General features: G+C 45.6%; 3 long non-coding RNA genes across 3 annotated transcripts; all 3 read left to right on the top strand.

The window, feature by feature from the left end:
- The first annotated feature begins 20,671 nt into the window (after window positions 1-20,671).
- LOC126529951 (uncharacterized) lies at window positions 20,672-22,033 on the top strand. The gene is made up of 3 exons (XR_011894585.1): window positions 20,672-20,938; window positions 21,280-21,443; window positions 21,910-22,033. It is a non-coding gene; the product is annotated as an uncharacterized lncRNA (long non-coding RNA).
- A 332-nt stretch (window positions 22,034-22,365) lies between these two features.
- Window positions 22,366-26,234, top strand: LOC140212850 (uncharacterized). The gene is made up of 3 exons (XR_011894587.1): window positions 22,366-22,492; window positions 22,976-24,107; window positions 25,880-26,234. It is a non-coding gene; the product is annotated as an uncharacterized lncRNA (long non-coding RNA).
- A 3,047-nt stretch (window positions 26,235-29,281) lies between these two features.
- Window positions 29,282-31,198, top strand: LOC140218321 (uncharacterized). Its single transcript, XR_011894586.1, has 3 exons — window positions 29,282-30,121; window positions 30,324-30,479; window positions 31,115-31,198. It is a non-coding gene; the product is annotated as an uncharacterized lncRNA (long non-coding RNA).
- Window positions 31,199-72,089: the final 40,891 nt, after the last annotated feature.

Here is a 72,089-nt window from a genome sequence, read left to right on the forward strand (position 1 = left end):
TTGTACTAACAAGCCCAAACAGCCACAGTTCTGTACGTTTCCGGTCATTAGTTTAGTTCGCGCCGGTTGCTATACGGAATGCTTCATTTTTTTTATCCAAGCGATCATAACTGTATGTGCGCGCGCACATGTACAGCGCTACATTGCGACGTTTGAATTTCGCACATTCTCCCGCGCTACGTACGCGCCGGCCGGTGCACTGCCATACTGCGTTAAAAAAAATAGTTCGTCAAAGGAGGCAATCAGAAAAATTTACCACACGCGAAAACTGCAGCGATCGTTAAGCTATAACACTATTTTACACAAGTCGTCAATAAATGTACAGTTAATATTGAGTTAAGCGTGTATTTGTATGTGGGTATTTGTGTGTACGTGCTCTTGCGCTGTGTTACTTCGCTGGCGCATTCGGACGTGCGGCGGCGTGCGTGTTGTTTCCCTCGTTCGTGCGCTCGTTGTTCTACCGCTGTGGATTTTTCGTGCTTGTTCGCCCCGGAGATCACCCTGCTAATCGCCCCCGGCTCAGCCACATAGAAGGTGAGTGAGATTTGAGCAGTGTTTCGAATTGCCCTTGTTCGTTCATTGCAATGCGATTTGATAATGTACGGAAACAGAGGTACCATTCAGCAAAAAAGGCGGGAAAGTGAGCACAGCGCCTGTGCGTCTGTGCTCGTTTTCATTGCTCGTATATACTTCCGTTGCGAGAATCGGTTGTATATAGCGCTAGATTTGCGTTATAGAACTTGGAGTTTTCACACGGTTTAATATCGCTGTGCATTTGCGGCGACGCAATCAGATCTGGCTGCGGTACGTGCCACCTAAGAACGGACATGTTCGCAGCGCTTTTTGGTACAAGGTTCGAGCACCGATTTAATTAGCTTTTCTATGAGCGCTCGCGCTACGCCGTTTTGGAGGACGGCGCCGCTCGCGCCACGCCGTCCAGTGACTACGTACGCGGGGTGTCAGCACCCTCCTCGCAGCGCGGGATCGGCGACAGATGCATACGTGGCGTGCGAGGCAAATGGAAGGTACTCTGCTGCGCTTTCGCTTCAGGAGTGCCCCGCATTGCTATAAAGCCGAGAACACACGTACGCTTGCGGACGCGCGCCTAGCGCCTGCCGCGCCTCGCGAGTAATGGCGGTTTGCATCCACAAATACGCGCGGAAGTGCGCGCTCCTGCGCGCTTGCTGAACATCGCCCCCGAGTGCTCCGTGATCGCTGCGCATGCGTGAGCTGAGAGAAGGTGAGAAAGGAGAACTCTTTTTCGCAGGATATGACGTCACATTGTTGCTTGTTTTTACTTTTTTGAAAGAGCTATTCTCGAACGTAGATTAGCCATTGCCGTCGTGTCGGCTGCAAGACGTTCTGCGCGCGCTTGGCGCGCTTTTGTGCGTGTCGAAAGCGTATAACGTGCGCGATATTCGTGCGAGCGCAGTTTGACTTGAGCAATCGTGGGTTTGGACTCCGTGACATTTGCTTTCGTCATATGCGAGTTAGGGGCTTGCCGACAGGTAAACCGCCGCTGTACTTAGGTGAATACCTTGTTTTTCGTGGCACTGAAATAAATAGCGCTTCGCTGCGATGGTGACTTCAATCGAGTGCGGTAATTGCTGCGCATTACGGGCGATTTAATTGCACAGTACGTGCTGCATTATCGGTGCAGATAGAGAAAACTTATCCTGTGAGCCTTACTTCCGTCAGTCAGTCGGTTAGATGTTTCGCTCTTATCCAGTGCACATTTCTTGATATCCACTAACGATCTGCTTCAAATATCGACGAAGTGTCTATTGATCGTGCAGATGTTCTTTTTTTTTATTCGCACAACTGGCGATGGGCAGCAGCGTTACGGCCGTGAGTTTTATTTTCGAGCAAACCTTTTCAAATTGAAGTTTTCGCTCATGTTCGCGAGATAGCAAATTTAAGTGTTACACCCGCTGCTGTATTTTTCGATTCCATGTGACCTAGATTTAAGCTGCCTCAGGTTGTATTAACGCGCGCAGAGGCTTTTCGAAAAATAGGTGTCACCTGAGAAATCAATGCAGTGTGCCAGTTCTTTTGGAATGGTGCTATTTGTGAAATTGATCATATTTCCCCTAGTCATGCTCAACTACTTACTGGTCAGAGGCTTGAACTTCCGAAGAAGTATTTGTAAAGTTTCCCTTCCAACTCAGCATTGTAACTGACGCTTCTCGGAAGTATGAGTGGTATTTGCCCCTGCAACACTGCCATGAGTTCAAGTTCAAATTGTGCCCACCGACTGTCTATCCGTGTGCCACTAGAAAGCAAAGAACTCATTTCTCAATTGTTGCAACATCTCTTTTTCATTCCATCTTCAAGAAATTTGTTTACTTCTTTTCCTGGTCATTGTGGACTTGCACACATTGAAGTTTTGGATAGTTTGGCAAAAGCATTGCATAGTAGGCCTGTAGGTTTTTTTTTTGTATTTAGCGCATTGCCCTTCTAACTGGACAAATTAAGTAACTGCATTAGAAATATTTCACTTCCTTGGAATGTCTGTTCCATGTGCCTCATAACAGTACACGGTTGAATTTGGCACATGCACCTTCATATGACCAAGTGTAGGTTTGTATTGCAATGGAAATAAGAATATGAGTGCTTCAATTGTCTTCATCACAATGCTGATGCCTTCAATGTTGCTGTGTTTCATGTGAGGATATGGAATAGAATAACTTTCTTCTTTTATGCTGAAGGTATTCACCCCTTTTGCCTGTTGGGCTTCAAATCTTATAGAAAATGGTGTGAGCAGCCTGGTGTGTGCCTGAAGAGCAATGCTAGTTTGTGCATGATCATATTGTTGCTGCTGGGAAGATTACATCTTAGGCACATTTTTTTCATACAATTAACACAAATGTTTCTATCTTTCCCCTTGTGGCTCAATCGTAGTAAACCTGTTCGTTTTTCAGTTACTTTGTTGTTTATTTTTGTTACATATCAGTATTATGTACTATCAAGTTAGTGGGAATGTAAAGCTATTTGATGTTGTATTCATGGGGAATCCTAGCCGATCCCTCGTCATGGGTATGTGCCATATGTCACAGGCAAGTCATTCTAGTCTCTCTTCTTGTGATAAAAGTATCCCAAAGCCTATTTTGTATGCTTGCAGATGAGTTGAGATTTACACATCAATGCCAGCTCACAAAGCATCTAATACGGCAATCAGCCAGCCGCCTCCGCAGATGGAGAATTCTGCAGTTTCCAACCATACTGTTTCTGTTGTCTTTGGCAGAGATTTTGATTGTACACAGCAGGAATAAACTGTAGGACCATAAAAAAACTTGTGATGACAAGGGCCATATATGGTGGAAATTATAGTAGATTATGACCAGCATTAGCTCAAGCCCTGCTAAAGGTCTGTGGTATCTAAAAAAATAATAAAGTGCTGGTTTTCATATCTATAGCTGCTGTGTGCATTAAGCTCAAAACTCCCTTCTTGGCAACATAACCCAGGAATGCCCACTCCAAACACTCTTGCACATGCACTTTGACAGCATCTGCTTTGATCTACCTAATTGCATATCAGTAAAGATGGGTCTAGTTCACTAAAGACTGACAATGCTGCATTCGAATGGAACCAAACCGTTCTCGAAAAGTTCTTGAAACCATTCAAGCAGGTTTTTGAGAACTTTTAATCTGGCAAAATGACAAAATGAAAGTTATTTGAAATAAGTGATGCAATGCTGATGAGGTGTGGGCATGCATTTCAAGGTGCTTGGCCTTCATTATCTCTAATCATAGTGAACCTGCCAAATTGGCAAGGATCTTGAATGAATTCTTCACTAGGCCCAACTATTTTGTTGCTGCCCTATATTGTGCACTCTTCCTATATAGGAAGAGTGCACAACAAAAATCTTGTTGCTTCCTGTTATCATAACACCCTATAACTTCCTTAGATGTAGGGCCATTTGATATTCACCAATAAATTCTTCCACAGGATTTAGACGATGCCTTTAAAGATGTGTCCCTCATGCTTACATGTAAAGGAGCACTGACATTAAACTTTTGGACTGAATTTTTTTATATTAATCTGGTTCCAAATGGCAGCTTTTATGGCCACACCATGCCACTGAAAGCTGCATGTGCTTTAAGCGATTCTTAATGTGTGCTAAGACTTGCTTCACTAAATAACTTTTCTTATGACTCTTCTCAAATATCTAAATTAAAATTAATTTACTTCTAGTGTTCTATAAGTCACAACCACGATACGATTACGAGGCATGCCATAGTTGCAGACTCCGGCTTAACTTTAATCGCCTGAGGTTTTTAACATGCACCCACTCCACAGTGTGCACCAAGACAGAAAGACCAATGTTGTGCTGCATAGTGGTCCTAACATGCTCAGTTTTCAATGACCTAATAATGGCATGGCTTACTCATGAACAACTGCAGCATGCATCATTTGTTTGTGACCTACCATGCAATGTTGTCACCAGATTATGGGGCCACACTGCCTTTGGCACATGTTTAAATGTTGGCGTTAAGGATATATTTGTTGCGCATAGAAGGAATTTGAAGTTTTGTAGTGTAGTTAACTGAATAACAGCTACACACGCATAAGAAAAAAATTGTGCCAGGACTACTTAAACTCTGCAGTGTTTGAGTTTGACCAATTCTTGCGATTTTGCACATTTCGGATGACTGCAGGTCATTCATTACAGTTATACCAGCTTTTGTACTTTTTAGACATGCTGTTTGCCCCGGTTTTATACAGTGATCATAGATAGCCACACCACACCATGTTGGTAGAAGAATTCAGAATTTTAGTAAAATGGGGTTGCTCCATGTTGAGGTGCACCAGCATGTCATAGTAAGTGGAAGCCAGAAGCAGCAGCATTTTAAGGTATTGTGCCGCACCATGTAAAGTCAAATTATTGCGCCCCCCTCCACTCTCGCTGGCAAAACCTGCTGGTGAAGCATTGTGAGCAAGCTTTCGAGGTACGCTGCGCTCTTTCCAAAACAGCGTCCGAGGCAGCCATCTATTTTGCCTACAGGACGAGAAGTCCCTGGCCAGGAGTGCATCGAACATACGGAAATAGCTGTCAATTGTGCTGCTGAACATCTAGAGATTTATAGTTTTGACCTCAGGTTGCAGAACACAGCAATGCTATAGCAAACAGTGTAGTGAAAGCTGTTTCACGGCTCTACCACGGCATAGCCAGCACTGCATGCATATACTATACACAAGCATGAGGTTTTAGCAGCAATACTTAACAGTAAATCGTATTTGTACAACTTCACTCTGTCTTTAACACTGCCAGGCTTTAAAATACATGAGAAGAGGTCACTGTCTTCATTTGATGTGTTTATACAAAAAAAGTGTGTGCATGGAAGGGGTTAAGGCTCCTTTGTCAAGCCAAAATGCTTCCTGGCATGATAAAGTGAAGCCTTGTGCATTTCAGTCTGCAGTTGCTCACTGCACTTTCAAAAGCGCAATCAGCACAGAGAGCACAGGAAAACACACAAGCAATGGTTCAGCAATTTATTTGAAACAAATGCAACTTTGTTTTACAGAATGACCACATTCCAAAAAAAGCAACCACATGCTATGCAGACAATACAGCCAACTTATGTTAATTGTACAGATGTTAACATGCCCTGCCTTTATATGTGGAAATGTTTCAAGTCTCAAAGTGTGCCCCTACTTTGTAGCTTGTCCTTGGAACAATGGATGATTCAAACAAATGCTAAATTTAGCACCATTGCCACACTGATAGAAGAAAACTACATATTAAAATGGCAACTTCTTGCAGAACAGAAAAGGGTGTATAGTAAACTTCCAATAATCTGACTCCGGTTAATTTAATTTTTTCAGTTAATTCGAACCTGGCCGACGCCCATGCATTTCTATGGGATTAAACATTCATCATTTCGATCCTAAAACTGGCATTCGCCGGATAATGCAAACTTGACCAGACCCCAATAATGACCCCTTTTAGCGGCAGCCCATGTCTCAGTAGAGCTTAGGGGACAGTGAATGCGTTAAACAAATGCCATCTCTCTGAAATGCCTATTTTTGACCCACCCGAGAAAGATTTTCAAGCAGTAACGGTAGCTGACAATGTCCGATTGTGGTACTTATCTGATTCTAACGAACACTTTTTGTTTTCAAAGGACATTGAGACCAAAATTGCCTAGCTGTGCAATCGATTGTGAAACTAAAACCGTGGTTGCACCATTCATATGCTTTACCACATATCATGGCTGTAATACGGTGAAACTGGCTTTGGAAAATCAGCTGGCATTCTAAGAAATGAGGTACGCGTAGGTTTCTACTTTGGTTTGGAGTTAAGTCATTTCTACTTTAGTTTTATACTGTGGACAAATAGAAATTTGATGCACGTTCGTTTCAGCGGCGTGTTACTCAAGCACATATTGCCAAATGAAGCAACGGTGCTTCAGCAGGTTTTTGCATCTTAATTCGACCCGTCAGTCTCGTGAGGGTAGAATTAATGGAAGTTGATTGTATAAATTGCGTGATGAAGCACCAAGAAAGTTACCTTGCTCAGGTAGTGAAAAAGCATGGAGAAAGTGCTTCACACAACATCCACCAATGTTCTGTTGCAGATGCAAAAGCTGCCTGCCTTATCTGGAACAGAATAAATTCCTTTCGAAGGCAAAATAAAAAACAGAAAGAGAAGTCATCAAGGCATTCCACATCCATCTTATTCAGTCTTTACAGTGTTGCTACATCACCATTTGCTTAGCCTCCTATGCCAAAAAAAATTGTCGAAAATAAAATGACCTGATTCCCATGTTTTTCACCACCCAAGCAGTGTTTACTGTCAATTATTACTGCTTTCTGTAACCTCACCTGTAAATACTGTATGTTAACCTGTATGTTAACACTGAGCTATACGATAAGCTTAGTGAAAGTTAAAAAAGAATACTGGATGTTCATTTTTGTTTTTTTTAGAGATAAGAAGGGGTGCTTAGAAGCGAGCCACATTTGCAAAATGCTTGAATAAACAGCAACTACCCCGGTCATGCGCTAATTGTGGCCATGCTGTCCCTGCAAACTTCTTAATCTCATCTACCCACCTAACTTTCTGCTGCCCGCTGCTACGCTTCCCCTCTCTTGGAATCCAGTCCATAGCCCTTAATGACCATCGGTTATCTTCCCTCCTCATTACATGCCCTGCCCATGCCCATTTTTCTTGATTTCAAGTAAGATATCATTACCTCGCGTTTGTTCCCTCACCCAATCTGCTCTCATCTTATCCCCTTAACGTTACACCCATCATTCTTCTTTCCATAGCTCGATGTGTCGTCCTCAGTTTAAGTAGAACCCTTTTTGTGAGCCTCCAGGTTTCTGCCCCGTAGGTGAGTACTGGTAAGACACACCAGTTATACACTTTTCTCTTCAGGGATAATGGCAACCTGCTGTTCATGATCTGAGAATGCCTGCCAAACGCACCCAAGCCCATTCTTATCCATCTGATTATTTCGGTCTCATGATCCGGACTCGCGGTCACTGCCTGCCCTAAGTAGATGTATTCCCTTACCACTTCCAGTGCCTCGCTACCTATCGTAAACTGCTGTTCTCTTTTGAGACTGTTAAAAATTACTTTAGTTTTCTGCAGATTAATTTTCAGACCTACCATTCTGCTTTGCCTCTCCGGGTCAGTGAGCATGCATTGCAATTGGTCCCATGAGTTACTAAGCAAGGGAATATCATCAGCGAATCGCAAGTAACTAAGGTTTTCTCCATTAACTCTTATCCCCAATTCTTCCCAATCCAGGTCTCTGAATACCTCCTGTAAACATGCTGTGAATAGCATTGGAGAGTTCGTATCTTCCTGCCTGACACCCTTCTTTATTGGGATTTTGTTGCTTTCTTTATGAAGGACTACGGTGGCTGTGGAGCTGCTGTAGATATCTTTCACTATTTTTACATATGGCTCGTCTACGCCCCAATTGCATAATGCCTGCATGACTGCTGAGGTTTTGACTGAATCAAACACTTTCTTGTAATCAATGAAAGCTATGTATAAGGGGTGGTATTAAAATTAGATCTTTCGTCTCCTGCGATAGCTTACTGGTATCCTGTCTAACGAAGTTACAACCGACTTCTATTGCGTACTCCTTAATGATGCCCATAAGATTTTCGTTCATTGCTTCAACACTAAGGTTCTCTTCCCGAGTTGCAGCCCTATACCTCTTCTGTAGCTTGATCCGAAATTCCTCTATTTTCCCTCTTACCGCTAACTCATTGATCGGCTTCTTATGTACCAGTTTTTTCCATTCCCTCCTCAAGTCTAGGCTAATTCGAGATCTTACCATCCTATGGTCACTGCAGCGCGCCTTGCCGAGCACATACACATCTTGTATGATGCCAGGGTTAGCACAGGGTATGAGGTCCATTTCATTTTTAGTCTCGCCATTAGGGCTCCTCCACGTCCACTTTCGGTTATCCCGCTTGCGGAAGAAGGTATTCATTGTCCGCAAATTATTCCGTTCTGCAAACTCTACTAATAACTTTTCCCTACTATTCCTAGAACCTTTGCCATATTCCCCCAATGACTTTTCTCCAGCCTGCTTCTTGCCTACCCTGGCATTGAAGCCGCCCATCAGTATAGTGTATTTTGTTTTGACTTTACCTAGCTCGATTCCACGTCTTCATAGAAGCTTTCAACTTCCTGGTTATCATGTCTGGATGTAGGTGCCTAGACCTGTATGACCTTCAATTTGTACCTCTTATTAAGTTTCACAGCAAGACCTGCCACCCTCTCGTTAATGCTATACAATTCCTGTAAGTTACCAGCTATATCCTTATTAAACAGGAATCCGACTCCTAGTTCTCGTCTCTCCGCTAAGCCCTGGTGGCACAGCATGTGCCCGCTTTTTAGCACTGTATATGCTTCATTTGTCCTCCCAACCTCACTGAGCTCTATTATATCCCATTTAATGCCCGCTAATTCCTCCAATAGCACTGTTAGACTCTCCTCACTAGAAAACGTTCTAGCGTTAAACATTGCCAGGTTCAGATTCCAATGGCGGCCTGTCCAGATCCAGAGATCCTTAGCACGCTCTGCTGCATCACAGGTCTGACCGCCGCAATGGTCAGTTGCTTAGTAGCTGCTGGGGACTGAGGCCCGAGGTTTGATTGTTCTATTCATACAGAAGGTCAAGGACTGGCCAAGTACTGCACCAAGGTGGCCAATCCTGCTCTGGTGAGGGAGTGCATTACCGGTATCTGGTCACCGGGGTCAGGCCACCAGGCCTGTTTATACAGCTGTATCAACATGTGGATTTTTTTTTATCCAGTGGAAAATTGCGTGGCACCGGGATTTGAACCACAGTCCTTTTGCACTTGAGGCAGATGCTCTACCTCTACGCTATCGCATCGGGGCGCAAGTAGTAAGTAATTATACAGAAAGTGTTTTATTTACTGTAATTGGAGGATTGGAGCAGATTAGTTTGACCACTCAAGGAGTGGGAACGGTTCAACTGTCAGAACCCCAACAAAAGGACTGGAATCACATAAACCACAACTCTGAAGGAATGAAGTGGGAATAGAATGGAGCACCCCCACTCTGCAATTCTGCACCATGCCGATATATCCTGTTCTTGGGCAATGCCAGCGCAGTTCTAGAACCACAAAGAGGACCGCACTACCAGGGCGAAACACATCGAAGGCCCGTCAGCTGCTGCATGAGCACGTGCTGCCAACGAGCAATCCTGCACAACATATATATATATATATATATATATATATATATATATATACACACACACACACGCAGTGCACAGACTGGTACCCTAGGTAGGGGCTAGGACTCGCAAAAACTATAGTGTTCTCCACAAATGTGACGAGTACCAGGCCACCGAACTCCGTGCCTTGTGCACGTTGCTGTCTATCTTCATGAGCCTAGATCCTGATGCAACCACTGGTGCCACACTGCTATTTTCAAAGGCCACCACTAGGTGAAGCGCCAGGGACCGCCCAGGCCAGGGGACATCGGCTTGGTCCGATACACAAACGACAGTAAACTTAGAATTGACAGGACTACGAATTGGATTAGTAAATTCTTAACTAACCGGTACCAATTTGTAACTACTAATTAACTTTCTTCTCCGCGATCGCTAGCAAGATCTGGTGTGCCACAAAGCTCTGTATTGGGACCAATTTTATTCCACCACAAACATGGCTCCACACAATAATTTTGTTTGAAAACATATGTGAGTGCATATGCTTGTATTGGACAGCGAGAATAATTAAGAGTCAGTAAGCAATGTCAAATACATGCAATCTGGCTTACAAAACAAAAGGAACCGGTCACTATTTAGCAATAGTTTTCCTTTGTGTGAAACAACTTCACCCTTGAAAAGTTCCTCATTCTACAAAGGTTTATATAGTGAAATATAGAAATATTTGGATGTATTTGAGTTATCACCTGGCCCAAGGAACTTCTAGTGGCAGCCTGCCTCGATCTCGCAATTCCTGGCACTGCCCAATATACAGCATGCTTGACTGCTGCAGTGGTCAAGTGCTCTGCAGCTGTAGGAAACCGAGGGATAAGGGTTGATTGCACAATTTATGGCATTTCCAAATTTTTAACTTAGTACCATCTCTATACTATGTCGACACTATGTCACTAGACCATTGCTGTGCTGCAGTCGTCATAACATTAATTACTCATCGTATACACAAGCTAGACAACTGTTTAGGCAAAATTTTAAACTGCGCGAGGAAGACAGGATGTGAACTGAAATATAGACACACACAAAGCACAGGCTTCCAACTGGTTTTATTTTGTGAAAGCAAAGAATATATAAGGTACTTCAATATAGCAAAACAAAGAGCAATTGCAAATAATTTGTGCACGAGGTATTGACGAAAAATATCAAGGCCATGTATGCATTAAGAGTGCAGGAGAGTCTTTTAATGTTCCCATCTAAGACTTCAATTCTTTCCTTGAGAATCTCCTCTTGCAGTGCAAGAGCTGCGACAGCAAAAGCTGCCTGCCTTATGAGGAACAGAATAAATTCCTTTCGAAGGCAAACTCAAGAACAGAAAGAGAAGTCATCAAGGCATTCCACATCGCTAAAAGGTGTGACAACTAAGTTAGCTCACCTTCTTGATCCCTATCAAGGAAAGAAATATAATTCTTAGATGGGCACATTGGGACTCTACTGCGCTCTTAATGCACAGGTGGCCTTGCTATTTTTTGTCACTTCCTCGTGCACAATTTCTTTGCGAATGTTCTTTGTTTTGCCATTTTGAAGAACCTTATAAACTATCTGCCTTCACCAAACAAAGCCAGTCGGAAGTCTACACTTTGTGCATGCATCTATGTTTTTGTTCATGTCCTGTCTTCCTCGCAGAGTTTAAAATTTTGCTGAATCTACGAGCTGACTAGCCCAAAACATGCCTTACTTCAGTGTACAGCTGGGCTTGTTGGTAAAGCTACACAATGCAGCTCAAGTGTGTGTCTGCTCTTCCGTGTTCTCATGATGTGGCTCAGCCTTGAGTGCATGTGTAGTTTCAATACTGGCTACTATATTTTAACGACTAATACAATTTCTATCTTCAACTTCCAGCCAGACAGAGTACTTCATACTACATTCTGAACATTGCTGCAGTGTAGCAGGATTTCTGTCTAATGCATTGGCCTCTACCACCAAATGCCTGAGAAATTAAAAAAAGTTATGTAGATTCCAAGCACAGTGGGGATTCATGTTACAGGAGGCATACTGCAGGTAAATGGCTACATAGTGTTGGTTCGGGTTCTTCCAAACATTGCAGTGTTGACCAATGTGTTTGTGTATGGTGAGTGATTGCATATATGACACAAGCTTTGTGAGGAGAGTAAGAATGCAAAGGCATGGTTTCTTTGCCTCTTTCCTAGCACTTTGTGGCGGCTGCTGTCTTGACGAGTGGAAAACTTGGCTTATGCAGTATGCGCAAATAGGTTTGAGATTTTTAAGACCAATTTCCTTGAGGTAAAGTTTAGCATGGAGTCAGTTTTGTCACAAGGAAGTTATTCCTATTCACACATGCCTGTTTTGTATTTTGTTTTTTCATTTAGTTTCAGGTCCACCTAAATTATTGCCGTCATGACAGCCGACACATATTATATGGTAGCATCAATCTTTGTATTAATCATTCGAGTATCGAAATCTAAAAGTTTGCAGCAGTGTAAAAGGACAGGAGGACAAGAGGAGAGAGGAAAAGAGAGGCTGCAGTGTAAAAGAAATAGGCAAGCACTAATTGAGCGACAAGACCACTGGACACAGGAAAAGCAGATTTAGCTGAAACACAGCAGCCTGTAAGGAAGAGACGGAACATAATACTTTGTGAAGCTTAGTCTGCATCAGTTTTATATAACATCGGAGATCATGAACATGCCAGAGGCAAAGCATACTGTTACGGGGATGTTGGGAGTATAGAAAGACTGTATTTACAATATATATTGTCATGTGGTAGTGACGGTTGAGAAGGCAGCAAAACTATGATTAACGAAACAAGCGTTTTATTGGGCGAACTTGTGCCCTCAAAAGAGGCTACACTCAAAGAAGGATGGTAGCGGCGAACACGATCGGCGGTCGTCGAAAATCTGATGAGCGGGTCAAGCGCGTCGGCTTTTATACATCTGTCGTCGAATGTTCCAGAGCAGTCACTGGGACCTGCGTGCCTTCCACAATGTTCCACATTATTCGCGTCGCGCACACATGCAATCAGATAACACAAGTTGCAGTGAAAGACAGTGGACGGAACCATCGATAACATTCCAGAAACTTCTTTTACATGCAGGCGCGTCCTGTGCTGTGCGATAACATTTGTTAGGCGGCGAGAAGTGGTCACTCAATAAAGATAAAGAAGTACACGTGTCAATATACAAGATGAGGCAGAGTAGTTATGATGGCTGACCACCAACAGCACGCAGCAGCCAGCGTGCTGCGGTCTTCTTCCTCTCCTTTTTCATCCTTCCGTAACAGGACCCCCGGGTGGTGAAGCGCCGTCTTGGCTCATGGTAGGCAAAGAATCGCGAGCGAAGTATGGCTTCAGCCGCGAAACATGCACGACGTCAACAGGCGTCAGACTTGAGGATGCATCAAACTGAAGTGGCGAAATCTCGTAATTTACGTTGTTAACTTGACTTAGGACTTCATAAGGCCCTGTGTAGTGAGAGAGAAGCTTCTGGGAGAGGCCAACCCGACGACATGGTGACCAAAGGAGCATCCAAGCACCTGGTGCGAACTTAACATCGCGATGGCATCAGTCATAACTCTTTTGGTATATGCTGCGGGGCTAATAAACGAGATCGGGCGACTTGACATGCCCTGTGAGCGCGATCGATGACTTCATGAGCATGGTCAGTTGCAACACGTGGCACAGAAGGGATTATGATGTCAAACGGCAAAGTGGGGCTGCAACCATACAAAAGATAAAAGGGTGAATATCCTGCAGTGTCACGTCGGGACAAGTTATACACAAACGGCAGTAAGGCCAGCGTGGTGTCCCAGTCGCGGTGATCGTTGGAGACCTACATCGACAGCATCTCTGTGATTGTTCGGTTGAGACATTCCATGAGACCGTTTGTTTGTGGGTGGTAAGCGGTGGACAGCTTATGCTCAGTGGCACAAGAGCGGACGAGGCCGTCGACAACTAGAGAGAAGAATGAGCAGCTGCGGTCTGTAATAACTGTCGAGGTGCACCATGGTGGAGAATGACGTCGTGGAGGAGAATATCGACGACGTCTGTTGCACAGCTAGTCGGCAACGCCTTTGTTATCGCATAGCGTGTCATGTAATCAGTAGCGATGGCAATCGACTTGTTAGCTCTAGTTGTCGTCGGAAAAGTGCCAGGTAAGTCAAGGCCTAAGCGAGAGAACAGTTCACAGGGAACTTCAACTGGATGGAGTCATCCGACAGGTGGTAGGGGAGGTTTCTTCCGGCACTGACACAATTCGCAAGTTGCGACATAACAGTGCACAAAGCAGTAGAGACCTGGCCAGAAGAACCGGCGTTGTACATGATCGTATGTATGCAAAACGTCAAGGTGTCCCACCGTCGGTGCATCGTGAAGTTGTTCAAGAGCAACAGATTGCAGATGATGAGGACGGCCAAGGAGCAACTCAGGGCCATCAGCGTTCATATTGCGGTGGTAGAGGATGCCGTTGCGCGGCAAGAACATGCGGTATGTGCCGTCAGGGCTGTCGGAGTGATTGCACTCCGGCAATGATGGACTGTAAGGACTCGTTGCGTTGTTGTTCGGTGCGCATGTCAGTCATGTCAGTGAAAGCCATCACGCAGGTCACCGGACCATGCACAGAAGGATCAAGTGGATCCACGGGGTGACGAGAGGCAGTTAGTATCCTTGTGGAGGCATCCAGTCTTGTAATTGACAATAAATTAAAATTCCTGGAGCCACAAAGCCCAGCCACCAAGCCGTCCTGTCGGGTCCCGGAAGGAAGACAGACGGCAGAGTGCGTGGTGGTCTGTAACGACCGAAAATGTACGGCCGTACAAATATGGCCGGAACTTGACGACAGCCCAAACTAAAGCGAAGCACTCCCACTCGGTGATGGGGTAATTTCTCTTGGCAGGTGACAGCAGGCGGCTGGCGTAAGCTATCACGCACTCCGTACCATTCTGTTGATCGAGAACAGCGCCGATGCCATGGCCGCTTGCGCCAGTGTAGACTTCGGTCGGTGCAGATGGATCAAAGTGGGCAAGTATGGAAGGGTGGTCAGAAACCTGATGAGAGCGGCAAACGCTTGAGCCTGCTCCGGGCACCATGAGAATGGTGTGTTCTTCTTTTTGATCTGTCAAAGGCCGAGCAATGTTGGCAAGGTTTTTGATGAAACGATGAAAGTAAGAACACAGGCCGAAGAAGCAGCGCACGTCAGAAGCAGAATGTGGCACAGGGAAACTGCGTATGGCACGAACTTTTTCCGAATCTGGTTGGACACCGGATGCGTCAATGAGGTGCCCCAACACGGTAATCTGACGGTGCTCAAATTGACACTTCGTGGAGTTGGAGGCCAGCTTTTCAGAAGACCGCAATAATGGCAGTGAGTCGGGTAAGGCAGCTGCCCAACATGGGAGAAAAAACAGCTTCGTCAAGGTAACAAAGACAGGTGGTCCATTTGTAGCATCGCAGAAGAGAGTCCATCACAAGTTCAAATGCCGCAGGAGCATTGCATAGGCAAAAGGGCATGACTTTGAATTGATATAAGCCATCCGGTGTGATGAAGGCTGTCTTCTCCAACCATTTCATCAACCGAAATCTGCCAGTAGCTGGATCGAAGATCGATGGACGATAAGTATTTAGCTCTGTGCAAGCAGCCCAAGGCGTCATCGATGCATGGTAGTGGGTAGACGTCTTTTCGCGTGATCTCATTTAAGTGGCAATAATCGACGAAAATATGCCAGGCACCATCTTTCTTTTTTCACACGGACGACAGGCGTAGGGCTGGCTGATGGCTCGATGACCCCTTTGCGGAGCGTTTTGCCCACTTCTGATTGGATGACTCGACGTTCAGCATGCGATGCACGATAGGGACGCTGACAAATAGGATTTGTGTCTCCAGTGTTTATATGGTAGTGAACAACAGATGTTCAGCCTAAAGGCCTGTTGCCGAAATCAAAGATTCCACTGTACGATTCAAGCAGGAGACGTATGTCCCTGGCCTGTGCAGAGGTGAGGTTAAGTGCAGTCATTTTCGCAAAGTCGTCCGTTAAGGAACCAGAGCTGGGCGCTGCGATTGGCACTAATAAACCACTCTCAGAATTCAGACTCACAATATCAAATTCAGAACCACTAGAAACGCTGTCCAAGAACATGCTGGCCGGAATCACTTGAGGGCACAGGCTCAAATTCAGAAGAGGTAAAACAATGTCATTATATTAGTAACCGTGACCGGTTTAAAGCACATCGATGATGGGGCGTAGCACATATTCACCATCAGGAAACTGTGGCTGGGCGGTCAAAGTGACGTAAGTAACTGCTTCGAGTGACAGACGCACATCACGAAGCGAGCACAAGTGCGGTGGGGCAGTGCTCGGAGCATCGGCGAGTTCAGGCAGTTCTAACTGAAGAACGTCGGCCATGCAGTCGAGGAGAGCAGAATGAGTGGATAAAAAGTCAAATCCTAGAATAACGTTGTGAGGGAAGATGTTGCTCACAGTAAAGAGAACAGAAGTAGGGCGGCCAGCTATACTTGCAGTACACATTCCAAGAACCAGCATTCCACCGTCAGCCATATGAAGCACTCGGGCAGCTGCTGGGGTGAGGACCTTCTTTAAACGACTACGCAGGCTAGCACTCATCACAGGTATGTGGGCTCCACTGTCGATGAGTGCTTGGACAGCTATGCTGTCTATTTTAACGCCAATTACACTTCTCCTTGTGTGCATAGACAGAGGATTTCCTGCAGCATTAGGCAATGCAGCACCACCTCCGAGGGCTGCATTTCTTAGTTTTACGAACTGGTGCGGCCAAACGCCACAGGGGACGAAAGGCGACGTGGCTGTGGCGAACGCGAAGATGGGCGACGTGTTTGCGGTGAACGAGACTGGTGTCCGTGCGGCGATGGTGAGCGACTGTACCACATGTTCCTAGCAGAGTTGGCGCTGTTAGATTCGGCGGTGGGCGAAACATTGCGGGCATTTTCATCACAACGGCTCAGGTTGGTCGGCATGCGAAGTGTTAAGGGCCACGAGTTGTGACAGTATCAGGCGACATGACCAATGCCGCAGCAGGTGAAACATATCGGCTGGTCGTCCGCAGTTCTCTGCTCAGTCGGGTTGCGATAACGCGGAGAGAAGCGTCGGGGTGGAGCAAAAATAGTAGAAGGGCGTTTGTTAGCTCTGGGATTGGCAACAGCACAGACAGAACGTAAGCCAATGTTTTCAAGTTCCTGGTGAATGATGGCTTGTAAGAAGGGGACTGAAAATGTTGTAGCATCAGGGATAGGCAAACAGAAATGCAGGCGGCATCGCATCCAGTTCACGTCAACGATTCGCACCACATCCTCCGATGGCGACGCATGCTGCTGTGTGGGTTGATCTTCACACGTTGGCATTGCAGCAGTAGTGGGAAGTCTGGCGAATGGTTGCAAGACGCATTGGCTTTTGGCGTGCTGGAATTGTTGGCACTCTTTAAAGATAACATCAACTGTAGAGCAGCTTTTGCACATGAGCAGATTAAAGGCGTCGTCAGCAACCCTTAAGCACATGCCCGACCTTCTCAGCTTCTGTCATGTCGTGATCGGGTTTGCTTTACGACAAAGTGCCAGCATGTCTTGGATGTACAAGAGATAGGACTCCGTGGGAGATTGGGTACAGGAGGCCTATTCCTGTTTTGCGTCAATTTTACGGCCGGCTGGTTTGCCAAACAACTCTGTCAACTTCTCTTTGCATTGGTCCCAGCTGGTTAGCTCCTTTACGTGGTTTTCATACCACACCTTTGCCGTGCCTCTTAGGTAGAACAACAGGTTAACTAGCACACGCGTGGGGTCCCATCTGTTGATTCCACTCACACGTTCGTACATAGCCACCCACTTTTCAACATCGGTGCCATTGGTCCCACAGAAAGTTCCAGGATCCTTGGGTTGTGCAACCACAACCTTGGCTATGCCCGATGACAAGGTACAGCAAGATGCTACTTTACCCCCAGATGTCACCTCTTATGACATTTCAAGGCAGCGAGACTGAGACTGCACTGTATTCAGCGGCACTGACAACCATGATGTAGAGGATTGACTTTCCCCCTATGTACAACACATCAGCAGAATAAGAACGAGGAAATGCCCCGCACAGGTGCATGGCACTAAACTGGACGCACTACCTGCTGTATGCAAGAGAGAATGAGGAATAATGAGCTTCCCGTTACTCCTGAGCACCTACCTACAACTGCTTTTATGGGCACAGCATTGAAGCTGCAATTGAGGTAATGCCTAACACCACATGAAATACAAAGCACACTACGTCAACACAGAGAAACCAAAACAACTGCACACACTTCTCACCGAAATAGACACAACACCTGCTTTGTTGCATCTGAGCTGAAACGGGTGAATCCCAAACTCTGTGTCACATAACATCTGAAAACATTAGCTGCTACGAGAGAACCAATGAGATTAATCTGGCGCGCTATGCATGCATCTTTAGCCTAATGGGTAAAGAATTGGGCTGCTGCACTGAGGACCCAGATTAACGACCCACCATCAGGCACGTTACTAACTATTATTGAGCCTATCTGACGGGATGTACGAAGAAGCCAGGAGACAGCTCATGATAATGCTTTGCATAAGAGACAACAAAGCTGAACCCACGTTTTCGGCCTTGTGCTTGCAATGCTCTACCAAGTGAGCTTCAACGGCAGTTGTCCCAATGTCAATTTTCTTGGATAGCTGCGCATATGTACTAAGCAAAGCCGTGGGAGTGCTAGGCAGCAGCACTCACAGTTATGATGGCAGACGTGTAGTATCCTTTAAAACACCCACATTACAAAGCACATGATCTTAGAAGCTGAGAACTGGCTAATAAACACTCGTTTTCTACCATGAGGCCCCAAGGCAGCAGAAATCAAAACATTTGTATCTTATGAGCGAGAAAAATCAGGGGAATCATGCAGCTCAATTTTTTGTTTATAACAAGCATGTGATGGCAACAGACAATGAAGCAACAGTGACTATATAGAAAAATGGGTTAGAGCTGACGACAATCATTGGCAGCTCACACTATAATGCTTTCTCTAGTTTATTGTCGCAAGACATCTGGCAGCAAATCCTCTGGATTCTTCTTCTACTATGTCTTTTGCAACTGAAATTTTAAATGTGTGTAATACTTCATGGCAACTTAGAACACTTAAATGGTTAAGCATCTCCATACCTTAAATTTGTGGACCAGCTTTGTCGCCTTTCTAGAACAATAACTCTCTGGTGTCATACATCACTCAAAGCAACTAATTCTCACTCAAACCACTACTTATTAAATCTACCTTTAGATGAGCAGTACCTGCATTAGACGCAGCTGCATACCCTTTTAGCAAATGGATATACATACCACGCTCAGACTGAGCATGGATATACATACCACACTCAGACTGAGCAAACCAAACAAACCAACAGCAACCAGTACTTGTGTCCATTTGTCTTCAACGAGGCAGTGACAGGCACAGGTCTCGACAAACACAACAAATATAAGGTGCAGGCAGAGGAAATAACCAGAAGCTGTAAAGACAGCAGCAAAGTGAAACAAATTAGACAAGTTTGCAGACAGTCAGCGATCTGGGCCGAGGACAATTCATAACGTTACTGCCACAATTAGAAGCAAATGCTCCTCATGCAACAAGAAAAAACACGTTTTAGCTGTAAACAGCACGACTGCGCGGGGTTGGTTGATATTCTAAACACAGTACATACAACAATTAAAGCAGACACATTACTTGTGTCATCTGTCTTCTTGCTGTTTTTACAATATCGGTAACGGTTGCAAAGCTACGCACATGATCTATGAACGAAAGCAACGTACGTGCATATAAAGTTTGGTGAGCCGATTCATACTCATATATGTTTAATTTTGAAAGTTCCCGTAAAAGTGATAGTAGCAGCAGCAGTAAAATGGTTTCGTTTACCAGCTCGCTCACAACGTACGCATTGTATGATTTAACTCCACGGCTCGCAAAGGAGCTACTAAGAAGCTTTAAGTGAAGGAAATACGCTTTCGTTCTCACTGCAACGAATGAAAGCCTCTGACGCCCATACCGCGGTCAGCAGTGAGAAAGGTAATTAAATGCAGCAATGCGCTGCATGGGTAAATAAGAAGGGCATAGCGTAGTCATCCTATAGAGATGGAGAAAAATAGACTTAAGAACGCGATAAACATCATAGGACGACATCCACGCTAGTTGAGTGCATGCATTTCTGGCGCGTGGAAGATGTCGCTGTTTTTTTGTTCATTTTTTTACATCGGTGCAACGCGTAGGAACTGCAGCGTTGAAGGCACGAACGAATAAATTATACTGCGATCACTGCGGGACCTGCGACAACCGTTTCGTGTTCCTTCGAATTTCGAGATCACATCAACCACAGCTCGAATGCGCAACCGGTTTTTTTTGTCAGCAAGAGAACGGGTAATCGCACAACACTTACCGTTGTTCCAAGTACGTCGCGGTAGCACCAGCAGCTGGGCAACAAATGTCATCAAGCCCTGGCCCACCGCAGTGTCCGCAACTTGAAGCTTCTAAGCATTCGCCAAAAACTAAAAGCGGACCACATCCATACGTACGCGCGCGAACGAGACGCGAGCCATGCCGTCTGAGTTCGAGAGTAGTTATTTCATAAAAGCAAAAAGAAACAACAATGTGACGTCAGATCCGGTAAAGCCAACTTGTCCTCCTTTCTCACCTTTTCTCAGCTAACGCATGCGCAGCGACCACGGAGCCCTCGGGGGCGATGTTCAGGTCTGCGCGCTCACACATATTTGGTTGAGAAGACATCGTTTCGTACAGAAATATTGACGGTGCTGCAAAATGCTTAAATAGTGATAAACGTCATTTTTATTATTTTAGAGTTAATAAACCAACGTAAAAGAAACGAAAATGCGCTATCTCACTCGACATAATCAGCTTCGCATTAAGTGGCAGCAGCACTGGCACGCTATCAACGGCGCCGCGTTCCCGCCTTCCGCGTCGTCTGCGTTTTTTATGGCGCGAACCGGCGCGCACTGCTTGCTCAGATTTCGTGCGTTTCGTGTGTGTGGTCAGACGTCATCGCTGTCTCCCTGGCTGCATCCCGTCGACATTATGCCCGCAGTCTCTACTCGTACGAGGCTTTTACTGTTGCTGGAACAGATACTCTTGCTCATGATAATGAAGAGGAGACGAGACCAACGACGGTGCAGGCAGCGGCGACGCTGGTGGGTGCGACCTGTGTTTTTGGCCCGAAAGCAAGAAGGACTTTACCACACAGCTGTAAGTACTATGCTCATTTTACGTCGGAGTGTTTTGTCGTGTCGCTATTCAGTATCTGACCTTGGTTGAATTTGTAATTGCTAAGAAACACGTGCAGCGCTGAAAAGACGATATGCACGCTCTCTTTTTGTGTCATTTCGCCCCCATTGTCGTTAATCTGTAAGGCTTTCTGCTCGCCTTTATATCGCTTAGCAAGTTCATTGTTGTTTTAGTGATGCAAATGACCTCTGGTCACCCTCTTCGCGATCAGGTACATACGATGCATTAACACATGAGACGACCATTCGCAGCCACGTCTATTATGTCTGGATGATTGTTTACATTCTTCATGGCAATTGCAGATGTGCCGCATGCGACAAGGAGATCACGGATTTTTCTGCAAGTACTACAGAATGACGCCGCAGCTTTTCGATAAGCTGTTAAACTTTGTGGCTGCGGACCTGACCCGACAGCAGTTAATCAGGGAGCCCTTGAAGCCTGGAGAGCGACTGGCGATGACATTGAGGTTCGTAGAAGTACATTCCACATTGTGAGTGAAATTATTTACCAGTGGAGTACCATGTATGTGCTGCTACAGTCGTAATGCTATTACATTTTTTAACATTATACTTTGCTGTATATTTTAAAGAAACTGCATAGGCTGCTGCCATGAAGTGTTTCTGTTATAGAGGTTAATCATAGCATGGTAGTAATCAGGCTAGGGCCCAGTCTCTCAGGCTAGGAAATGCTGGCCCAGTTTGTGTATGGAACAGCAATTTCCTGCTATTTTACATCTCTTATGTACTATGTGGTTGCTTGCAGAAATGGGATGATTTTTATTTGTATTGGTTCATGAGGGGTAAAATGTAAAAATGCTGATGTCCAGTGCATTGGGGGCACGTGCCCATAATTAAATCATGGTTCTGGCACGTAAAACCCCTCAATTAGATTGGTGCGTGAGGGCAATTTTCGTTTTGTTGGTCATGTTACAGTTACCTGGCATCAGGGCAGGAGATATGCCAAGTAGCGCTGTTATATCGTGTAGGTCTTGAAACTGCCAGGCAATGCATACACGGCACATGTCGAGCAATATGGGCATGCCTCAAGGATCATTTCATGCAAGTAAGTATTCCCTTACACTTCACTTATAACTGCTGCACTGGGATGATTGCTGGTAGTGCGGGCAAAATGTATGCCAATTAATTATAGAATGATCAGCCTTCAAGCAGTACCAAAACACTAGGTAATCAACTTTGCCTTGGTACATTAGAGGCAAAGCATTTCTTCTACTGCATAAATGTCTGTTACACCGAGCTTGGTCCTGTGGACATAGCAATTACGTTTATCACTTGAAATGACACTGCACACTTTCTAGCAGTATGGGCATTGTGTGCCACTGATTTTTCCAGTCAGTAGTAATGGCAAGTGCCGTACTATTCTAGACACCAACCCAAGAGGAGTGGGAGAAGATTGCTGAAGGATTCCTAATTCCCTAATTGCTTGGGGGCCGTCGATGGAAAACATGTAGCAATCACATGCCCACCAAATTCTGGGAGTAATTACTTCAACTACAAGGTAAACTGCTATGCTTTCATTTTATTTGCTTTATGTACTAAGTATGCTGTTTCTTTTGGTAATTGCAATTCTGCCAGGAAGATGGTTTGTAGATGTTACAATTTACATGCAGTACAAGTCCGGTGCCATGTGCAGTGCATTGTAGTGCTGTACATAAAAAAAAAACTCAAATGCAAATGGGCATATGGTTATAAAATGAGGTATTGTGGTTCCTTAACCTTCAAGCATATGAGGGGTATGAGTATGAAAGGAGACTATTGAGTTTAATGATTGACAACTCACTAACATCCAGAGCATCCTTTGATGCTTTTGCAGTTGCCTGCATTCTGCAGCCATTTCAGTAAACTTTCTTATACGATAGTACGCAGGTGACAATAATACCAAGCCTTGCTTGCTAAACAGGCCACTCAAATTGCCTGACAGTGGCCGTAAATTTGCTGTTTGCATGTGAATGTCGACACTTGCTCTGATGCTTTATTTCAGGGAACATATTCAATTGTCCTCATGGCTGTCGTTGACAGCAGTTGCAAGTATGTGCTTGTTGATGTGGGGGCTGAAGGTCGCGTGAGCGACGGAGGCGTATTTAAACACTCTGAATTTGGCAAGGCCCTTGTCAATGGAGACCTCAACATACCCTCACTTGGCCTGCTCCCAGGGACTACAACAGCTGTACCCCACGTCTTCATTGGGGATGAAGCTTTTCAGTTAAGAAAAGACTTCATGCGCCCATTTCCTTCAAAGCACCTTGAGGATGAAAGAAGAGTCTTCAACTACAGTTTGAGCCGAGCAAGGTATGGTGTCATTCTGATTATTTGGTGCACTGAGATAGTGAAATTCAAAAAATGACACTGACAGTCATTCTCTCTTTTAATAATCAACCTTTTATTGCAAAATCAATCAAAGTAGAGGTCTTGAAGAATACTTCAACAATCTGAACTGCTTCAGAGCTTCTCTCTGGTGTCCCTTTAAAGGGCACAAGTACTGCGCAAAGAATGAATATACCGCAAGAAAAACAGACGTATAGTACTTCTGACACTGGGTTTCTTGCAGTCTGTTTGTATATACTGTAAACATGTCTTCTCAAAAAGGCAGACTAAGGGAACAGGTTCTTCTAACCATTTTTTAAAAATAAATGTTTCTAAAGTTTGAATTTCAATATTTGTTTGCTATATTCCGACAGACGGTGTGCTGAAAACGCGTTCGGGATCACAGCAGCAAGGTGGCGGATCCTACTGCGGACCATTAACTTGCTCCCCACAAACGTGGACTTTGTTGTCAAGGCTGCCTGTGTCTTGCATAACTTCCTAACTGTACTCAATCCACAGTCTGACAATTACAGATATCAAGAGGACAAGTTTGGAAACTTTGTAGCAGGACGCTGGCGTGAAAGCATCCAAGCTGCGTTGGGCGACGACAGAATGCAGCAGTTTTCCCCCCTTCAGTCAACACGATCAAGGAATTATGACAGTGAAGCTGCACATGCCAGGAACCTCCTCGCAGCCTATTTTTGCAGCAAAGAAGGTGAAGTTCCATGGCAGTGGCATCAACCAGGTGTTTCCAAAGAAGGCGCTTTGAAGCGTCTACGTGAGCAGCAGTTCTACCAGCTGCAATGATGGTGAGCATTTCCTCGAAAGAGCAAAAGGCACATAATGTGACTTCATAACAGTCATTCATAAATGCTGTTCACTGTGGCTTACCAATCATGCTGTTAACGTATCAATTTTGTGGCACCTGTGCAAGAAAAAAATGTTTGTGTTATTAATTTGTTCATCCATGTTGTGAAGTGTGTAGTTCACTTACTTGATGGTAACTGGATGTTTGATGTGGAGTTGAAATAGACTTGAACTGTGGTATTCATGACTATCGAAACCGTAAACATTTTATTTCTAAGCACAAAAAATACGACATTTATTTAAGCATACCCAGCTACTGCTGGCTCGACAGGTAGGGCCGTTCTGGCCAGCCAAGCTGCCGCGAATGCAACTGTCACTCCCCATTCGCTCCATTGCAGTTTGCCTGAAGTGGCGGGCCACAACTATGCTGTTGCAAAGAGTATTGCATGTGCAAGCATTGATGAGGTAGAACATATCACATTATGTAAGGAGGGCTTCAAATAGGAAAATAAAAGCACCTATAAATAAGTGCAAATTGAACACAAAACAACGACATAAAAATATCAGTGGTAAGCAACGTGCATGTTAAAGAATGGAGAATGCAGCGTAAAGCAGTAAAAAACAGGACATAAAAAGCAAACAAATGAGAGGTGAGGCATCAAAGTATAGTAATACACAAAGGACTATGGTAAAAACAGCCATACGAGTATCTGGAGGTACGCATTTTTCTTGGTTTCCACAACTTGGCTGTCAAGAAGAGTATTGCACAGGTGAAAGGCACGTGCATGCATTGAAAAGCTAAAATGTATCACATCATGTACGAATGACTAGGAATGGGAAAATAAAATTTGAACACTGACCAGTGCACATTGAACACATGAAAACTCATCCAGAACATAAAAAAGCCGAAATAAAGGTACCCGCCGTGGTTGCTCAGTGGCTATGGTGTTGGGCTGCTGAGCACGAGGCCGCGGGATCGAATCCCGGCTACGGCGTCCACATTTCTATGGGGGCAAAATGCGAAAACACCCGTGTACTTAGCTTTAGGTGCACGTTAAAGAACCCCAGGTGGTCAAAATTTCTGGAGTCCTCCACTACGGCGTGCCTCATAATCGGAAAGTGGTTTTGGCATGTAAAACCCCATAATTTAATTTTTTGAAATAAAAGTATCAGTGACAAGCAGCTAGCGTGTTAAAAATGCATAATGCAGCATCACAAGTAAAAAACAGGACATAAATTCAAGCGTATAAGAGATTAGGCATCAAAGTACAGTAATACATAATTCAATATGATAACTATGGTTGTACGAGTATCTGGAGGTACACATTTTTCTTGGTTTCCACAACTGGTATATCAAAAAGAGTACTGCACAGGTGAAAGGCACATGCAATCATTGACCAGTTAAAATGTATCACATTATGTAAGAATGACTAGAAACAAGAAAATAAAAGTAAACAATAAACATCAAAGGCACATAAATAAGTGCAAAGTGAACACATGAAAACTAAAAGAACTAAACTAAACTGAAGCTGCAGTGACAAGGTGCCGAGTACGACAAAAAGAAAAAATTAATCAGTTAATTCCTTTATGACATTCAAAATCTTTATATACATGTCCGTTTGTCGTTCCGTTCTCACTCGTTTCATAAGTGGAACAAGTGACATTGCAAACAGCTCGATGTGATCTGTCGGCTTTGCTTCGAGAGCACTGGTGACACGCTGAAGCTGCTGCGCCAACAAATCGTCTGCACTTGCCTTTCTTTTCCTGCTCGCAGGCGTGCCGGACGACGTCACTGAAGACGCCTGTGCACGAGGTGCAGGCGTTGCCGCTGGCGGCACCGACACCTCTGTCACCACCACAGCCTCCTCCTCCTCCTGCCCCTCCAACTCGTACACGTGCACGTACTCCTCATTGCAAAAGTGGCACATGTCGTCGAAGAGCTCTGCAGCAGTGGGCCTTTCCTCCAGGTTGTTATGGCTTGCTGCGACAGGCTCCTGCTGGCTCAGCATTTGGAAGTTCCCTGATGTGCTGATACATCTGAAGAAAGAAATGTTCATTGTAGATACTTTTGGCTGTAAATATTTCAAATAATGCAAAAAGCAATGTGAAAATAAAGTTCATTAATGTAATTGTACAAGTGCTCCTTATCTGAAGTGGTCACCCATAGATATCAATAACACATGGATACACATAACACTTTAGCGTCATCATTTACTTTTATTCTAGTTTACATTGCCATTCCATATAGTAGCACATTCTACATTTCAGTGAATACAACACTCTTCCCTTACTGAAAAAAAGTTAATGCTTTAGAACTAATGTTTGTTATCCCATAAATAAGCCATATTACACTGCTGGCAAATGCAATGTTAGAGTGACCTAAGTCTTTGAATTTTTAGAAATGTGCTGTGTGCAGTAACATTTGTATCTGAAAATGGTACACTGAATTATTTTATGCATGCTAAACAAATATTACAGTGCCATTTGATGAAAATATATGCTTTACTAACTAGCTATAGCCACAAGTCCCATCCATTGAGGTTAATTGATCCATTAACAGCCAATGTTACAAAATACATGGATTTCATCACACTTTAAAAGATTGGCTGGTCGTAGAAAAACATTGGGCTAGGGAAGCGAGTCAAATGAGATTCTCCACACTAGGTGTGGAATTCGGGAGATTTCCAAGAGTCTGCGCGACTGCTTACAATGTTGCAGCTTTAGTACCAGTGGACTGAATGTGGGCACTCGCTAGAGCTACTGGGCTGAGTGAGAAGCACCATATGGAAGAATTCATGTTAGAAGGCCGTGGATGGTGTTTTGAATTTCTTGGCAATCAGTGAAACGCATGGTTCGCCATGCTTATAAACTACACGCGAGCTAGAAATTCGTCTGAGTTTTGCGGACCGAATAACACTACGTTGATCATCATCCACGTAGTATTTATGAAATTGTGAATCTCGCAACAACGGCAGTCCAATAGGACAGTTTAACATAGTGAGGCGATGCACGAGTTCTCCTCCTCTAAGCGACAAAATAACACGCCATTAAAATTACGCTCTCGTTTCCATTGTGTCGCGGAGAAACATCAGGAGCTCGAAGAAGGGCCACGAACATTCGCTCTCTTCCTCGACTCCCGCTCCGCTCTTCTGGGACATGGCGTCATTGTAACAGCGACGGAATTTGTCGCGAAGCGACTTACACCGCTCTTGTACGGCGGTGACGCCGTCTGGGCAAAAGAGTAGTTCCATTTTACGAAAATTTCTCAAGCAACAGCGCAGCATTCAAGCAAGCTTACCTTGCCCACCGGGCAGAACTATCGCTGCCACTTCCCTCCACATGGCAGCTTTCTTCTGTCGATTTTGTGGCCCCTGTGGCGAGAGAGCCACAAAGACGGCCGGGCCTTTACAGCGGAGATTAGGCGCTCGTTATCGATGTATATATCTTCCGCTGCTGCCAGTCTTGTGTAGTACGCGCACAGAATGAAGAACCAACTTGTACGCAAATCGATTGCGGTGCTATCAAAACTGGCGCCAAAAGTTACAACCCATCGGATGTTTAGGAAGCAGCACCTTGTGATTGGTCCCTGCAGGAAAATGTACTTGCGGTCTAGCAAACAAAATCTAGCAGAAGAAAGCCTTTCTGTATGTACCACGCTGAAGCCTCAATATTTGTAAACGTAATTGTTTTGTTTTGAGAGCTGTTATATCATTGCAAAATCAAAAAAGAAGCATTTTCTTGCATGACATACATCGGCCTCACTGAGAGTTGCATGTACCAAGCCATAGCCGCGTAGCCATGCCTGGCCAGGCGCGCCGACGCGAGGCAGGCCGAGCGCGTGAAAACAGAGCGGAGCTGTTCCCCGAGATCACGCCGCGTTTCGACGCGTACGCGCCATGCCGCACTGTCTGCGCATGCGTGGGCGCGTGAACGCGAGCTTGCGCGCGTCCGCAAGCGTACGTGTGGTCTCGGCTTAATGCCGTTGACGCGCCGTGCTGTCGCCGCCCGCGCTATATTAATATAAAATTGCAAGGGTGTATGTGCGATCATATATGAGATAAAAACGGGTGGTGCACTCGAATGCTACGAAATCATGGTGGATATATAGGTACATGCCTTGCCAATTTAAACACGCGTGTTTTGTTCTCCACCATTTCGTGCGCGTTCGTTTCCTTTCGTCCTGTTCTACGTTCGACGTACGCCATCGCGTGCAAAGGGCTTCGCACAAGCGCCTTACAATCACGGAAAAGGCAGATTTCTGGGCATTCTAGGTTTGACAATTAAGAGGAAGCTTTAGCTCGGCGGCTCCTATTAAAATACACGGGAAATGAGAAATAGTCTTTCTCAGCAACCAGTGCTCCAAATTTCATGAGGTTTGTCGCATTTAAAAGAGAACGTTAAAATCCAGTGACTGTTGGCTGTGAATTTTTTTTATTTATGTTGTCAATTTGTTAATAAAGATTTCTAAAAATTGTAAATTCTCAGAAAGCGATACTATCATGTTTACAACTCTGTCACTAAGCAATGAAAAATGATATCACAGTTCTGTAAATTGCACCTAATAGTACATCTAAAGTGAACAAGATTGGTATATTACACATGGCTTTAAAGAAACGACTATGTCAGTGGACTTTGAAAAATCATTGAAAACAATGTATCAAATTCACTTAGGATATAATTTGACATGTCAAATTTGTCCTTTTTAGACGATCTAATGGATGCAGTTTATACAGAACTGCGCGATATGTGTTCGTGGCACAGAGCTATGAATTTCTAAACTTCGTGCCTCTATTTTTCCAAACATAAATTTTGAAAATTTCTTAACAGAACTCTCCCGCTAAATCGAAATTCCACTAGCAACAGTCACTAGAATTTAACTTTCTCTCTCATGTGCAACAAGTGTCATTAAAATCGATCTAGGGGTAACCTCAGAAAAGCATTTCTGTGTTTTACATGTATTTGAATAGGTGGCACCATAGTTGGGCCTAAGCTAAGCTTCCTCTTAAGGGGATCCAACTTTAAAAAATAATGTCATTGATTGGAACATCAACTCCTTGCCACTTCGGTGACTCATTGATTTGAGAGGGAACGATAGGCACGCGGCAAATCTGCCGTGTCGTCCTACTGTGGTTGCAGATTGCATGTATGCATTATCGACAAGATATCATAAATGTCTAGAAGTAAATAGTTAAGTCAAACAGTTATTTTTGCTGTGAATTAGTACAGTATATATAAAGAGGGCACATCAAAGGGGAGCTCATTCTTGTGTATTAAATTATACTTTGGCACACGCTTGTAACAGTGCTTTCTCTGTGGAGCATTTCTGTGGAAAACTTTCTTTGAAAGGAAGCACACCTTACTAGCAGCTAGCGGATAGACCAATAAAAACATCTAAAACTGATTTTATAGGAAGGAGCTGCCTTTAGATGTGGCCAAAACAATTGAACGGATGTCCAGAAACAGTTTTTAAAATTAGGCAAGGGATTAAAAATAAGTATTCGCCCACCTCACACTGCCAGTGGCACAAACAGCCACATTTTAATACCTTCAATCATTTATTTATATCCATCCATTTATGTGAGCTTAAAGCCAGTCAATGTAACCCTTTTGATTGTTGCTTTTGGTGTGTCATAACTTCACATATTAATACTGGCGTCTATTTTTTTTTAAGATTTAAAAGCCATGACCTCGCGGAAGGTTATCGACGCTTCATGGACACTTGAGGAAGTGAAGATTATTGGCCATCGAGATTTGTTGAATGGAGTTCACATACCCTAAAACTTCACTGTGTGAAAATATGCCATTACAGTATGTGTTCTTTCTTAAGATACCTTGAAGGCAGCCTTTGAAAAGCTGAATGAGTCACTGGACACATCTGATTTGAGGCAGTCTGACCCGGATGAACAACGGAGAACAAAAAAGCTGAGAAAGCGTAGAATAATTTACGACTCCTCGTACACGGATGATGTTGATGAGCTAATGGACGTGGGAACACAGCCATCATGTCACACTAAAGGTAATTTTTTTCTATTTACGTTTTTTAAAAATATGCAACTTTTCTTTTGAAATATTGCAGCCCATTGCATTTCTTTTGAATGGGACTGCTGTTGTTTTATAATCACAATTACAGTATCTATAACATATCCATCGAATGTATAGGGTCTTTATATTTTTGTTCAGGCATTTATTGACATTGTTTAAGTCAGCTTTATTAACAGCTTCCATGTTGCCACCTGCACCGAAACCACAATCAATCGCCCCCTGCTCAAGTGCTGTCGTACTGACATGCCCAATTGAGAGTTCACCTAGCACACCGCCAGTGACCAGAGTACTATTTGAGCTGTCTACGTCCTCTTCAATTGCATTGCAGTCAGGTACAGCAGTATGCAATTATTAAAAAGTGCATGCAAGTGCAAGGTGTTAACATTTTTTCACCTAGTGATACTTAGAGCAGGTTTACTAACAGTAATTTTTGAATATGTTGCTGTTAGTAATGGTGACCAATGTAGAATAAAAAAGCAAATTTAATTCTCGTAGAGAGAAAAGGAGCCTTCTTAAGGCATAGATTCATTTTATTCAGGACTGATACTTGGCCCAAACTTATTGAATCAAAACCTTTATCATCTGTATTCATATGTTATTGGTCTCTACTTTTTCACTACTGTGACTGCATGTTTGTAGTTCCTGCAGCAGTGTGTACGAGAAACATATTGGTAGTATTGTCTAATTGCCAGCACAGCTGTTGCACTGAAATGCACTGGCCAGCAGAAACTGAGCAAACGTGTGATGAGGCGGGGGGGGGGGGAACCTTCTATCTTATTGAACTAGGTTAAATTGCACAGCTGACTTTGTAATTCTGAGCAACTTACATCTATGGAAAAATTTTGCAACATTACATTTTTTGCAAACTTTCCAGGTTTTCAAAATAAAGAATGTCGTCTAGTGTGCAGCTGTCATCATACGCACAATTTTTTATGTTCTTGTGACCAACTATATTTACTAATTCCAGAGAGTGCGTGTTCATCTCCCGACATCATGTCACTGGGCCCAAGACCTGCTCAGCATCGTATGCCGACGCCATGTCATACACCCAGAGCAGGTCGCTGGCAGCAGCAAACACCATGTTCTGACACAGGTACTACGAACATGAATGACTATCTCTGCATTCTAAATTTGTTCAGCTGATATAATGTGTCTTTCACCTCTGTTTGGCTGCTTGGAACCAGCAACACTCACACAGTTGAAACTAAAATTTGTGGTTTCCTCTGGTTTGCACAGCTGCAAACACTTGGGCTCTACTTTCAGGTTACGAGGGGTGTGCAAATATTCAATATTTATAATGCAATTCAAATAGCATCTGCTGTTTGATTCGAAACTCACTATTCAGAATTGTTGAGTATTTGTTTCTCTTCGCATATCAGGGGACTAACAACACTTACCACCAGCCTATAGGAATGAAGACAAATGCAAGTGGAGACTTTCCAATGATTAGGCTGCGAGGGAGCAGGAGCTGCTATGCCGAATTACCAAATTTTGCCACTGTAGTACTATGGAGCTAGTTAGGTGACATATCTAAAAAACTTATTTTACAAATGAGTTGGTTTTTTTATAACAAAAGTGATTAAGGCCTGTTTTGAGATTGCTTGGTTAAAACTCGTTGCCTAAAAGTATAAGCGGATGAAAGTTTTTATTTCTAGCGGTAGGAACATTTCCTGCCACTATGTAAATGAGCTGTCATTTGCTTATTGCAGTGGTTGTTGCATTTTCAAAACATGCGCTGCATTTCCAGTTGAAATTCATTATTGTTATACAATAATTTCATGTTGCTGTGGTCACTGCCTTTCCTTAATTGCAGGGAGCTTTTGCCCATCTCCCGTCACTTGGCATGCTTCTACCTCACGAGATCCAGTTCCCTCTAGCCAAGGTATGGCGAAACTAACATTTTTGTGCAGAGAGGTTCTCAGCATTGATAGTAAAATGGCTAAGTCTCCTGTATTTGGCTGAACATTGTGTCTCTATCAGGGGCCTGATGCCTGTGCTTTAAATTAGGCTACAAGTGATACTAGCATAAGTACTTCCAAGCTCTATGATCTATAGGCTAAAAGTATGTTTAAACCAATCCAGTTAACATTTTTTGTCAATTTGGCTAGTTGTCTAAAAGAGCTATGAATTGCTAGTTGGCGCGCATTCATTTTTTCTTGTGCTACGTACAGTAGGACACAACAGGACGACAAGATGACAGTCGTCGCTAAAGAAAAAGATAAGATAACTAGGGAAATCCTAGAGGTTTTAGAAATAGAAGAAAAAGACAACTGGGTGAGCACCTTTTAATCATGCTAACAAAAGCCGAAATCACTTACGCAAAGAATGCATACACACACAGAATGCACTTATATAATCATACCAACCAGAAACGTGAGAATGCGATCTGAGTGTAGCTGCTGTAATCATAGTTCACGCAGTCGCAATACTTCCTTGTGTGCTTTAAAATAATGTGGTATGATCTAACAATAAACCAGTTGGTAGTTTGCGCTCCCGTGTGTCACTTCGTGTCCGCTTCATATTCAGTGTCCGGTTTGTCCCTGTTGCATCCTACTGTACATAACGCAAGAAAAAAGAAAAGTTGGCTAGTTGTAACCATCATTGTTGGTATATTTAGGCGAAAATATCTGGGGTTTGAGTCAGATTTTCTCTGCACATAGTTTTATTATTATATATATAATATACAATTTTGTTCCTTTTCTAACCACTAGATGATCATATTCTGTTAACATCTGATGAAACATATGTTTAGTAATGTTTGTTTTATGAGTGCTTGTAACTTACTCTTGTTCAGAGTTTTCCCTTTCTGTTTGACCGATCAGACCCGACATTCTTTTGCCCTTCTGCTTGAATGAGGTTTTTACAGAAACCTAAATATTCTTTATATACTTGTACATTTTATATATAAAACGATGATACCATTAGTCTAAAATGCTCTGATATTGTTTACAGAAGAAAGCAGCCGATGCCCCACACTTCAGGAAATATTTGATCTTGTACAACAGCTTCACATGAGACAGCTTGGTAAGAATCACGTTAAATGCAGTGCTTGATAGAGCAAACACTGATACTTTCGTGTGTTGTTAAAGGGACTAAGACCAAATTTTATGCTTAGAACTTAGCCTTGCTGGGTCACCCTGATTACTTTGTTTCATGAAAATGAATGCGTTTTGAATGAAAAAATTGCAAGAGGTTTGAAAATATTGCATTTTAGTCATGTGAAATATTGCCTGGGTAGCCAAAACTTGCGTGATGTATCTACACCGAAGCAGTACAAATATCTGGAGAAGCTGTTTGCTTTTGGAATTAGGAATTTTGCAAGGTGGAAAAGTTAAACTATAGACCTTCTTATCGGACAAGGTGGGCTTGTGCATGCTGACGCGGTGCTGCTTGAATGTGTTGCCGTTGCGTGCTGTGGAACGATTTGGACATGTTTGAGATTGTTTTCTGCGAACTTTAAGTGATGTCAATTCATGTGAGGTCATTGGGAAACCACTGTGTAGCCTTTCAGTGCAGTCGTAACCACAGTGTGCGGGAATTTCTCTTGGCTGCATATATACTTGCGACGTGCATCAGCAGCTTAGGTGTGCACGTGCTGTTAACTATTTTCGCAGTATCGGTTTCCGCTTGACGAGGAGTAGCGATGTCTGAATAGCCATTGTGAATTGAAAAATCTTCTCATTGTGATCACTTGTTGTGGCAACTAAAACAGAAAAGAGTGCTCGTGTATGGCCAACCCAGTGCGACCCGGAAGCGCCAATCGTGATAAAATATTTGCATTGGTCACCGGCACAGTTCTCACGCATTTCAAGTCCAGTAGACTTGAAATCACCATGCTATATCTGCACGAGCCCCCTGTATGGCGTTACTCAACACAGCGATCACTGCGGTTGGTAAACCAGCATGATCCATATAACTTTGTGCGTCGGCATTGCCTTTTTGCCGTGTAAAGCAGTAATGTCCTAAGGGGATCGCACAGAAAGAATCTGGCGGCTATTTGCGAGAACGCAATTTCCGTAAGACGAGTGAGGCGTCGTAAAGGATGGGATGAACAAAGCCCCCCCCCCAAAAAAAACCTGTTCTCATCCTCCTCTTCTGCGAGAAAAAAAAGAAAATGGGCTAACGTCGCAATAAGACCTTGCATGGTCATGCCGCATGCTTGGATCATGTGCTACAAGGAACAACCAGATCTATAACCCAGCAACTACCACTGCTTCGGACGCTCGTGCAGTCTACAGATGGGCATTCTACAAGTGTAATTCACCATATACGGTATGCTGTTATTACCAACAAAAACTGTTATTCGCGTGCAGAAGCCTTGTCCAACAAACAAGGTAGTCCCGCAATGTATCTGCAGGTAACAGTTCGAACGCTTGTCAAAGTAAACAGTACAACTCATTCCGCAGCAGAACAGTACTTATTGCGGCTAAACTACAGCTTAAAACTAAGTGAGAAAGTTGCAGTGAGGTTACATTAGTGAAAAAAATTTTCAGAAATACCGACTGATCTTGAGGCCGATTGTAGGCTCAAATGCACGTGCACATCGTGCTGGGTGTTTCATCCACCTCAATGCCGCAGAAACTTTGGCCATGCTGACCTAAATTGCTTCTGTACATCTCACTGAACAGTTTCTCTCAAGAAGACGCCACATTAAACTAAATAGAGAGCGCGAAGCAAAAACAGCCACCAGAAGCTGCCGCCGGAGGTATGCCTGCCATACAACATGGAGTGCTCGCCCAAGCTTGCATGCCTACTGCCCACGGTTGGCGCCATTGCGTATGCAGCATGGCGGTGCCTGTAAAGAAACGGTCTCCGCGCAGCAGCATAAAAATTATACTGTCTTTTAAGACGGGCGGATATTCATTTTTTCGGTACCAGTATCAGGTACAGTTGAGCATTGTTGATATATGAGTGCTTTTTCTTAGGATATCCTAACGTTGAAATATCCTTTAGGATTCGAGAAGGAAGTCCTAAAGGCCCTTGGCGACATACTCTTCAACGTGTGAAGTGTGCGCAAGGAAAACGCCAGTGGGAGCCATGTTGTCATGAAGCTGCCCAGTGACTGTACACCACTGCCCGTCAGCACTATAGAGGAACTTCTGGCATTTGACAACTATCTCTCGGATCGAGACCACATGGACTTAGTGGTAAACCACTATACTATAGGAAATAAGCTTTGCTGCCACCTGAACAATTATCTTGCCTGCAGTCTTGTGCATTATGAACGTGCCAATTTTAGACCCGTATAAAGGAGGTAGTGCATGTCAGTTAGGAACTCTGTACTATTTGAATGTCGTGGTTATTAAGTGCGTGAGTTCGTAAGATATGCCATCGCTGGCTATAATGCATTCTGAACTTGCAGTGATTTTCGTGCTGTTTCACCTGATGCATACTACGAACTTATTGTGAATGGAATTGGCAAATAATTTATGCAAATGTGATATTAAAAGTAAAGAACTAATCCTCCATGAGATTTCTGTAAATTGCCAATTGACTTATGCATACCTAGCGATCTTATATGCTCAAAGGTACAGCCTCTGCATTTCGTTTTTTAGCATAGAGGCAGCCCCACTTATCGAGCTACTTATAGTCAAACCCGGATATATTGAACCAACATATAACGAATTATTGTGTATATCAAACATCTGTAAAATCTCCTTGAATATGCATGTATATATTTTTTTTATATATCTAATTCTTGTGATCCCCATCTTATTCAATATATCTGGGTTCGACTGTATGGATTACATATACACAAATAAACACATAATACTTATAAGAGTGGGAGATAAAGTTCTGTGAATTTACAAAAGTTGCATTTTACAAGAACTGAGACTTGAACACTTACTGCTTTTGTAACATTTAATGACAACTTTTCACTACAGAAGGTTAGCTTGTGTCAGTTCACAGGAGTTTCCTTGCTGGTTTAAAGATATGGTAATTTAAGAGATAAAATGTTTTTTCCTATCATTGCAAGATTATCTTGCAATGACAAAATTCAAGGTGTAGTTTAGATGTTTGTCAGACCATTTAAACATAACACAACAGTTCTTCACTGAACTTTTATTTGGATAGTAATTATATGGACACTCTAAGTGCATTTATGTCGTCGGCGTCGCCGTGAGGTTCCGTATAAAATCCAACGACAATAAAACCGTCACTGCACGCTGTGTGTGAGTGAAAGCGTGCGAGGGTGAGCCGCGAACCGCAGCTTATTCTCGAGCATGCGAGAGAGGAAGGTGGCCGGAAGCGCGCGGACTTAGTTCACTCGCGGTGCAGAGGGAGGAGGAGACGGTAGAGGTGGGGGGTGCGTTTTGCTTTCGTGGCTGCTGCTGACGGAGCTGCCGCGCGGGCACCGTACCTTGAAAGCGATCTGCTATGTGGCCGAAGTGTGCGCCCGCGGGGCCTCATCTTCAAAGCAATCTACGATGGGTACGAAATGCATACGCCGAGTGCTGGAAGCTTAGTATGCGCTGTGCTTTCGGCGTTAGTGTTGAAGCGAGACAAGCGACAGTGCGAAGGTCAATTTGCCTGCTGCTGCTGGTGTGCTTTCCAGGTTTTGACGAGTTTACGCGGTCATCAAGCGAGATATGTTCATGTTTACCTGTACGCGCGTGACACCGTGCTTGTTTACTTAGTAAGCGAACATTTACAGCTTTATACAGCTGACAAAACTACTATCCTTACTTCGGATAGCTGTCTACTAATTTGCTATCGCAATCGATGCTTCGCCTTTGGGTGAAACTGCAACTTTTTTTTATTCATGTATTGCATGTCGTGTTGCAGGTTGGCTATTTCTCTGAAAGGTGGCAGCAATGCAAAAGACGGAGTTCGCAGGGTGCTCCGACAAATCGTCTCCAAGACAGTTTCACTGCAGTGCAGCTGGGCCGGCCCCTCAGGGAAAAAAATTCCATTCAAAAGCCTCACAAATGTGCTGCATCTTTTGCTTGGTAAGCATCAACGTAAAACAAATAGTACTTTGTCTTCTGGTGCGGCTTTCAATATTTCCCCCATTACGAGATTTAATGTTATATATACTTCTCTATGCTATGGTGTTGCAGTTACAGTTAAGATAAAATATTTTACCATGATCAGTATAATACAGACACTCCATTACTGATGTTTGTTTGGCAGCACGTGCTATAGATGCTGTTTTGCTCAGTTTTCAACAGTGGCTGGCCTCGTGAATACTGCATAGTGGTGCCATCTGGAGTAACAGAGTCAACAAGGTTGAAAAAGTTTGGCTACAATCATTGCTTCCCCTGTTCAGAGTTGTATCACCTTATATTGTGTTGTATGAACTTTACTATTTTTTAAGCTCATAATGAAAGCAGGCACGCAATTTGATGGTTTACTACTGAGCTACACAACTAAGGTACAGGTTGCTTAGGGGAAGATAGAAAAGTTTAACATAAAACATTGTGTTTCAAAATTTTCAGAAGACAGATTTATGCATTTAAGTGTGTCATTTTAAGGCGAAGCCTTAGGTGTCTATGTTGGCTGTGACATTGAAGAAAAATGGCCAGCACCGCAAAGAATGCTTGGATTGACGTCACATTTCTCGGGGAGGTTCCTGTAACCAAAGTAAATTGGTGGCTTTGAAAAAGAAATTTGGTACGTTTCGGTCTGGGTTGGGTATCAAACCCGGGCACACCGAGGTGCGAGGCAAGCACGCTTCCCTGAAGCCACGGCCGCTCCACTGGTCTAGCTTACTAAACGTATGCCTAGTGCGTGCCTGATTTCACACGTCCCGTTGCAGCCATCTTGCTGTCTAACGGTGTGGCCTAGTGCATGCAATAATATACAGAACTTTAGGTACTACGTTAAGTGTTCATATGTGGCGTTCAGGAGGTCGCCTTAGTGCCACACCTGTACTTTCCATTGCGGCTCGTTATGTCTTACAAAGAAGTCTAGCCCTGATTGTATAACTTGATGCATCACCAATTGTCTTACTAAGAAGTTCAACCCCAACTGTATTACTTAATGTATTACCAAATGTGCAGCAGGCTTTTGCCTTCTTGTGTTACAAGAGCGTAACACCTGACGAACTCTTTTTCACAGGTGCAACACGTGCCCTCTTCGGCACGACTGATACAGCTGTTCCAGACACCACCGAATGGTGGCTGATGTTTGCTGTGGACCAGGAGGGAGGCCGGACACACAGACGGCGCGTCGCCTTGTTGAGGCAATCCGACACAAGTCAAGACAGCACCTCGTAATCTCTAGAGTTTGATGTAGCCTCTTTTTTTAAAACAGTTCTGCTACATGTTATTCCACATATCAGGAGTGCAAAGCTTTCCCAGCGTGGCGCACAGCGTTGTTACGTTTCGCCTACGACGCGCGGTATAGCCGGCGCGGATGCAACGGACGCCGGGGCTTCGTTCAAAGCGGCGGACATTTTGGCCCGTTCGGAGCTCCCGCAAAGCCTCCCCGCCAAGCGCGTCCAGGCGTGTTTCAGTGGCACGTGTCTTCGTGTGTGCGTGTGTGTGTGTGTGCCCACGCTTGTCAAAGCGCGGCAGCCGGGGAGAGGAGCTCCCCAAGTGTGAAGCGAGGAGGTCTGACCGGCGCCGGGTTGGCGGATGCGTCACTACACTCGTCTCAACAAGTCTCTCAGCGTGTCCGTGCCCGCCGTCACGTGGTCTCGTCACGAGGCCTTCCTCTTGCCCTCAACTCCGAGAGTATAAGAGCAGCTGCCCCCGGACGCCACGAGAGAGGCTCCGATTTCTTCCGTTGAGTTACGTGCTCTCCCGTCTCTCCACTTCGGTCGACCTGACCGCCCGCTCTTTTGCGATGCTAGAATAAACAAGTTGTTCTGTTACCAGTTGACTCATGCTTTGCCGGGACCTTCGGATGCTTCCAGTTGTGCCCCAGGCCGCCAGGCCAACGGTACCCTTGGGGCTTGCGGCCCATTAGCAACAACGGGTGTCAGCACTGAGGTTCCAACAACTCGCGCCAGCGGTGCGATTCTTACAACTGGCTGGTAGCGGTGAGATCGCGACAACGGAGGCCAGCAGCGAAGATATGCGGTTGACTGTATGCTGAGCAGCACAACGACCATCCGGGAGCAGTGCAACGAGCCCTGTGTGATGACTGGTTGCCTGCAGCGGAACGACTGCGCTGAATTCTTGGCTGCGAGGTTTGGTGAGTGCGGGACTTTCTTCTTCTGAGCTTTGCCAGGCTTTTGTTAGTGTCAGAAACAGAGCTGGTAATTGTGGTTGTCGTTGCTGCCGGGTTAGTTTGCGGCAAGACAATAGTAGGCAGTAGAGAAAGCAGCATTCAGAGCAGCCATGGATTTGAAGTCGTTGCGAAAACCGAAATTGCTGGAGCTTGCAAGAGAGTTGGGTCTGGATGTCTCAGACAAACTCAGAAAACCAGAACTGCTAAGGGCTATTCTTGAGTTAGAAGCTGAGGATGACGAGCTGTCGGAATGCCTTGAGACCATTGAGGAGAGGAAGACTCAAAAAGAGCAAAAAGAGAAACAGGAGCGCGAACTTAAAGAGCAGAAAGAGAAAGATGAGCGCGAACGAAAGGAACAAAAAGAGAAAGAAAAAGAAGAGCGCGACCGTCAACACGCTTTGGAAATGAAGCGTCTCGAGGTAGAGATAGAACGCGCTCGTAATGGAAGTCAGGCACACGGTGCAGGAGAACGAGTATTGTTCAAAATGACTGACCTGATGCGGCCGTTTAAGCTTGGAGAGGACATTGGTTTGTTCCTGGTTAACTTTGAGCGAACGTGCGAGAAGCAGGGGTTCTCTCGGGAAACGTGGCCACAGCGCTTGCTCACTTTGTTACCCGGCGAGGCGGCCGACGTAGTCGCTCGCTTGAATAGAGAGGAGGCAGAGGATTTCGACAAAGTGAAATCGAGTCTGCTAAAAAAGTACAGGCTGTCAGCGGAGGCGTTCCGTCGGAAGTTTCGGGAAAATGAGAAAGGTAAAAGTGAGTCATATACAGAGTTTGCCTACAGGCTTATGTCAAACATGCAGGAGTGGCTCAAAGAAGAGAAAGCGTTTGGTGACCACGAAAAAGTTCTGCAGTGTTTCGGGCTGGAACAGTTTTATAGTCGGTTACCTGAGAACGTGCGGTACTGGGTCTTGGATAGGCCAGACGCTAGTACGGTGGCTAGAGCCGCTGAGCTAGCCGAGGAGTTTGTGACGCGTCGGGCTCGCGGAGCTAAGGACGGTCAAAAGGGTGAATTTGGTCCAAGTTTGAGAGGCCGAAGTTCACACCCATGAGAGCAAATGGGGACACACGTAGTGCGGAGGCGAGTCAAAGCAGTCCGACCGAACGTAAGGAGACGGCGGCAGCCGAAGCCGAACGCAGAAAGCGGTTCGAGACGAGGCAGCGCGCGTGTGTTATACGTGCCAGAAGCCGGGTCACTTTTCGGCACAGTGTCCAGAAACAAAAACAAAAGTCGTGTTTTTGTCATTATGCAGCACTGACGAGAACATGAAGCTTCTCGAGCCTTACATGCGAGACCTCCTCGTGAACGGGAAAGAGTGCCGAGTGCTTCGCGATTCCGCAGCTACAATGGATGTAGTTCACCCCTCTTACGTAGAACCCGATATGTTCACGGGCGAGTGCGCATGGATCAAGCAAGCCGTGGAAGCTCATAGCGTGTGTCTGCCCGTAGCAAAAGTGCTTATTGAAGGACCTTTCGGAGCGCTTGAGACGGAGGCCGCAGTGTCATCTATGCTGCCCCCCCAGTACCCGTACCTATTTTCGAACAGGTCCGATCACCTCCTGCGCGAGAAGGGGCTTTTGTTTGGTGAGGCTAGCGTTCAGGCCTTAAGCAGATCAAAGGTTCGGGAGCTCGCTGCAAAGGCGGTAGTTGCGGGGCCGACGTTGTCGAACGATGAGAAAGGGTCAGAGGCGCAGCAAGCTGATATTCAGAGCACGCCCGAACTGAATAAAATTGAGCCTGTAGCATTAAAGGCACCAGATACTGGAGAGGAAATGCCCGACACGGGAAAGTTAGAAGAGCTATCTGCAGATTTGCTCATCGCGCCTACGTCAGACGGACTTAATAGGTTGCTAAAAGTCAGCCGGTCGGCTTTGATAGCCGAGCAAAAGAAGGATGGCAGCCTAGAAAACATACGCTGCATTGTCAAGGAAGGTATCGCCAAGAAAAATGCTCGCTTTGTGGAAAGAGGTGGGGTCCTGTACCGGAAGTATCTAGACCGCAGGGGAGTGGAGTTCGATCAGCTGATCGTGCCTCAATGCTATCGTCAGGATCTGTTGCGCTTGTCGCATGGGGGTTCGTGGTCCGGACACCTAGGAGTTAAGAAAACTAAGGACCGTCTCTTGCAAGAGTACTATTGGCCAGGGTGTTTTCGGGACGCAGACCACTTTGTGAGGACATGTGACACCTGTCAGCGGGTGGGCAAACCAGGGGACAAATCGAGGGCGCCGTTGAAGTTGGTACCTATCATTACGGAGCCTTTTAGACGGCTCGTTATTGATACAGTGGGACCTCTGCCGGTAACAGCCACTGGGTACAGACACATTTTGACTGTGATCTGCCCAGCGACAAAGTTCCCTGAAGCAGTGCCGCTTAAAGAATTAAGCTCAGTTGAGATAGTCAATGCACTACTGTCCATATTTGCGCGAGTTGGTTTTCCTGCGGAAATCCAGTCAGATCAGGGCACGGTGTTTACGAGCGCTTTGACGACAGCCTTTCTCGAAAGGTGCGGGGTAAAGCTGTTACACAGCTCAGTGTACCACCCACAGTCGAATTCCGTTGAGAAGCTCCACTCCGTCATGAAGCGCGTGTTGAGAGCGTTGTGTTTTGAACAACAAACTGACTGGGAGCTGTGCCTACCTGGGGTGATGTTTGCATTAAGGACCGCGCCGCATGCGGCTACGGGGTTTTCGCCAGCTGAGCTAGTGTACGGTCGCTCGCTGCGATCTCCGCTTCGCATGCTTCGAGACGGATCACTGCCTTCTCCAATGGCTGCAGACTATCTCTTCCACAAATGGCCGCCTCCTGCGCTGGAGCCTCGCTTTGCAACAACATTCCTTTGAGGTGCGTTACAAAAAGGGGAGTCTCAACGGTAACGCCGATGGCTTAAGTCGAAGCCCCTAACGTGGGAATCAGCCTCAAAATTGTTTGTTACTGATGTTTTTCTTCCTGAGGCAGGATTTTTAACATATTGCTTTTGTGTTGTGTTTCAAAGTGATGATGTGCTTTCTAGTGCAATTTTCCGATTTGTGGACGCTTTCTGAGCGCTGCTAAACTACTGTAAGGAACTAGGCAGTAGTATAAAAGGGGAAAGAGCCTGGCAAGGCTTAGTGAGGGTTGTGCCGTGCTTGCTGACTGAGCGGTTGAGTTTCGGCGTAGTTCTAACGCTTGCCGGGAACGAGAACAAAAATGTCAACTCTCCCGAAGTCACTTTGCAGTGTCCTGTGTGAACCTGAACGAGAGAACGAGGCCTTCTCTGTGCGCTGCGCTCAAGAAACGCCGAAGGACGACCGACTTCGGTTATGAGCATCATCAAGCGACATCCCTCCGGACAGCGGATGCAGTCCCCTGACCATCGGGATCTCCTTCCCCCGGCGGGGCGGTCTGTTACGTTTCGCCTACGACGCGCGGTATAGCCGGCGCGGATGCAACGGACGCCGGGGCTTCGTTCAAAGCGGCGGACATTTTGGCCCGTTCGGAGCTCCCGCAAAGCTTCCCCGCCAAGCGCGTCCAGGCGTGTTTCAGTGGCACGTGTCTTCGTGTGTGCGTGTGTGTGTTTGTGCCCACGCTTGTCAAAGCGCGGCAGCCGGGGAGAGGAGCTCCCCAAGTGTGAAGCGAGGAGGTCTGACCGGCGCCGGGTTGGCGGATGCGTCACTACACTCGTCTCAACAAGTCTCTCAGCGTGTCCGTGCCCGCCGTCACGTGGTCTCGTCACGAGGCCTTCCTCTTGCCCTCAACTCCGAGAGTATAAGAGCAGCTGCCCCCGGACGCCAAGAGAGAGGCTCCGATTTTTTCCGTTGAGTTACGTGCTCTCCCGTCTCTCCACTTCGGTCGACCTGACCGCCCGCTCTTTTGCGATGCTAGAATAAACAAGTTGTTCTGTTACCAGTCGACTCATGCTTTGCCGGGACCTTCGGATGCTTCCAGTTGTGCCCCAGGCCGCCAGGCCAACGCTACCCTTGGGGCTTGCGGCCCATTTGCAACAACCTGTGTCAGCACTGAGGTTCCAACAACTCGCGCCAGCGGTGCGATTCTTACAGCGTCTACAATGCACAAGCAACTTCAGTGCTTTTGCTTGCAACGATGTCCCGGTAGCACTCCCTGGCAAACAGCATTGCAAATTTTGCCAGAACTGGATGGACTTGAAACTTATCCTTCAAGTTGATAACAAGTTTATCAACAAAAGCTTCTCTGGTTCCCTGCATTCAAACTTCAAATTCTGATGTGATTGACAATCTAATATCATTGCTGGCACAGAATTCTTTAAGGTTTGTCTTGAGGTCTTTCTGTGCCTCCAGCATGGTTATTGTAGATGTTATCACGTCCTGCAAGAGATCAACATGCAGCGACCTTGCTTGGAGGGCTTTGATAGCCTCTCAGTCAATGAGACATCACACATCATCAAAAGTGTGTCTACAAATCTGCCACTTAAGTTAAGCTTTAGCAGCCCAGCTGCCTCACTGTCACCCCTCTCATCTGCTTCTTGTGAGAGACTTGCTGTGATGGCTTGCAGATTATTTTGGGCAGCAGCACACGAGCCTCCAACACTAAGCCAGCATGTGGCAGATGGCTCAGTAATCTTTGAGCCCACTGATTGACTGATGTGTTCAAATATGCCTTTTTGATATGATGTAACAGTTTATTTGTTCACATAATTGTATTCCACCCTTTCCTTTTTTGTGATATTTCATTTTTAGACAGCCGAATGATGTGTGGTTCGACCATCTGTGTCCCTTGTTGGCTTGATATGTGCAATCATTCTATGTGATATAGTTCACTGCTGTCCCTGTTAAGGAACTGGATATATTGACTCTTCACCGGTGTGTTCAATTCTGCCTTTTTAAAAGATGATGTGACAGTTCATTTGTTCACGTAGTTGTGTATTCTATGCTTTCTTTGTGTTTAGACATGTTCCATCTGATGCTACTGTATTCTTCAGCGCAAAATAAAAATGAAACACCGAAAATGTTTGCGTTGTGACATATTTGGTGTGGTACAGATAAAAATCTACAAAAAGTAGCAGGGCATTTATATGTAGCCAAGATAAAAAACTAAAAAATTGGGGATAGAAATTGCATTGGCCAAAATGCTTGGCTTCCATTGCAAGAATTTGCTTGGCTGTTGCATGGTGTTCCACTGCAGTGCCAGCTATGGCAAGAGGTGTTTCCAATTGTTGGCCATGCATGGCCTTCCATTGCTTGGCCAATGGTAGTCTTGTCACTCCAGCCACGCACAGACCTTGCTTGGCCTCCAATAACTTTCCAATGATGGACAGCTTGGCCAATGTTGATTTAACATGCTTGGTTCTAGCAAATTTTGCCGGTAGGGTGTGTTTTATTGAATTCACTTCGACGGATGACGTCAATGCGATGTGGATTGCATTTAAAGATAGTTTTTCACTGCGTAAGCAGATTTGTGCCAAGTCGGAAGAAGAAAATAAGCAGACAGAACCCGTGGCTAACCCGCGAAATTCTACATTTAAAGCGGAAAATTAACCGTGAGAGGCAGAAGTAAAAGAAATCATAAAATTTCGGCGCTAAGCTCTATATTGCGCACAAATATGGCAGCTGCTAAAACAAATTACTATGACATGACATTAACTAATTTTATGAAGCACGATCTGCACCGTTTTTGGCACCATTTGTCGCATAATAACGAAGGTCCAAGTGGCATTGTCGCTTATGGCGAACTTGTGTCGGACAACTCGCTTGTGGCAGTATGTTTTAATGAGTTTTTTCATTCTGTCTTTACTGACATTTCTACAGATGGTCTTTCTCCCCTCTCACTAGAATCCCCGTACACATCACCAATGCCTAATATTCAAGTTTCGCATGAAGGCATTATAGCTCTTTTGCTTAAAATTAACGATAAGAAATCTGTAGATCCAGACGGCATACCAAATGCCCTTCTGCGCAGATATGCGGAATGGGTAGCTCACTATCTAGAGATCATTTTTAATTCTTCACTAAAACAAAAACGGGTCCCAGATGACTGGCTAGTCGCAAAGGTGGTTCCGGTTGACAAGTCTGGTGAAAGGCAACATATTGGAAACTATCGGCCAATTTCACTCACGTGTGTATGCTGCAAACTACTTGAACACATAGTTTCAAAGTCAACCTACACCAACCTTGAAGACAAGAAAGCTTCTTTTCCCAACCAGCACGGATTTTGGCAGCACCTTTCGACTGTCACACAGTTGATAGAAGCCATCAACGATTTTTCAGCTTCCTTGAACAATAGAAACAGGTCGACGCTGCATTTTTAGATTACTCGAAGGCATTCGATCTGGTCGTACATAACGAATTAAATAACAAACTGATGGAAATGAATATAAATTATGATGTTGTTGTGTGGATCCGCTCATATCTTACAGATCGGACACAATACGTTGAAATAAAAGGTAACAAATCTAACCAATTAAAAATAACCTCAAGCGTTCCACTGGGATCCGTTTTAGGACCACTTCCTTTTCTAGTTTACATAAATGGTATTACTCATCACATAAGTAACGACATAACCATCCGGTTATTTCCAGATGATTGTTTATTATATCGTGAAATCAATAACCAAAACGATCAGGCGTCACTTAGTCAAGCCCTTGAAGCTGTAGAAGTCTGGGCCACAAAAAGTAAAATGAAAATTAACGAATCTAAATCAGTCATGCTCAGAATTACAAACAAAACAAAGCAGGTTATTGAGTGTAATTATGAGATGAACTCAACAATTCTAGCTGAAGCTGGAACGACAAGATACCTAGGTTTAACAATTTCGAAAGACTCAAGTTGGAAATCACTCATAGACAGAATTTGTGGAGCTGCAGAAAAAAAAATTATGGTTTCTTCGCCGAAAATTAAAGCTAGCAACCACAGCCGTCAAACTACTTGCATATTTAACTTACATTAGACCGACGTTAGAGTATGCCAGTGTCATTGGGATCCATTTCAATCATGATTAATAAACCGCATTGAGAAGATACAAAGAAAATCTGCAAGGTTCATTCTTTCCCGGTATTATCGTACTGACTCTGTTTCCGAAATGCTTCGGTTGCTCGATTTGCTTCCACTGGCTCAACGGCGGAAGTTGGCTAGACTTAAATTTCTTCTGTTGCTATCAAAAGGCCACTTCAATATTGAAACCACACCCTATCTTGCTCCCAGGCAAGCTAGAAACGTCAGGTCAAGCAATCATTGCATGTTCTCATTTCCAAAAGCATATCTGGACATGTACGCTTATTAATTTTTTCTGCGAACGATTAAGGAATGGAACAGTTTGCCGGCGTCTGTTTTGCCGTCGAGTAGCATTAAAATATTTGAGGAGCGCGTTAACAACCTTTTATGAAATTGAATTTTAGTAGTGTCGTGCAAACGTTGTCACACTATTCTAGAAATACATACAATAGTCTTTCTTTTATGCTGTTTCTGATTTCACAGTCACAATGTTACAAACATGTATTTCTTAGCCAGAAGATTGTATTTGCATTTCGTTATTTGTTTTGCATTGTATTTCCAGCATTCATTGCTTCATGTCCTATTTACGTTTGTAAGGTGTTTCCATTTTTTACGCTATGTGCAAGTGTGCTGTACCCACCCTCTTACGGCCAAGACGGCCAACAGTATTTGAAAAAAAAAAATCTTCGCGATTTGGTGTTTACACATGCTTGAGATTCTGAGGAAACTAGCGCTTCATAGCTTCATTGTAGAAGTCAGAATATAAATCATGAATCACGCAGATAGAGAGTAAAATAATTAATGAAGTTTAGTGTGTGGAATGACCGTTAAGAAGCTCTTTTATCTTTAGGGAGTATTGCCCCGAAAAGAAAACTCCGAACTACGGAAGCGCTGAAGCTTAAGAGGTAAAAAGACGGCGATGTGTACGGGTTGTTGAAATAAGAAGTTATCTAGGCGCTTGTGTGAAGGTATATATATATATATATATATATATATTGTTACGAAGAGTTGCGAAGAAATGGTTTTATTTACAGGCGATGGATCATGATCGTAGCGTGATCGTAGCGCAGCCCGGCCTCTCAAACTTTTCGTTCCGGTATCTATTCTGTGAAGAGCGCGGGACGACGGTAAATGAAGGGGTGCATCTCCATGCGTGAAGTCGAATGCAGCCTCATGTCTGGCAAGGACCTGTACCAGTGCTTGCCGTTCCGCATGCCGAGCATTAGCTCTTCAGAATGACGATTATCGCAAGGAGAGCAAGCTGTAGAAACGTCCGTAGTTAGTGCCGCTATTGAGCTACATGCGGCTTTATTGAAGAGAGCGATTTTCATACCGTGAGGAAGGACAACTGGCGTGGCGGAACAGTTCGGCGCCCACAATGTGGCGATTCCTTTCGTCATGCACACGACAGAGCTGGGCACAAGTATACCTTTTTTCGCACAGTTTATGCGAAGAGGCCTAACTACAAAGTCCACACAATCAGCATCAACAGTAGTTGCAGAAACACGAACGGGCGTCAGGCACCACGATGGTGCAATCACTTCATAAAGAATACTAAGAGTGTCTGTGTCCCTGTCTTCACCACCCGAGCTTTGTTCGGACTGTGCTGATATAAATAACTTGTTCAATGATATTTCGCCACAACCACAGTCCACGGAAGCGCCGCACTGTTCAAGAAAATTTATACCAAGAATAACATCGTGCGAAAAAGGAGAAAGAACAAGGAATTCCGACACAAACACTTTCCCAGCCAACAAAACACTCGCAGCACAAACACCAAGGGGATGAAGCCACTCGCCGCCTGCTCCACGAAAGGTAACACCGTCGTTCCAAGAAAACATAGCTTTGTGGCCTAGACGGTTTTTGAAAGTGAGGCTGATCACAGACACAGTCGCCCCAGTATCAACTAACGCCATGGTTGGTATTCCGTCAATCGAGACATTCACTTTGTTTTTGAACATCACAACAGGCAGAGGTATTTCTTGCCAAGACCGTCGGGCGACCACACCTCCATTGGCCGCGGATGCTATTTTCTCGGCGGCGGTGACGAAGAACGGCGCCGAGGGGACGGAGAGCGATCGGGATGGTTACTTGGTGGCGTAAAACTCCGCTCAGAAGCTGGCGAATCGTTGCGTCTGGTCGCGTGTGAGAAGTGGTCCACAAATCGGTCGTCCGCAAGTCATATGAAGCACGGGTTCTGGGTGGCGAAAACATCGGTGGTGTCCTTTGTGATTGACGGCCTTGGCGACAATACCGAGCTATATGGCCTGTGGAACCGCCGTTGTAGCACACGGGAGGGTCGCGGTTCACAGCATCTTCCTCGAAACGAATGCTAGGCTGCTGCGGGCGGCGAGAAAGTTCGTTGTCATGTGGATAACGTGTCTCTGCTGGTCGCTGAAATCCGTTATATCGTTCATAAGTCACGTCGTGGTAGTAGGGTCGGTGCTGTTCTTGTCGCGGCCTGACAGAAGTCACAGGGCCTCGGGGGTAAAAACGCGGCTGCTCTCGTTGTGGCCGAGCGTCGCAAGTAGGGCCTCTGTCGTAGAGACGTGGCTGCTGTCAGGGCGCGAGTTCATAATCCTCAGTGCCCCTCGCCGCAGGATACGGGGAGCAGGATGCCACGTTTGGCTCGAAATCTGGTGGTAGGCGGAAGCTATGAGTGCCTGGATGTGTCACTTGCGCGTGTAGGCTGAGCTCTTCCCGAACTATTTGTCGGATCGTTGATGCTAGATCGAGGGGCTGGTTGCTGTCCACGCTTGAAACTGTCGTCACATTGGCTAACTTGCCAAACTTCGGCGTGATGCGCCTCGTCTTCAGTTGCTCGAAAGTACGACAGTGCCGAATGATGTCAGCGACGGAAGCCCGGTTGTCTTTTGCGATGAGGAAATTATAGATGTCTTCAACAATTTCTTTCAGGATGTGCCCGACTTTGTCTTCCTCAGACATTCCAGAGTCCACCATCCTACACAGTTTTATGACCGCCTCAATGTAGGTCGTGTAGGTTTCGCCTCGAACTTGCGCACGTTGCAGTAACGTCTGTTCTGCCCTTTTCTTTTTCGTCGCGGAGTCGCCGAATCGCTCTTTGATTTCGGAAACAAATCTTCTCCATGTTGTAAACGTTTCTTCGTGATTGTTGAACCACAACAACGCAGTATCCGTTAGAAAGAACACGACGTTCGAAATCTGAGAAGCGCTGTTCCACTTGTTGGCGGCACTCAACCGGTGATAATGGATGAGCCATTCCTCGACGTCTTCGTCCGATCTTCCGGCGAAGGGACGCGCATCTCTCAGTTGTAGAACGGAACTTGTCGGCGCAGCTGTTTGAATGGGCCGTTGTTCATCTGCGTCGTAGGACATATTCAACTCCGGTAGATTCGGTGGCAGGCCAGCAAGGCGACGGCTCCTTCGAAGAACTTCTGCTTCAGCCTCCGTCTTCGGATGTCGATCACCCAGCACCTTCCACCGCAACTGTTACGAAGAGTTGCGAAGAAATGGTTATATTTTCAGGCGATGGATGATGATCGTAGCGTGATCGTAGCCGCAGCCCGGCTCTCAAACTCTTCGTCTTCTCTTCTCTCTTCTTGTCCGCGCCTATCGTATCTGTTACAATATATATATATATATATATATATATATATATATATATATATATATATATATATATATATATATATATATATATATATACACGCAGGAAAGAGACGACGAACTTTTTGGAAGACTTCTTTTACTTAACGTTTTCGGCTGGTGGACCAGCCTTCGTCAGAGTACAGTAACGCATGCACAACACATACACAGCTTTAAAGGCACCGTATCACGAGCAGAGGGCGCACTATCTGCACTGACTAGACCATACACTGTGCATCATACATCATTATCATTGCGCATTATAAATGATTATCAATGACACGCATTTTGGAATATACAAAAAATGAAATGCAGATGTGTTGACGATACAATACATACAAACATGACTCTCAAGTAAGTGCCAGTGGTTACCATGATTATGTGTAGTGAAAGCAAAATGACTTATACATGCAGATGCAAAGGCGTGATGTTTAGCACATGACATCTTAAGTGCAACCTCGAATTATCTAAAAATTGAGATGTTAAGCGTACAACTTTGAGCAACAGCGAAATATGTCAAAAAAGCCACATGTAAAAAAGACAGAAAAAGGCGCTGAAATCATGTGTGTACACTGTGTGGGAGGTGTATATTTGTGCTCAGTCTAAAGTTAGACAGGTTAGTTTTCCTTTGTTTTTATTTATTCCGGACGAGACAGTGTTAAATTTTTGAATCAGGTAAGATTCGCGAAGCTCGCGGTCATGGTTGGTGCGGAATCCAGATTCGAGTATTGTTACTTTGAGAATATTAAATGAGTGGCCCGGCATGTTTACATGTTTCGAGAGTGGTAGATTTGATTGGGATTTGGCATGCGACTTGTGGTTGTGAAAACGGATCCTGAAAGGTGTTTCAGTCTGGCCTATGTATTGCATGTGGCAAGTGCCGCACTCGAGCAAGTGCACTACGTTATATGAATCACAGTTGAAACTGCCTTTAATAGTGAACATGAATTGGCTGGCTGTGCTGGTGGCAGTCAATCTAGGCGTTATATGAGCGCTGATACTCTGATACTGATAATCAACTGATAATCATCAATTTCTTCATTTTGAAAGCAGCCACGTACGTCATTGCAAGTCTGCGATTCCATATAGCCAAGCACAGCGCTTTAAGCGCATATGTTCCGAAGAAGACGATTTTAATTCTTGTTGCCAGGAACTCAAAAAGAAACTTCTCAACCGTAAATATCCAGAGAAGATGATCGATGACGCAATACACCGAGCGGCAGGATATGACCGGATGGACTTTCTTAAAGGCAGAAACAAGCCCAGTGGCTCCCAGTCGACTAATTTGATACTCACACATTCCGCATCTAACCCTAAAGTCTCGGGCATACTCCGCAAACACTATAACAATCTCACCCAAAGCGACAGGTTAAAACCCATTTTTCCTGAGCCACCTCGTGTCGTGTATAGACGTTCGAAAAACATAGGTGACATATAACGTCTTCAAAGATCGCCACTTCTAACCCGGCCGGTTGCAGCCGCTGCAATAAACCATGTTGCAAAATCTGCACTCATATAACGCCTACATTGACTGCCACAAGCATAGCCAGCCAATTCATGTTCACTATTAAAGGCAGTTTCAACTGTGATTCATATAACGTAGTGTACTTGCTCGAGTGCGGCACTTGCCACATGCAATACATAGGCCAGACTGAAACACCTTTCAGGATCCGTTTTAACAACCACAGGTCGCATGCCAAATCCCAACCAAATCTACCACTCCCGAAACATGTAAACATGCCGGGCCACTCATTTAATAATCTCAAAGTAACAATACCCGAATCTGGATTCCGCACCAACCATGACCGCGAGCTTCGCGAATCTTACCTGATTCACCAATTTAACACTGTCTCGTCCGGAATAAATGAAAACAAAGGAAAACTAACCTGTCTAACTTTAGACTGAGCACAAATATACACCTCGCACACAGTGTACACACATGATTTCAGCGCTTTTTTTCTGTCTTTTTTACATGTGGCTTTTTTGACATATTTCGCTGTTGCTCAAAGTTGTACGCTTGACATCTCAATTTTTAGATAATTCGTGGTTGCACTTAAGATGCCATGTGCTAAACATCACGCCTTTGTATCTGCATGTATAAGTCATTTTGCTTTCACTACACATAATCATGGTAACCGCTGGCACTTACTTGAGAGTCATGTTTGTATGTATTGTATCGTGAACACATCTGCATTTCATTTTTTGTATATTCCAAAATGCGTGTCATTGATAATCATTTATAATGCGCAATGATAATGATTTATGATGCGCAGTGTATGGTCTAGTCAGTGCAGATAGCGCGCCCTCTGCTCGTGATACGGTGCCTTTGAAGCTGTGTATGGGTTGTACGTGCGTTACTGTACTCTGACGAAGGCTGGTCCACCAGCCGAAAACGTTAAGTAAAAGAAGTCTTCCAAAAAGTTCGTCGTCTCTTTCCTGCGTCTGTTACGTCGGTATATATATATATATATATATATATATATATATATATATATATATATATATATATATATATATATATATACAGGCACAATCTATGCAGAAAGCATCAGTCCCATGAAACATTCAATTAGGTCTTCAGCACCGTGTTTCTTCTCTCGCTTTCTTCGTTTTCTCCATTCTTTATTGCGCTACCAGCAGACCACGAGTCAGAGCTGGCCACTTGTCTGGCGGTATAGTGACTGTTCAAGTCCCCAATAGGACGATTCAATAGCCCTAACATTTTGTTCATAGTGGTCGGTCGAAATGGTGAATCCAACGGTGCTGTATTTTATTGGTTTCTAAAGTGTTCATTAAGCAAGCTCTTTGTAGGCGCTCCAGATAGCTGAGGTACTTTTGTACTGGATAAAGGGCACAGTGCGAGGGTACGTCTGATGTAACTATTTCAGAAGTGTCGGTCAACAGATTCGTTGTGTGATCGGGCTAGGTCAAGATCCTATTGATAGTGTCACCCAGATAATGGCAGTGATCTTTAGGTTAGTGATAATTGTGGAAAGTCAGCATTGTTGTAGTCCCTAATGGGTTTTGTTTAGTGCTAACGGAGGGCAAATAATGCCACGCAGAGCTTAAATATTATCAGGGTATGGCCGCCTAAGCCGCCGACATACAAGTCTGTATGATAGAAATTTTAATATTTCTGATTTTGAAACGAGAGGTAGGACTGGTATGTTCCCATTTAAGGTGGGCACATTAACCATCTCAAGAAAGTTGAATGTTAGCACTGTCTTCAGTGAAATCTTTGTACTGCCGTTTTAGCGCAACCTTATTTTACCATCTAATGTTCAGATAAAAACCCGCCTCAGGGCTAAAGCTGCGCACGCTGGTAACGAGATATTTATGAAGGTAATTTGATGCCCAATGAATGTATATTTTGAATGTATGTACGTCATTGCATGACTAGGGACTCTCCAGAAGAACAAGGGAACTTGGGGCGCTGGCAGCGGTAAACGAGCACGAATACCGTCACCAGCCGACTAAAGGTGAGAAGACGTTGCGTCGCAGTCACTTGCAAGCGCTTTTGTTATTTTTCGATCCTGATTCAGCAGTGACGAATAGCGCAGTGATCTGCCGCGTGAATGAGGGAAGAGCGCTTCCCTACCACGATGTTCAATCGCAAGTTCCCTCTTAGCTTGCATGCTCGTGCGTGTCCAGATTTAGGCAGAACGCCCCCATGTACCAACATAAGCAACTCTATACGCAAAGATGTTACAGGACAAAATTTACGTTATGCATAACAAACAAATTTGCCCACAACCCAGAACACGGTGCGCGTTCCCACATCAGTACGACTAAAGAAGCGCGACCTGGACCAGAAACGCCTAGATTATGAGGATGCCTCCGCACTCGCCCGCACCTATCCTCTGACGTCACCACACTCTGCACTAGCCGTTTCAGTGCGCGTGGTGTCGCCCTTGAGCACCAAATGGCGCTAGGTGCTACGCGCTGCGCGTGACGCGCATATCCTGCGCCGTCGAGACACCGCAGGAGAACGTCGCTGCATGTGGTTCGCTTTTTTTTTTCATTTATTCCTCTGTGTACACGTGCGGTCTGTTCGATGTCATGGGCCGATGTTGTGTGCCAAACTGTTGAGGAAACTACGTCGACGGGCCAAAGGTCAGGCTAAAAATAAGGGGGTTTTATGTGCCAAAAACCACTTTCTGATTAGGAGGCACGTCGTAGAGGAAAACTCCGGAAATTTCGACCACCTGGGGTTCTTTAACGTGCTCCTAAATCTATGTACACGGGTGTTTTGGCATTTCGGCGGCCGTATCGAAATGCGGCCGCCGTGGCCGGAGTTCGGTCCCGTCACTTCGTGCTCAGCAGCCCAACACCATAGCGACTGAGCAACCACGGCGGGTAAAGGTTAGGTTGTTTGGGTTCCCATGTGATCCCGAACGAAGGGAAAAATGGCAGCGGGCAGTGCGACGGGACGATGTCGACGTGGGAAAACTGAAAGATCCGCTGGTAAGTGTCTCGCTTTTCAATTCGGGGAGTCATGATTTATATGAACAATGTACTATGAAAGTGTATTAGCGCAAACTACGATATTCCATTGTTATATAAATACATTTTCAACTGACCATTTATTTACACGTGTAATCCATATGGGCTCGCGTGCGTTTGCGATGGTGTGCGTATATTCATTCGTTGAATGGCTCATAGGTCAGTAAAATGCACTTTTCACAGATTTCGCGCTTAGCGTATGTATGTCGTATGTCGCAGTTTTGCAGGCGTCAAGGTGTGTTCATCATATGACGGCACTGGTTGATTCGCAGGTTTGTGAACGGCATTTCAAGCTCGAGCCCCTACGTACAACATCAAAATACACGGAAGGCGACGGACGGATCATTGAGGTTCAAATGAAGCTCACCCGGCTTACGCCTGATGCTATTCCAACTATCTTTCCCGACTTCCCGCAATATATTTTGGATTCCTCGCCAGTCGAGAGAAGACCCTGATGCAAAGCGAACACGTGTGGAGAACGAACAGCGTCAAAGGGCCTTAAAGCAGTCAGATTTAGGGCGCGAGAACGAGGAACGAGAAAACAAAGTTACCAGCCTCCAAGACATCAGTGCACGCCTGCACAAGCTAGGGGAGAAAAGGTTTTGGACAGCGGCACCTTGCGACAGCTCCATGAACTTTGCTCAGATCAAAGTGACAACAGATGCTCTCGAGATTTTTGTGTCTGTGACTGTGTCATCGGATGTCTGTGCATGTGTTTTGGAGAGATGCTCGTCTTACATCTGACAAGTGTTTTGAGATCGCGGATCATATCCACGATTTCCGCGTGCTTGTTTAGTTCTTGGATAATGTCGAGGACCACTGCACTAAAGGAGAACCACAACAAGTGCGCAAAGGAAAGGCTGCACTGAATTTGGTGATCTCGCTTCTTGATCATATTTCAAGTGGAGACCTTCCGGAGGACGAGAAGGTGAGCGCTGTGATGTTCCTCCAAGAGTAGTCTCATCTCCTCATGAAGAGGAATAATGCCGTCCGGTACTCTGCGGAACCTTTGGAGTTGTGTAGCATTTCTTACACTATTTCACCGCATGGCTACAAGTTTTTGAGGAGAGTGAAAAGTTAGTGTTGCCTCATACTGAAACAATCAAGCGTGTCCCTGCTGTACATGGTGTTAGTCTTTTAAAGTAGCAAAATGAAGAGGGCTTCCTGAGATATATGAAGGCGAGGGGCAAGTCTGCTGAAAGCTCATGAAAGAAATGCAACATAAATGGTAGATGAAATACACTTACAGCAGTTCTTTGAATACAAGGGTAGTAGCATAATAGGGGCTGCTGTGAACTGTTCCGAACCTGCTAAGACAGCGCATGTATTTATGGTGCAGTCTCTGTTGTCACCGTTCAAAGATGTTGCACACATCCTTCCAGTGTCCAAAATTACTGGGGAGGAACTGCATAAAACTGTAAAGAAGGTAGTCTTGAGGCTTGAAGAAGCGAACCTTCACATCGTTGCAGTCATCACAGAAAATAATTCCATTAACCGGAAAGTAATGGCTATGTTCAAAGAGGCCCAGAAGCTCCAAAGTGTTTACCCCCATCCCGCTAATCCACAGCAGCCACTCTTCCATATTGTTAACTCTGTGCATTTGCTGAAACGTATCACAAACAATTGGCTAAACCAAAGACATCCTGACAAATGTCTATATAACCCTTCTTGGCCCTGTGGAACCACAGAAAGTAAGAAAATGGAGGCTGCTTCATTCACATCATTCAGAAAGCTTCATGAGGATGAACAAACTAATGCTGTGAAAATGGCTTTTGGGCTAACGTATAAAGCATTAAATCCCACAAATATTGAGAGGCAGAACGCGAAACTTGCTCTGCAACTTTTTAACTCTTTTGTTTCATCTGCTTTGAGGATAAGAGGCGAAATCCTGCATCTGACGCTTGCAGACGGTACCATTGACCTAATTGTGCGATGGTGGAGCATCGTCAACGTCAAGACTCGCCATAAGGGACACAGAGTGAGAGATGTGTGGCAAAAGCCAGTACGTAAAATCAATGGTGAGCAGCTGCAGTTCTTCGACACATTTTTTATCTGGCTCGACGAGTGGAAACGTAGGCGTGTGCATACAGTTGCGTTGACAAAGGAGAGCCACTCAGCTCTCCGTCTTTCCGCATACGCCTTGATCGAGGTGTCAAGATATTTTTTCGGAGTAGCTCGGTTTTACGTACGTTCTCCTTCGAAAATTTCAAACCGATCCCCTCGAATCTCGGTTTGGAAAGTACCGGAAGCTGTGTGGGTCCCATTACAATGTGTCTACCACGCAGGTATTTGAAGCTGAGGCAAAGATCCGCCTCCAGAACACACTGATCTTGCCAGATATGCCAACATCCACTGACACTTGCAAAGAGCCGTGTGCTGAAATGCTGATTGACAAATATAAGATAAAGCTAAGAAACTGTGACCTAAAGAAACTCCGGGAAGACATGCCGGCATTGGTGTACATCGCTGGCTACTGTGCCTATGCTGCTTTGAAGCACCAGCCTTGCAATGACTTCTGTGATTTATTCGCAATTACTGAGAGAGAGCTTGAACGCAGTGAGCATGTGCTGATTGATAATATGAGTAGAGGCGGCTTGAAATTTCCACAACCATGTGTCGTTCATGTGGTACAATGCACCAAGATTGTGCTAGGACATATTACAGACAAAGAATATGAGAATATGTTTCCTGTAGAGAGTAATCAGAGAGCTGCACTTCTAAGTGTGATGAAGTATTTGCTCTGTGACAGTGAAGACTGAGACTTGTGCAACTGGTCACAGTCAAGAGTCAATGTTAAAGAACATCTTTAATCTAGCAGTAAACACTCTGCTGAAGAATCACGCAGCCTTCAAAAACGACAAGATAAAGAATAGAATAATGAGAAAAAGAGAAAGTTGATTACTCTGAAGTGATAATGATGTGTGCTGTTTTCGCGAATGTATATGCTACAATGCATAGAATATATTGTCACGTGGTAGTGACTGTGAAGAAAGCAGCCAAACTGAGAAAGACCAAACTAGCGTTATATTGGGCGAACTTGTGCCCTCAAAAACAGGCTACACTCAAAGAATGGTGACAGCGGCGAACACAGTCGGCGATCGTCGAAAATCTGATCAGCGGGTCCAGCGCGTCGGCTTTTATGCATCAGTCGTCGAATGTTCCAGAGTAATCGCTGGGACCGGCGTGCCTTCCACAAAGTTCTACATTATTCGCGTCGCGCAAACGTGCAATCAGATCACACAAGGTTCGGTCACAGACAGCGGCTGGAAGCATCGATAACATTCCAGAAACTTCCGATACATGCAGGCGCGTCCTGCGGTGTGCGATAACATTTGTTAGACGGTGAAACATGTCGCCCGATAAAGACTAACAAGAACACGTGTCAATACCTCGCTCTTAAAAAGCATCGACCCGATGCTGCATACAAACGAAAGTAATAAAGAATAACCCCCGTAGCAAAGAAAACAACAAAATAAGGAAGTTCGTCAGCGTCCATAAAAGGGTTTAAGACGCACCACGTGGACCACTTCAGATCATGCGCGGCGCCGCTGTGGATGCGAAATCCCGTCTGGCACGACCTTATAGTCCAGTGCGCCAATACGTCGAATGACGTTGTAGGGTCTGAAATTACGTTGCAATAGTTTCTCACTGAGTCCTCGTCGGCGTATCGGGGTCCAAACCCAAACACGGTCGCCGGGCTGGTACTCGACGGAGCGTGGTCGGAGGTTGTAGTGTCGGCTGTCGGTCCTCGGTTGGTTCTTGTTCCGTAGGCTGGCGAGCTGTCGGGGTTCTTCGGTGCGCTGGAGATAGCTAGCGACGTCAACATTCTCTTCGTCAGTGACGTGGGGCAGCATGGCGTCGAGCGTCGTCGTCGGGTTCCTGCCATAAACCAGCTTAAATGGCGTAATCTGTGCTCTTTCTAGCGCCGCCGTGTTGTAAGCAAAGGTTGCACACGGCAGGACCACGTCCCATGCCTTGTGCTCGACGTCGACGTACATTGCTAGCATGTCGTCGAGGGTCTTATTCAGGCGCTCCGTGAGAGCATTTGTCTGCGGGGAGCAGGCAGTTGTCCTCCTGTGGCTTGTCTGGCTGTATTGCAGAATCAATTGGGTGAGTTCTGCTGTAAATGCCGTTTCTCTGTCGGTGATGAGGACTTCTGGAGCACCATGGCGCAGCAGGATGTCCTCGACGAAAAATTTCGCCACTTCGGCTGCGCTGCCTTTCGGTAGAGCTTTAGTTTCAGCGAAGTGGTTGAGATAGTCCGTCACCACGATGATCCACTTATGTACGGAAGTTGATTTCGGAAACGGTGCCAGCAAGTCCATCCCGATCTGCTGAAAAGGTCGGTAAGGAGGCTTGATCGGCTATAGTAATTCCGCTGGCCTTATCGGTGGTGTCTTGCGCCGCTGACAGTCTCGGCATGTCTTGACGTAACGGGCGACATCGGCGGTTAGGCGGGGCCAGTATTAGCTTTCTTGTATCCTCGATAGCGTCCGGGAGAAGCCCAGGTTCCCAGTGGTCGGATCGTCATGTAGGGCGTGCAATACTTCTGGACGCAGCGCCGACGGAACAACAAGAAGGTAATTGGCGCGGACTGGTAAGAAGTTCTTCACGAGTAGGTTGTTTTGAAGGGTGAACGAAGACAATCCGCGCTTAAATGCCCTAGGGACAACGTCGGTTGTGCCCTTCCAAATACTCGACGAGGCTATTTCGCCCCGGGTCTGCTCGTTCTTGTTCAGCGATGTCTTCCGCGCTTATATTATTCCAAGGAAGGCGTCGTCAACCTCGTCATATTGAGGTGGCGGGTCAATGGGGGCGCGTGATAGGCAATCGGCATCTGAGTGTTTACGTCCGGACTTGTAGTTTACAGTAATGTCGTATTCTTGTAGCTTAGGGCTCCACCACGCCAGCCGTCCTGAAGGGTCCTTTAAGTTAGCTAGCCAATGCAACGCGTGATGGTCTCTGACCACTTTGATTGGCTTCGCGTATAGCTAAGGGCGGAATTTGGCTGTAGCCCAAATGATGGCGATGCATTCCTTTTCGGGCATAGAATAATTGCCTTCCGCTTTTGAAAGCGACCGGCTAGCATAAGACATCACCCTTTCAAGTCCGTCTTTCCTCTGGACTAGGACGGCACCGAGGCCTAGGCTACTGGCGTCAGTGTGGTTTTCGGTATCGGCGTCCTCGTCGAAGTGTGCAAGTACCGGCGGCGACTGCATGCGTCGTTTGAGTTCGTGAAATGCGTCGGCCTGCGGCGTTTCCCACTTGAACTCGACATCAGATTTGGTTAGATGCGTTAGCGGCTCAGCGATCCGTGAAAAGTCCTTGAGAAAGCGCCTATAGTAGGCACACGTGCCAAGGAATCTACGCACTGCCTTCTTGTCGATGGGCTGCGGGAACTTTGCGATGGCAGCTGTTTTCTGCGGGTCGGGGCGTACACCGGATTTGCTGATGACGTTGCCTAGGAACAGAAGCTCATTATAAGCAAAGCGGCACTTTTCCGGCTTCAGAGTAAGCCCTGATGACTTGATGGCCTCTAGTACTGTCGCAAGCCGCCTAAGGTGATCGTCGAAATTTCCCGTGAAGACGACGACGTCATCCAAGTAAAGAAGACAGGTTGCCACTTCAATCCTGCTAAAACCATGTCCATCACGCACTGGAACGTTGCAGGCGCCGAGCACAGTCCAAATGGCGTAACCTTGAACTCGTAGAGGCCGTCTAGGGTGATAAAGGCAATCTTTGCGCGATCTCTTTCGTCGACTGCTATTTGCCAATAGCCAGACTTGAGGTCCATCGACGAGAAGTATTTAGCGCTGCAGAGCCGATCCAATGCGTCGTCTATCCGTGGGAGGGCATATACGTCCTTCTTCGTGATCTTGTTTAGACGACGATAATCGACGCAGAAACATAGGGTTCCGTCCTTTTTCTTCACCAGGACAACAGGAGATGCCCACGGGCTTTTCGACGGCTGGATGACGTCGTTGCGCAGAATTTCGTCCACTTGTTGTCTTATAGCTTCACGTTCTCGCTTCAAAACTCGGTAAGGGCTCTGGCGGATCGGTGGCGCGCACTCTTCGGTTATTATGCGATGCTTTGTGACCGGTCTTTGGCGAATTCTTGATGACGTCGAAAAGCAGTCTTTGTATCGTCGAAGCATACTTCTGAGCTGTTGCTGCTTCATCACGGGGAGACTTGGATTTATGTCGAAGTCTGGCTCGCACGGTCGTCGGGGTAGATGCGGCAGAATTCGAGAGGAGAAACGCATTGCTGGTCACCAGAATTTCCTCGAAGTATGCGATCGTCGTGCCCTTGTTGATGTGCTTGAACTTCTGGCTGAAATTTGTCAGCAACACTTTCGTGTTTCCTCCGCGCAGTCGAGCGATCCCTTTTGCGACAGAAATTTCGCGGTCTATCAATAGACGTTGGTCATCGTCGATGACGCTTCCTACGTCGGCAGGTGTTTTGGTGCCGACGGAAATGGCAATGCTGGAACGGGGCAGTATGCTGACTTCACTTTCAAGCACGCTTAAGGCGTGGTGACTACGAGAGCTCTCCGGTGGTATCGCTTGATCTTGCGACAGCGTTATCGATTTCAACTTCAGGTCGATGATTGCGCCGTGTTGATTCAGGAAGTACATGCCGAGAATTACGTCTCGTGAACACTGTTGGATGATAACGAAGGTGGCAGGGTAAGTCCAGTCATGAACGGTAATTCTTGCCGTGCAGATTCCAGTCGGCGTAATGAGGTGTCCGCCAGCGGTCCGAATTTGAGGGCCCTCCCATGCAGTCTTAAACTTCTTCAACTGAACGGCGATGTGTCCACTCATGAAGGAGTAATCGGCCCCTGTGTCGACTAAGGCCGTGACTGCGTGGCCGTCGAGAAGCACGTCGAGGTCGGTGGTTCTTTGTCTTGCGTCACAGTTAGGTCTTGGCGTCGTATAACGGCTGTGTCGCGTCGACCTGTGGCTGGTATGGGACGTCGTCAGGTCGTCTTTCGTCGTATTCTTTGCTTCCACACTTCGTCGGGACGGCGGCATGTCGTTATGTCGTCGAGGTAGTTTCTTCGGCGTCTTCGTCGGCGGCGGAGGATCTTCGTCAGTTCGACGAACAGCAACCGCACCTCCATCGGTCGCTGCTTTTAGTTTTCTGGATATGGGCTCGCTGACCGGCCCCGGGCTGGGCCAGTGTATGGACGGCGCTGCGGCGACAGGTAGCGGCCTGGTGACGGCAAACGGGACGGTCGTCGAGGGCTCCACTGAGTAGCGGCGAGGAATTCGGTGATATCGCAAGGTCGTTCGCCAATCTGTGGTCGCGGCGCGTTAACGGCGAAACCTCGCAGTCTCATCTCCCGGTATGGGCATCGGCGGTACACATGGCCGGCTTCTCCGCAGTGGAAGGAGAGCGGACGGTGCTCGGGGGCTCGCCAAATGTCCTTTCTCGCGTAGGTGCGCTGGGCGACGGGTGGGCATGCTGGCAGCGGCGGCGACGGCGGCGGACGACGGAATTGCGTCGTTGCAGGTCCCCGGTGCGGTCGCGGAGGGGGACCTTGACGGCGTGCGATGGCGGCGTATGTCATGGCTTCTGGCTGGGGCTGCGGTAATTGTGGGTGCACCTCATAAACTCCAAGGGATCGGTGCACCTCTTCTTTCACGATGTCGGCGATTGACGCTACTTGCGGCTGCGACGATGGCAAGACCTTGTGCAGTTCTTCGCGCACAATGGCCCTGATGGTCTCGCGCAGATCGTCCGTGGCCAGTGATTGAATTCCTGCGTAGTTGGTAGAGTTTGTACGGCGGTTGAATTGCCGGTTCCGCATTTCGAGTGTCTTCTCGATGCTGGTGGCCTCGCGAAGGAACTCTCCTACGGTCTTCGGTGGGCTTCGTATCATTGCGCCGAAAAGTTCTCCCTTCGCACCTCGCATGATTAGGCGGACTTTCTTCTCTTCGGCCATATCCGGGTCGGCGTGGCGGAACAGACGGTCATTTCTTCCGTAAATATGGAAACGTTCTCCTTAGGTCGCTGCACTCGGGCGTCCAGCATAGCTTCGGCCCTTGCGCACGACGCTCGTAAAGGTGCGCAGGAAGCCGCTACAGAACAGGTCCGATGTTGTCATTGTTGACTCCGGGTTCTCAAACCACGTTCTGGCGGCCTCTTCTAAGGCGAAGTATACATGACGCAGCTTGTCGTCGGAATCGCAGTCGTTAAAAGTCGCGATTCGTTCGTAGGCCTCCAGTCAGGATTCCGGGTCTTCAGTAGCTGCTCCGTGCAATGTCGGTGGGTCCCGAGGTTGCTGCAGGATAACGGGGGACGCTGGGGCAGCCATTGGGGTTGTCTTGATCACTATCTCCTTTGTCTCTCAGGTAGAAGTCTGTGCTCTGGGGGAAGTCAAGTCCTTGCAGTCTGCGGTTAGCACGCTGGTCTTGGGCGATGTCGGTTTTGTCCTCGGGCTTCGCGCTTGGATCGCGGTTTTGTGGGGGCGTTCGGTACATGGACGCACAAGCACCTCCACCAGATGTCACGTGGTAGTGACTGTGAAGAAAGCAGCCAAACTGAGAAGGACGAAACTAGCGTTTTATTGGGCGAACTTGTGCCCCCAAAAACAGGCTACACTCAAAGAACGGTGACAGTGGCGAACACAGTCGGCGATTGTCCAAAATTTGATCAGCCGGTCGAGCGCGTCGGCTTTTATGCATCAGTCGTCGAATGTTCCAGAGTAATCGCTGGGATCCGCGTGCCTTCCACGAAGCTCTACATTATTTCGCGTCGCGGACGCATGCAATCAGATCACACAAGGTTTGGTCACAGACAGCGGATGGAAGCATCGATAACATTCCAGAAACTTCCGATGCATGCAGGCGCGACCTGCGCTGTGCGATAACATTTGTTAGACGGTGAAACATGTCGCCCGATAAAGACAAACAAGTACACGTGTCAATATGAACTGTGTGTTGTTTTGACTCCTCTAGAAATTTTTAAAATTACTCAGAATTGTGAAGTTCAGCAGATTTTTCTTATTAAGCCAGTGAGTTTGATGTATGTCATATTTTATTCATGTGAGTGTTGAGCGTTCGAATGTCATTGTGCGATAGTGGAAACCAATGCCAAATAAATTTGTGATATGAATTGCACAGCTGTCTGTGACAGACTGAAAAATTAAAGATGTTTTTCCGGCTCATCGTCTTTCTAGACCCCAATTCTGTAGTGCATTTCGTTTTATGGGGGCAATTGTCAGCTTTGTTTCAAATGCCGAAGTTGACGTGGGAAGAACTTGTCTTAGTTCCTTAAATCACGCCAGTGCTCAATTTATACTGGATGCGAATAAATCCCGGAGGTATACCCTCGAACATGCTGCAGTACTGTGCTTTTTTATTTCTTTCGATGGCACCTCAAGCGAAGGCGGACGGGCTGAGTGTGGTGACGTAACGGGAGGAGTGCCGAAGTCTTCTCCTAGTCTAGGTGGTTCTGCCTGGACGCCGATATAAAGAAGTCCTTACACAGAAAGAAAAACGGCCACGGTTGTGAGCTAACCAGTGTATTGTTAGAAAACAGATTAAGAAACAAAGCTAGACTGCCAGACTACTTAGGTGGTGGTGTTTGGCATCTCCTTCCAACCAGCAAACACGAGCATGGATCAATTGAAATTGTAATACAACTTAAACTAGCTTGTTCTGCATATGAAAAATTATGTCAGAAGAAAGCGTGCCATTTTACGTAAAACTATCTGTCCTGCGAAAAACTGTTCTAGTTTCATATAAATCTGTGGGGCATTTCAACTGGATGTAAGTAAAATCAGATTAGGAGTGCTTAATAGGAAATGAATAGCTTTTGGGCGCTTTTATAGTTTATTGTATCACTTGAAAAATTTTAATTGTGCCATATGCCGTAATGCATTGAATTCTACCTAGCTTAATCATTTGTATTTTCGAAGGAAGCCTTTCAAACTGGGTTCTTTAAATCGTGCTTGAAAGTTACGCAAAGTAGCAAAGGTTGGATTGCTATGACTGGTAAATGAAATGGTATTTCGAAAAACATCTCTTAAATTGATCGATTTTTATCACACTGCGATGAAGAACTGTTCTCAGAGCATGAGCAGCAGGTTACCATTATCCCTCAAGAGAAAAGTTTATAACAGCTGTGTCTTACCAGTACTCACGTACGGGGCAGAAACCTGGAGGCTTACGAAAAGGGTTCTACTTAAATTGAGGACGACGCAACGATCTATGGAAAGAAGAATGATTGGTATAACGTTAAGGGATAAGAAAAGAGCAGATTGGGTGAGGGAACAAACGCGAGTTAATGATATCTTAGTTGAAATCAAGAAAAAGAAATGGGCATGGGCAGGACACGTAATGAGGAGGGAAGATAACCGATGGTCATTAAGAGTTACGGAATGGATTCCAAGGGAAGGAAAGCGTAGCAGAGGGCGGCAGAAAGTTAGGTGGGCGAATGAGATTAAGAAGTTTGCAGGGACAACATGGCCACAATTAGCACATGACCGGGGTAGTTGGAGAAGTATGGGAGAGGCCTTTGCCCTGCAGTGGGCATAAACAGGCTGATGATGATGATGATGATGATGAACTGAGCAACAAGATTAAACGAAATCGGGAGCCTGCGCGCCCCGCAACATAAGCAGTGGCGTCAGCGGGTGGCAGGTTGCTCCAGTCGAGAATGCGCTCACGTCGTGAAGTTTTCAAGAGCAAGGTTTCTTTTCGCCTATTTGCTTCTCCTTAATGGTTCAATTGCAAGACTAATAATTTGATGCCCAAGTGTGGCAATATATAGATTACACTCCCACTTGTGCAAAAACAAGAACAACGCGCCTGATTCGGTGCACTTCACCTGCAGATAGCTCTGGTGGAAATCGCATGCGGTGAATGGACGCTTATGTTACTTAGATCGCTGATGAGGAAACATTAGCTAAACAAGGCAAGGCACACATGAAGAGAAGACGAAGACGCAGGGTCGTCTTTCTGTTGCGATAATTTTCTTCATAAGCAATGCAATACCAACTAGCCTAACGAGTAACTCTTACTGTACTTCGCATGCTGTTCTTCGCTCTTGAGACTCACGTATGTTTTCCTACGCTGTCCAGCTCATGGGTTTCTAGAGATACTATCGTCTTAACCAGACCTGTCGCTGTCATTGTCATTGTTGATGCACATTGTGATGTCCTGTTCCACGAAGCCTTGGTATTCTCCGTAGCCCTGCAAGCACATCAGATAATGCGAATTTCTAGGTACTTGTAATATGGGGCCCTATAACGTATCACAATTCAAATATATTTTTACTCCAAGCGCGTGATGTAAAATTTACGTACCCACAGAAGCAAACATCACGTGTTAAACCGCAGCGTTGTTTGAAAAGCCCAATCGAATGGGTTTGTCATTTATAGGATGTCATTTTCTTTACATTACTGATGTCAAATTTGCGTAACCGCTGACGCAAGGATCAGGCGGTGACCTGCAGGATTGTTTGAACACACCAATCAAACGCTCTCCTCGTTTATAGGATCTTACTTTTGTTTTCCTTAAGAACGCATAGCATTGCCTACCTTGAGAAGCTTTTTTATCTGATTGGTTGAAAAGAAGCGAGGAGCGCGCTCAAGTGGAGATAGTTTCGATGGGGCCGAGCCAACACAGTGAAAATATATAACCGGATGAGGAGGGTGGAGAGAGAGATTCTTGCTTGCGGAAGGAAAAAATTGGGGTTAAGTGCAGCGTAGTAACTGTCTCTCAGTTGAGGACACCTCAACCGCGCTGCACAAGTGGGAGAGGGAATTGAAAGAGGGGTGAAAAAGATGCGGCGGCGGCGGCCCGAACAGCGCGCGTGGGCAAGTTGATGGCCTTCGCTTATGTGGCGCAGTGACGCGCCTAGTCGTGGTGAAGCAGAGCTTCCTGCGCGGAGAGAGCCGCGTCGTACATCTGTCGCAAGTTGCCGTCGATAGCTGGGCACTGGACCAGCAGGGCACGGAGTGCAGCCGCGAGAGCGGCTATGAGCGCGTCCCTGGGGTCGCTGCTCGGAGCGGTTTGTGGGCCGCGTTTGGATTGCGGCCACGCAGGGCGTCACTGTAAGATCGGCCCTGCGGGGTGCGAGCAGACGTCGACGGAGAGGCTGTATGCGGCTCGTACGATGTGGCGGTGGCCAGCTCAAGCGCTTTGTTTCTCGAAAGGGGCCGCTCAGATGAAGACAACACGGCCGCCGGATCCTCTCGCGCTGCCACTCGGGACAGCTCGGCTCTGTCGAAGGGTGTCGGCCACCGCAATTGACGCAGCGTGGCTTGTCCGCGGGGCAGTCTCCTGTAGGATGCGACTCACCGCAGCGGAGGCAGCGGGCGTCGCGAAAACAGGTGGTGCCGGCGTGGCCGAAAACGCCGCAGCGGTTGCACTGAAGTGGTCGGGGCAGACGGGCACGAACGGCGCGCAGCTGTTTGAAAAGTCGCACGTTTGGAGGCACGACGCTCCCGACGAAAGTGACGGTGACGCTTGTGCCACTCAGCGAGCATGACAGCACCGCGACAGGTGCTTCCAGGTTTTCTATCACTGTGCGGGCGTCGAAAGAAGGGTCGACCCCATAAATGACACCCACACAGGAGTTGCTGTGCAGTGCCTTCGGTGCCGGCGTCTGCGATTGGCTCGCTTCCCCTTACTTAGCTTGCGGTGGCTGGTCGAAAATTGCGGCGGCGTGCTACGGAAGGTTAAAAGGACCGCTAAAATGTATCCTCGACAAAGTGGAATTGGCAGAGCAATGTCGTATACGTGCCGAGAGGTCTCGATGGGTTACACTACCACGCAAAATATTTTATAATACGTAAATGTATCCGTGCACCCCGACCGCTGCGACTAGCCAGTGCTACAGCGGTCGGCAGGCAGCCATCTTCTATTTCTTTCGGAACGTGGCTCCGGCTATTCAGAAAAAAATGTACTTTTTTCGGCATATTAATGCGTCTCTAACGCATACGCAACTCTTTGACGCGGTGACCCTTCGCTCTTACGTGACGCAACCTCACACACAGGCAAAGTGGGCGCAGCCCGATAAAATTACACCAATAGCAATTGGTCAAACAACGCCTCTTTCGCTAATGGCGAAAGAGGCGTCGAAATAGAAATTAGCATTTTTCTTTCGTTCTGCTTAATCATTCATAATCAGTGCGTACATATACCAGATCAGGTGTTCTCGCGGTTTTCATGGCGTCGCGGGACAGGCAGGCGGAGTGGGTGATGGTTCGAAAATTTTTTCACCAGAACTGGAGGGCTGATTGCTGAATTTTATTAGAAAAGTTTGGAATAGCTTTGCGTTATAGGGTCCACGGCACCACAATCATTCCCACCAAAATGTGCTATTTTGCTTTATCCGTAGGATCTGCGTGGTTCAAAACAAGGAACAATCACTTAGTGCAGCTGCCAATGTACGCATGGTGTCTTGCAGGCGAGGCGAAGCAAGCAACCACGTAATCACAGCAGCCCTCGACGCCGTGCTATTGTTTTGAAACAAAGCGTTTGAAATGGTGTCAAGAATAATCAGACCTTCTGTCTCCTTTATTCACATCACTGAATGCTAACACTTCGTATAAAATTCAAGTTTCAAATACAAATATTTTGTAGTGATTATCATAGTGAGCGTTATCACTGTCACAGTAATACAGGTCACTGTATTACTATAATGCAGTGTCCATTATAATGCTATTCTAATGCGGCGGATTTCCACAAGGGTATCTGTGACATATACCACCAACCAGGCTGATGATGATGATGATGATCTGTGACATTAGTAGCCATACACAACAGTTTTTACATGAATTTTCTTCATTCATCGCTTCTTAGCTGCAGTACCATTCCTTACTACATCGTAGAATGTGTTGTTTCTCTTATTCACCCAGGGATCCTTCACGCTTTCTTTAATTAGATATTAACTAACCAATCCGGAGCGACCAAGTTTAACAACACATTTAGCCAATGACATGAGCAAATTTAAGGATGTGGCCAACTATTCTACTAATGCTAATAAGGTACACTAGTAGTTACCATGGGCACGCCACTTACCCAGATGCCAATATAAGTAGCAAGGGAGCCTGAAGTTTGCACACTATACGTAGAAATTTAGCTATCTTGTACCTCATAATGCAAACCTAAGCAGTGCGGGAAAGATTGGACATACGTATCACGAGAGCTCCAGCACTAAGTCTTTGCCAAGTCGACGTGTTCTTTACAAAACGGTCTCAGCAGTCAAAGATCCAACATTTCCTTGAGAACTTTGCGGCGCAGTGAGAATTGCCTAGCGTGCCTACCACGTACATGATCGCTTCCTAATATAAAGCGAGCCATTTTTCTCCAGCTTCCTCTATTTAGTAGATCTTGCCCTTAGAAAACGTAATCTAGTGAAAGGCCTCCTCTTCTATTTTTTCTGCAGAGAGTTCCTCGGCGTACAAAACTGCGAAGCATCACGGCAGCCCAGTTCAGACGGAAGTTTCATAAACAGCAATGCTCTCGAGGTTTAAATTTCACCTACGAACTGGCGAATAACAAAAGCATTATATTTCTCAACTTACGTTCATTACGGCGGCTGCAAGAAATGCAAAAAGAGTGCGCCACTGTTTGGTCGTGTGATCTTTTTAGGGAGGAGTAAGACTAGATACGAAAAGGAAATCTTGGAAGCTTTTCACTTTGGAAACGGGAACGAGAATGCTATCAGTGATTTTTTGTGTTTAACCAACAAGGAACGTGCCTACCTGTCAAGTAGGGTGACTAAAAAAACTGACATTGACGCACAGGTCTTGGGAGGAGTAAAAGTTGCGCATGCATGAGCTGTTTCCGGGTGGCAATGTACTTTTCGAGGTGTTATCAATGCACACCTCTTGGGAGGAGTTCAAGATGCGCATGCGTCGGAGGTTATCTGCGGCAATGTGAATTGCAATAAAGCGCAGTTGTATGTCCAGCGTCGGTCCGTGTCCAATGGCTTTTACTTGTGTGCGCGTCCTTTATGTTTCACTAGTAGCCCCTTTTTCAAGTTCATCATGCACCAACTGAACCGAGAGCTTGCGCTAGTGTTAATACATTCTTATGAACATTATTGATTTTGTTTCCTACTTCTATCACTTTCAGATTCAGTTCACTTGGGTCATGTTACTGTTTCATTTTTGTTTCTCGTACTTTTGATTGGCAGATCCCCTCTTCAGTTCAGTCTACTTAGTCACGAGTACCTGGCAACTGCAGGCCCTGTTATAGGCTATTTGGTCAGTCTAATTTCGCGCCGTCCTTTTAGATTACGTATAATGTGTATTAGAATGTATATTGCGATGTTTGCATCAGTGTGTATTTGCTGAAACTTTTATATTAGCTGTAATATGTACTAGATTCACTGTCTTCTTACGCGCTTTCTCTGTCTCTTTTTTTTTATTTGCCGTCACGCAGTTATTTTCAATGAGTTACAATTTTATTTTCGTTTTGTTATCATTTCTCCCCTATGTAATGCTTCCACGGGGCCTTTGGGGTAACTAAATAAATGATAGTATGTAGTCGTCTTCTACTACGCAGGTCCTAGCGCTACTCCAGAAAAATGAGAACCAGAAGAAAGAAACTGCGAATCATATTACAACTAGCTGCATGCCCGTGCGCTATTTGGATGAGTAATGCAGCTATCCGAAGGCGATTATGCTTAGTGCGGCGACATTTACTTTTTTATAATTGTATCGCGTAACTATAGCTGGCCCCAGTGTAATCATGTATTATAACAACTGAAGAAGCAACTCTGTGCTGCTAAGGTAAGGCGATCACGTGGAAGTACACGTTGTCTGCGGCCCCCGGCCGGCAGGTGTTTGAAATTACGCGGCATTCTTCCCGGAGCAGCCAACTCCATGGACGAGCGTAGAAAGCGGAGTAGAAGCTGGCTGTTGATAGTTACTTTAGTCCGTTACCAGAGCGCAGATCTGCAAGAAAGGAGAGTAAATGAGGCAATAGCCACGTGTACTACATAACAACCCACTGAACGACACCTTGTTCTGCCACCAGGTGAGCAACTATGCTAAATCACCCTTTGCAGCACATGCTCAAAAAGAGTAGCGTCCATAAAAGGCACGGAAGTTGCTTACGAAAGCATTTTCAGGAGCAGAGCTGGCAGTTCTAACACCACATACAGAGCAGATAGGCGGAAACAACTGAAAGGAAATGACTCGCTTAGGGAGATATTCCTTGTCGTGCTGAGTGCCTCTATCACTTGTAATGACGAAGGCTGTATAGTAAGCGCGTCTTGGAGAACGTTGATCACCAGTGCGATAAAGGAACACGGGCATTCCCTCGTTTCTCTGCGCAATATTAAAGGAATGAGCTTTGTTCGAAATTGCGGCGCCTGCCTCGATTACCGCCATGTACTGAGCGCGAAATCACCGTGAATGGGGAAGACGTCAATTTAAAAGAAGCGCTTCTTTTATTGCAGATTTCGCTCACTCATCTTAAGTCAGTTTCCGTCGCGTAGGCCATCTGCTCTTCCGTCATTTCTTCTTCACTTCTGTTGTTGAAAAGTGCGCTAACACTTCTACGAATGAGGCAGGTTAACGCTCTTCGTACGGCGTATTATTGCTATATACTATGAGGTAATCACGACACACTATACACTTATCCTGCTGCCTGAAAAAACAAAAACAAGCACCCTTTCAGCTTCTGATGGGTACCTGTGACGGTGTTTGTTATATGGTGCGAACAAATTCGGTCGTTCGACACAACACATCCCAGGCATTGCGCTCCAGCATCACGGACTTTTCCATTAAACATTATGGTGAAGCAGGCAGGGTTTCCTTGAAGTTGATTTCTAAAAAAGTACTCATTTTGCGACCAACGATCGAGGTAACTTTGAGCGAGTTAAACTTGTATTAAAATTTGTGAAATATTAAGTTTCATGTACACACTTGCAAGAATATTTTTTGCGCTACCTAGGAATTGAGTTCACATCTATTTGCATACATTTGCAGTAATTATCTGGATCTGCTGTTTATTGATTGAATTTATGAAACGTTAAAATGTGTCATATTTATGAATTATTATTTAAACATATATTGTTCTGTCATATCTTATGAATGTGCCTTGAGTATATTACACAATATGCATAATTATTTGCCGAAAGATACGCTATACTCCTTAAAAAATTGAGACAAACTGCAATAACACGCCAAAACGTGCCAACCTCTCAATGTAGTGGTCCAAGTAAAGATGGGTGACAAGAGGATCGACAGAGTTCATGTGCTCTGGATTTCCCAGGACAAATTTAGTCGGAGTGATGTGTACTTCAAGTGAGAAAAAATTTTGAAGTTGAGCAATTTAGCACTAGACAGCTAATGACAACAACGTTAAGAGAACAAATAACGTAAAGGCAAGTATATGACACATCATTGCTAGTTTGTAGTAGAAGTATAGAAATGATAAGCTACAGTAAAATTAAGCAGTACGAAGAGACAGATTGTTATTGGTGGACAACGAACCGAAAACATCCTCATTGCATATGCGTGGCCCTACCAGCTATGCTGAGTGTCTCGCGCCATTCGTGCCAAAATTTATATATATATATATATATATATATATATATATATATATATATATATATGAGAGTGCCACGTTGCTGCACAGAACCGAGGTAGCGTTCTTTGCTTTCGCTTGGTGCACATCAGACGGTTTTTCTTGCGTGTGTATTGCCTAAATATA

The sequence above is a fragment of the Dermacentor andersoni genome, chromosome 5, assembly GCF_023375885.2.
Source record: "Dermacentor andersoni chromosome 5, qqDerAnde1_hic_scaffold, whole genome shotgun sequence".
Taxonomy (NCBI): Eukaryota; Metazoa; Arthropoda; class Arachnida; order Ixodida; family Ixodidae; genus Dermacentor; species Dermacentor andersoni.